Raw genomic sequence first — 59437 nt, 5'->3', positions numbered from 1 at the left:
ACTGCTAGACGTCTGCTCCCAGCCAGGGGGCTTGCACAGGGGCTGAGGCTTCTATTGGCCAGGCCTGAGGCTTACATCATCTCGCCTGCATTCTATTGGCCAAAGTTGGTCACATGCCACAGCTAACTGCAAGGGAGAGTGGGAAATGTAGTCCATGTACCCAGAAGGACCTGTCTGGTGTCGTCTGGCACCCGCTGGCACGTCTTGGCTCACAGCTCCGAACACCAGCCTCTGCCTCCTCCAACACGTGGTGTTCTCCTTGTATGTCTCTGGGTCTCCCTCTTCTCTCTCTCTCTCTCTTTTTAAGTCTCTTTATCTATTTCGAGGGTGGGAGAGAGCCAGAGAGAGAGAGGGAGAGAGAGAGAATCCCAAGGAGGCTCCACGCCGTCAACGCAGAACCCTACGCGGGGCTTGATCCCACGAACCATGAGACCACGACCTGAGCCTCCCTCTTCTCATAAGGACACCGACCAGACTGGATCGCGGGCGTCCACATCATCTGCAAAGACCTTATTTCTAAGTGAGCCCACATTTGCTGGCACCAGGGCTTGGGACTTGAATATACGTCTCTGGCAACGCAAGTCAACCCAGAAGAAACAAAGGGCACGAACTTTTTAATGTGTATTTATTTTTGACAGAGAGAGAGAGACAGAGCATGAGCGGGGGAGGGGCAGAGAGAGAGGGAGACACAGAATCCGAAGCAGGTTCCAGGCTCTGAGCGGTCGGCACAGAGCCGGACGCGGGGCTCGAACCCACAGACCGCGAGATCATGACCTGAGCCGAAGTCGGACGCTCCACCGACTGAGCCCCCCAGGCGCCCCAAGGGCATGAACTCTTTAAAGGTGTTTGCTCTCACACCGCTTCCAAAAAATACTCTGCACACAAACCAGCAGCAGCAGAGAGCATAGGTGTCCTCCCACCTTCCCCCAACCCAGGAGCAGTGTTTTGATTTTCTTCCTTGTTTTCGCCGTCTTGATTTTTGGAAATTCGTTAAGTGAACAACAGTGTCTAGTTTCCGTTCTGATAGGCACCCCTCAGGGAAGACCCAGAAAGTGGGAGAGGGCCCAGGAATCACGTCGTCCAGGCTCAGGGAGCGGAGGGTGTTTGCTGGGCAGCGGGCCGGCCGTCCCAGGGCACAACGCAGGCAGGGACTTGGGAACATTTCACTGGCGGTAGTGAAATGCTGAAATCGTTTTCTCTGCCTGCAGAAAGCCAACATCAGAAGGACAAAACTTTCCATTTATCCATCCGAAATTAATGTTTCCAGCCAGGAGGGCTGCAGACAGCCAGCTGCCGGGGCTGTGAGTCCTGTCTGGTTTGCGTGTCGCCGTGGCAAGTGCGGGCTCGCGGTTGCCAGGAATGAGTGAGGCAGCGACACTCCGAGCAAGCAGTCCACAGAGCGGCTCCCGGGCTCCTTGGATGCCATCACCCGTCAGAACACTCTGTGCTTGGTCCAGAGCTATCCCGCACCCGTGAATTATTCATACCAGCCACCTTGTGATATGTGATCACATTCTGGGCAGAATGTCAGCCAGGGAGAAATGGGTAAATGTAATTTGTAGTCTCAATTTCTGTCATAGTTTCAGTCATTATTTTTCTCTCATAACTCTCCATCTCCCTGCCGTATTTTCCCTTCTCGGGTTTTTAATCAGAGGGATATGTCAAGAGCGAATCTGAAAGCCTCTTCCTTCCTTCTGCCTGTGCTCTCCCGTGACGAAGAGGTAATATGTTTACGATACGTATTTTATTACCTGTGAGCGCAAGTAATTGCTATGGTTATTTCTGTTGGCCTTAAAAAACAAAAAAAAGCCAGCTCTTTGGCCAGCACAGGAAGTTTATGGAGGACTAGAAGAGGAATCGCAACCCGGACAGGGGAGTTTGGGTGAGCAGGGGGTGAGCGTGGAGAGCAGCGCAGAGGGGCTGGCTTTTATAGGCGAGGGTGATGGGCGGGGCTCCTTTGCTGAGCTCTCATTGGCTGGACTGTTGCCAGGCGAGGGGAAGTTCTGCCTTCCACCTTCAGGTAGTGAAGTAGGTTCCCCCCGTTGGCCGCCTGATGGCAGTGCGACAGAGCGCCCCCTTCAGGGCTTTCCCACTCCGTTTTAAAGGAGGGTTCCTCTACCATCACATCTTTTTTTTTTTAATTTTATTTTTTATTTTTTTTAATTTACATCCAAATTAGTTAGCATATAGTGCAACAATGATTTCAGGAGTAGATTCTTTAGTGCCCCATTTTTTTTTTTAACGTGTGTTTATTTTCGAGAGACAGAGTCAGAGCGTGAGTGGGGGAGGGGCAGAGAGAGAGGGAGACCCAGAATCCCAAGCAGGCTCCAGGCTCAGAGCTGTCAGCACAGAGCCCGATGCGGGGCTCGAACTCACGAACCGCGAGATCATGACCTGAGCCGAAGCCGGAGGTCCATCCGGCTGAGCCACCCAGGTACCCTTCACATCTTCTTGAACACGTATTTTCCTGTCTATTATTTTGAGCATGGTTTGAATTTAATGCACCTTTCAATCTGTGCTCCCAAAGGAAGTGGGATGGGGAACCCACTTCTCACCTCGCAGCACACCTGTCACTTTCGTGGCGTCACCTTCTCTGAGAAGGGGAACGATCTCCCTCTCTGGTCCGTGGGTGAGTCGAGAATCCCTTCCACCACCAGGTAAGCCCGAAAATGCCAGCTGTGATGACCAAGGCAGGGAGGTTGATGGAATGAAATGGAGGTGGAAAAAAAAAAAATCATGGAACTGCCAAGCTGATCTCAGTGAATGAAAGGTTTGGGGGATTAGAGATTCAAGGTGAGCTCCAGGTAGACTCAGAAATCCAGTCCCAGAGGCTGCATCACTGACCTAAAGTCCTTAAGGTTGACAACATACCCAAGGCTTGAACCCCCCTAAATTGGGTCCAAGTCTATGGCTCAAAGGGTCTGTCTGCCTGTGATTCGTTCTTCCCTTCAGCCTTTCGACACAGATGGAACCACTGTGTGATTTCCCCCCGAGCACAGGGTTAGATCTCACAGGTAATGGGATCCGATGAGAAAACTGGATTTCTCTGAGCCCATTTGCTCTCCCAAGTGACAGGTTGGACCTCACAGCCGTTCACGTTGACCCCAGCACCATCCAGCCCACTGGCCTGCAGAAGGCCATGGGAGCGTGCACATCGCAGCCCAGCCTGCCGCGGGGCCTTGGGCCTAAGACAGAGCCAGACTCCAGCAAAGCTCCACCACTCCCAAGCTCTGCACTCGGGGAAGCCACTTAACCTCTCCGATCCTCACTTTTGTCATCTGCAGAATGGGGAAGAGATGAGATTACCCAAGGGCACTGAATCATGAGGAGGCAATGGAGCTTTGGCAAAGCGAGCCTTTTAAAGCTTAGAGGCTAGATTGGGAAACATCCAGGATTCAAAAGGCTCCAAGAGCCCTAACTCCCTCCGGACATATCCAGTGTCTACCCTCACCCCCAAAGCTGTACAGGATCTGACCCATCTACCTCTCTGACTGCACGTTGGTCGTGACCTCTATGCTCCTCCCGGGACACCCCAAAACTAGCCACTCTCACCTCCAGGCTCTGCACTGGCTGCCCCGCTGCCTGGAACACATTTACCCAGATGCCTTCATGCTTCCTGCGCTCCCTTCCTCGGGGTCCCCACTGACATCACCACTCAGAGGAGCCTCCCGACCTCCCATGCCCTTCAGTCCCCTCGTCCGGCTCTTTCTGTCTCCATAGCCCCCGGCACCACCTGACCCATTTTGCATTCACTTTATTTATTCATTGCCTGCTAACCCCTCTGGAAGGTAGGCCCGGTAGGGGCAGGAATGCAAGTCTGTCTTCGATGGTCCCAAACCTGGTGTCTGCCATGTCACAGGCAGGGGTCTGGGGCTACTTGGGAGTTAGGCTGGTGGCCTGTTGCTCAACTGGCTAGGGTTCGGGGAGAGGAGGACTCAGAGCACTCCCACATTTCTGGCTCAGTAAGTCTGGGGCCCAGGGCACATGGGCCATGAGGCGACCTAGCTTTGAGATGCTCCCCACCCCTGGTCTCTGTGCTCCCCAGCCATGCACAGGAGCCTCCATTTGAAACTAAGAAGGGAAGAGTCTGATTTGGGGCTGCGGGGGAGGTAAAGATGATGGAGGGGTGGCATATGCTCTTAGCTGTTTGGAATGGAGCTAAGCCCAAACACTTACATGGGGGAAGGTACCAGCTGGAGAAGCGGGAACCGGGAGGGACTGTGCGGATTCTGGGCATTAGTGGAGCCGCTTGGAACCAGATGACACAGTGCGGCATGGCGCTGGGGGCTCATTCTCCAAGAAGGCAGCCTCGGTGTGTCCAGGGGGGACATGGGCACAGACATTGGCTCTCACTTGAGGGTCCCTGACAGCGGAGGCTGTCCCTTCGAGGGTCTTGAGGGTGGGCAACGTCAAATCGCAACGGGACGGCTGGGAGGGACAGGGGTCCTCCCGGGTCACCACCCAGATTGCACACCAGCCTGAAGTTCCTTGGGGATGTAGGGCTACCCTAGTGTACTTTGGAACGGGGACTGGGGGTCCGGCGGGTCCTGGTGCAGTAGAAGGAAGGACTGGGCAATTGCTGTTCTATAAGTTGTGACATTTGGTGACACACGCGTGTAGTGGCTGTGCTTTCCCTGCACGGCCATAGCTACTCACGCTACTCATGTGAGCAGAGTGTCACACGCAGCCACTTACGCCAGGTTTTCTCAGCCTCCACACTACTGACATTTGGGGCAAAGTAGTCTCTTTTTTGTTTGTTTGGCTTGCACCGTAGCATTGTTACAAATTGTGTAAACGTACACGATGAAACGCTGTTTTAACCACATTTACGTGACCCGTTCGGTGACATTCACACTGTTGTGCAGCCATCACCACTGTCCCCACCTCCAGACTCTTTTCATCTTGCAAAACTGAAACTCTGTCCCCATTAAAGCTAACTGCCCTTCCCCCTTTACCCAGCCCCCCCCAGGCCCCCACCATCCACTTTCCGTGTCCATGAATGTGGCTTCTCTAGGGGCCTCTCCTAAGTGCAATCCCACAATGTTTGTTGTTTGGTGACTGGCTCATTTCGCTTGGCATAACGTCCTCAAGATTCATCCATGTTGTGTCATATGTCACGATTTCCTCCCTCTTTAAAGCGGAATATTATTCTGGGCAAATGGTTCTCTGTTGCAGAACCATGCAGTAGGAAGATCGCCAGCGGCCGTGGCCTCCGCCCACTAGATGCTAGAAACACTTCCTTCCTCCCAATCATGGCAACCAAAAACGGCTCCAGACTTTCCCCAACGTGTCCGGGGACTAGGTGCGCTCACCTCTGACAACTTGCGTCTCCCCTGCATGTACTGAATGCCCCAAAGAGCAGCCATACCCCTGCAAAGGGGCAGGGGCACCTCGGGAATGTGCACCCCACGCCCGGCTGCAGCTCAGATCCCAAATCCCATCTGCAAGTAACATCCGCACACATTTCATGTCAGAATCGCTTAATAACATTAGGGCAGATTTTCACAACATCAATCTCTAATAGCAGTAATAATAATAAAACCCCTCTCTTTTCTTAAATCCACATCAAGCATATGGCAAGTCATGTGCTGGCTGCATTGCCTCCTGCAGACCGAATGCTGGCCTCTTGTTTTTAACCTTCCGTCTGGGGAGACACAAATCCTACTTAGAGTCAAACCCCAGGAGATGCGTGAAGCATGTAGGAGTCAAAGATAAACAGGCTTGCTTTGCCCTTGGACACATAAGCTGGATTTTCTTTAGTAATCCAGTCTCTTCACGGAAACAGCCAAGAGCCGGGAAACTTTACAGCACAATCCATAGCGCGCACACACACAGACACGCACACACACGCACACACACACACACACACACACACCAAAAAGAGTGAGTCTGGCAGACCAGGCGGCTGACAGCCACAACTTGGGCAGTGTTTCAGCCCGCTCACTCCCTCCTCCCAGACCCCGCCAACAGAGCTCCGTTTTGATCCGCACAAATTCTGCATTTCCACGCGAGCCCCACATAGCTCTGCTAATGCACATCGGCCCTCAGACAAAATCTTTTATTTCCCAGTAAGCCTGGAATAAAAAAGATGAATTTGCAGGGGCTTTGGGGACGAAAGAGAGACACTGGAGCCCCTCAGGATTATCTTGGCAGAGAATGAATTTCGCTTGCTCGTGTGTGGTTCATCAGGCGTTGATTAAGAGTCATAGAATTTGGGGATTGGAATCAAAGCACCTGAAGCGGGGGACAAATAAACCTCCCTTCCGGGGCCAGAAGGGACAGAGGAGCCGGGGTCATCCAGCTTTTGTTGGAACATCCCAGACAGGTGGCAGATTTGCCCCAGTTCGTTGGCCCTCCAGCGCCAACCCCCCCCCCCCCGCCCCGTGCTCTATCATGTGACTTGTGGCTCTTCCCACAGAGACTGTGCCTCCCCTGACCCTTGACTTTGGGCTTGGCCTGAAGGCTTGTTTTGGCCAATGAGACGGCAGGAGTGGCGAAAGCAGGGGGCCGGGAGGGTGCTGAGGGGTTGCCCCTTTCTCCAGAGGGAGCAGCACCCCCCCCCCAGCCAGCCCACAGATCCAGGCTAAGCTGCTACACTAAGCCGTGAGGTGGGGCCGGTTCGTTGTGCATCGTTGCTGGGCCGATAGCTGTCCCATTCAGACACGGGCCAGCTCACGCTCTCGTGTGGGCCTCCGAGGTCTGTCACTGCTCTCACGAAGAACCTACAGGTGAGGAAAGCACAGCTTCACGAGGCAGACCTCGCCTTTGTCAACGTCGTCCATTATCGAACGGTGACTTTTCTGTCGTGCCGACTCCACCTGCCTCCACCGGGCCCTGCGTGGGCCCGGCCACTGAAACGGCCCACACAAGGGTGATCGGTTCTGGATTCGGTGGCCTGCCCGCTATTTTGTGACAGCTCTCGACTCTTCCCTCCATTTCCCTCCCTCTTTGGGATGCCGGAGGAGATGGTTGTGGAGGAGTCTTGCTCCTGGCCCACAGGGTCTATACAGCAACTGAGCATTTCCTAGAGAGTGAGAGACGGTCAAGCCAGAGGCGGGTCACGTTATGGAGAAGACGGAGCCCTCCATGGCACCCTGGCAGCTCTGACCCTTCTCTCTGGCCCTGTCCCCTTCTTGGTTCTCATCACCAGTGCCCTGCCCTGAACAGATGCTTGCACGCCTGTGTTCACGGCAGCATTAACTCACGAAGGCCAAAAGGCGGGAACGACCCAAGTGTCAGTCGACGGATGGAAAACACAACGCAGCCCGTCCACACGGTGGAATATTATTCAGCCTTAAAAAGGAAGCAAGTTCTGACACCTGCTACCCCATGGATGGACGTTGTGGACACTCAGTGAGGACAAATCCTGTAGGATTCCACTTACGTGAGGTTTCTAGAGTCCTCGTTTACAGAGAGACAGAGACTTGAACAGAGAGCACCAGGGGCTGGGGGAGGGGAATGGGAAGCTAGCGTGTAATGGGGACAGAGTTTCAGTTTGGGACTATAACAACGTTCTGGTGGGGACGGCGGCACAACCACGTGAATGTACTTAATGCCCCTGGACGTGCACTCAAAAGGGGTTAAAATGGTAAACTGTACATTATGCATATCTCACCACGATTTTGCAAACACGACCTGTCCTATCTCCCGGTTCTTTGAGGACCGGCTCCCAGCCGGCTGGCAGACAGCAAGGCCCTCCGCTAAGAGAGCCGCAGGCCGGGTGTGCCCGGGGAGGAGGCATTGGTGCCACTCGCGCCTGTCTTCCCTGCTGTCAGTGGGGTCTGCGGCATCCTCTCGACTTTAACTCACGGTCATGGCCGACGGGGACCACCCAGGTATGGGGGGCCAGTAGGGAGTACCGGGGACGGAGAGAGAGTCCCCCCAATGGTCCTCTGACTCCACACGGGATGGCAGGCGGCCCTGCCGTGGCAATTCTGTGCAGGGCATGCTTAGTGACCACTCTCAGTGGAAGGGGGGCTGTCTGTGGTTGGTGTCCAGCTGGAAGGTTGGGACATGGGCGGGTAGATGGGAAAGTAGGTGGGAATGGCCAGGGCAAAACCAAGTGAGCAGAGACTGTGGGGCAGTGCGGGGAAGGCCTAGGGACCTGACGTCCCGGGCTCATGTTCCAGCTCTGTCACTTGCTGGCTGCATGAGCCTCAGCGGGCCACCCGACCTCCCTGAGGCACAGTGTCCTCGTCTATAAGGTGGGCATTAAAACAGGACCTGTGCCTGGCAGGCTTTTGTGCAAACTAATATACTGTGATGCTTAGTGCCGCGTCACGCGGTGAGGGCTTCATTAGTATCAGTCCCTCCAGCCCTGACCCCAGCGGTCCCCACTCCTGTTAGCCTGCCTCCGCGTGATCCCCTCCCCTGGAGTGGGGGCTGACCCGGGGCCTCGCTTCTGAAAACAGACTGCAGCAAAGGTAACGGGGCGTCGTGTCCACAATTCAGCAGCCAATGGCGGAGACTTCCACCCTGCTGACACCCTTGCTGGTCCTCCCTCCCACCTTCCTGCTTGCTCGCTCGGATAAAACGAGTCACCATGTTATGAGATGCTCCACGGAGAGGCCCATGTGGCCAGGAACTGTGAGAGGCTTCAGCCCAACAGCCCGCGAGGAACGGCCTCCGCCAGCAACCACTTCAGCAAGCAAGGGAGTGCGTCCTTCCTGGTGGCGCCCTGAGATGGGCCTGAAGCCCAGGGACCAGAGACAAGGAGCCAGCCGCCATGCCAGGTTCCTGCCCCCCAAAACCGCGTGATGACTTCCTTCGAGCTAACTTGTTACACAGCGTAGCTAGCTAACAGGCAGCTCTCCTGGACTCCAACTAATTCTGTCACTTGTGACTTGTTCTCCCAGAATCTGCCCCCCAGCCCCCAACCCCATTCCTCAGTCTCTCCCACATTGTGCCTCCAACACCACACATGCCACACACACCACACACACACACACACACACACACACACACACACACCACCTTATCTACTACATGTTGGCTGAGACTGATTCGGTGGCAGAATTCAGGGTCTCTGGGGAGTGAGTGTGGGGGAGCCCCACGAGCTCTAGAGGCTCCCAGAGGACAAGGGTGTGTTTGTTTGTCCGGCACCAGCAGGAGAGGGGCCTCTGACCCTCTGTTCTTTACGCAGAAGTATCTCCAGGAGCATCTCACCGCCCGGCTGCAAATGTCTCCTGAGAATATCCAGCTCCCTTGTTTCTGGCTCTGTCTTCACTCCCACGGCCAGAGGCTGGCATTCGTCTGGCTGCCGGATGCAGAAATAAACCCATCTTCTCTGTTTGTTTTCTTGGATGTCCAGGAATTACATGTGTTTGCCCGACACACACAATTTTTTTCCGGTCTATAATTTGGTCTCCACGGAAAACACGTTGACATCTAAGTTCTTATGGTGAAGTTTGGGCCCTTGAGGGCAAGGCTGCGGGGGGCCGCTGTGCCCGGTGGAGGAGACAGAAGGCGGGGAAGGAGCCCCGGACTTGAGTTCAAGCTCAGTTCTGCCCTGACAAACTGCGCCACTTTGGAGGTGTTCCTGTCCATTAACGGGCCTCCGTCTTACCCCCTCAGGGGTCTGCTGTGGGGGTAATGTGTGTGGAGCCTTCTCTTCTGGCTTGGCTTCAGGAGAGACGAGCCGCTGCTGGCCAGAGGCCCCGCTGTGGAGCTGCAAGCCTCTCCTTCCCTTCCATGGGGAGAGGCACACTGCCACTCGATTTACCATTCAGTCTCTTGTGACTTCGGTGATCAGGAGTCAATTCCTGACAGCCCGAGCTCTAAAAAGCTACTCCTGGCCCCGCGAGGTGGGGGCTGTCCCCCCTAGTTGATCCTCTGCCCAGATGCTGAGCATGTCAAGGCTCGTCCTTCACGATGTCCTTCTTATATTGTCACAGTGCCCTCCTCTCATAAAAGAACGGCCTTTGCTTGACCCTGCTGCCCGAGAACTTGTCTCTAAGAATCTTCTGGGCTATGAAGGGGACACTAGAAGGTAAGCTATAAATCAAAGCGCTCATGACATTAGAGCCATTAATCCATCACAAGAAGATTTGCTCCCTCTTAGTGTCTAGAGAGAGACCAGAAATCCCGTCATACAAACGCTCACACGGAGGCTCAAGCACAGTTAATCCTACTCAGCACTTTGCATCAGGATCTTCAGGATCTCATGGGGTGTCAGCGCTCTGCCCTGCGCCTTACCACACACGGTCGCACCAACACGGGAAATCCAGCCAAAGCAGTCTGTTACGGGTGACTCTGCCTGTCCCCAGACTGTGCACGAGGAACAAAGCTAATCCTGTAATATAATGAGACTATAAACCACCACTGTTACCTACTGGATCCAAACAACTTCCAGACTGGGAGTTCTTTGAAAGCTATCTTCAGGGGCACCTAGGTGGCTCAGTCAGTTACACTTTCGACTTTGGCTCAGGTCATGATCTCACAGTTTGTGAGTTCAAGCCCTGCATCGGGCTATCTGCTGTCAGCACAGAGCCTGCTTTGGATCCTCTGCCCCACTCTCTTTCTGCCCCTTCCCTGCTCTCCCTCTCTCTCAAAAATAAATAAACATTACAAAAAAAAAAAAAAAAGCTATCTTTAGCACTTAGTCCTGGGCCTGGCAATGCATGGATGACTGGGTGGATGAGTGGGTGAAAGGATAGATGGATGTATTCTTAGGTGGATAAGTGGATGGATGGACGGATGGATGGATGGATGGTTGGATTCTTGGGTGGATGGGTGGGTGGGTGGGTGGATGGATGGAGTGGATGGGTGGGTGGGTAGGTGGGTGGGTGGATGGATGGCTGCTTGGGTGGATGGGTGGGTGGATGAATGGATAGATGGATGGATTCTTGGGTGGATGGGTGGTTGGGTGGATAGATGGGTGCTTAGGTGGATGGGTGGATGGATGAGTGGTTGGGTGGATGGCTGTTTTGGTGGGTGGATAAGTGAGTGAAAAGATGGATGGATGGAATCTTGGGTGGATAGGTGGGTGGGTGGGTGGATGGATGGGAGGGTGGATGGACGGATGGATGAATGAATAGATGGATGGATTCTTGGGTGGATGGGTGGGTGGGTGGATGGATGGATGGGTGAATGAATAAATGGATCTTTGGCCAAGGAATACAAGTTCTTGCCCAGAATCCATCACTCAACAGCTTTGTAACTTCCCTCATTTATAAAATGGAGTGAGGGGAGTTCTTTTTCTGCCCATCCCATAAGGTTGCTGTGGGAATGAAATCAATGACTTAGATCTTCTTGGGAAAAACAGCTCTTTATGAGTTCGTCAGAGGTGGGATTCAGAGCAGCAGATGCTTGGTAGACGAGCTGTCTCATCTTGGACAGGTTACACCTGTATGTCCCACAAGAGTGAGAGCTTGTAGAGGACAGGTGCTGTGTCTTAGACCTTCAATCCTCCTTGTCAGTAAAAATGAGTAACTATGGGCACTTAAATACCTATTGCAATGATTTCAGTAAAATAACCATAGTAGTAAAAGAAAAAAAAAAGTATAACTTTACAAAAAGACCACAATGCAGAAGCACTAGAGTGAAGTGCCACGTGTGAACCACGTCCTTATACCATCATGTCCTGTTACAACCTGGAGTCTGACATTCAATGTGGCTTTTTTCCCACAGAAAAATGCTCAATCCATGGCAGCTTATTATGGTCATGGTGACTTGGGGTCCAGACCGCTGCTGTGTCCCTTGCCAGTGTGGCCCTAGATCCTTTGTCTTCTTTCCCTGTCTTGCTTCTCCTCTGGGTGGGGTGGAAGGTGGTGAGGGTGGTGGTCCGGGTCAGAGCGGGATGGGAGCATTGCAGCCAAGCAGGGGGAGCTGAAACCCCTGCACACTCCCCCATCCCCTCTTCCTCCTCGCTCCGGGCACTGAGCAGCCAGACCCCCAACCACCAGTGCTGGAGCATTTGCTTTTCCCGGGTGTGTGCGAGGGTGCAGGACTGCCCCCGGACTTGGTCTGGGGCTCTGGACCAAGAAAGTCACGCTGGGCTGGGAAAGACAGTGGGAGTGACGGTCATCAGCACGCATGGGCTTGTCCTCGGAGCACCCCCAATGTGCTGGCAGGCCGCCTGCTGCGGGGCTCACTGGGGGACAGGAGTGAGGGAACACAGTGGCAGTTTTTATGCATGACAGCTCTGTGAAAAGGGCATAGCATTTACTTTAGCAAATTTGGGACTGAGGACTGGTGAACTGACCGGAGTTGGTAAATATCAAGGGTTAAACAACAGGCACCCCATTATCAACCCTGGCACCGAGTGGCAGACATCATGCCTTCCAGAGGACAGGAGCTGGGGGTCAGGATGGACTGCGCATTAGAATTTCTAATCACAGTTCACACTAGGGGACGAAATAAAACAGCTCTATTTTACCACTTGCCTTCCCCAAGAGCTGGACCTCAAATGATCCCTAATTATTACAGAAATCTCTGATTTCTGGGCCAGCGTCCAAGGCCGCTATTGTGGCCGTTCGGCAGAGACACCCACAGCCAGGGGCCTGGACTGATGGCCAGAGAAGTCACATGTAGGGCAGTGGGAAGTCACATGAGGCCCACGGCAGGGTCAGGACCTAGTCTGCGCTCGGAGGACACGACGAGGAGGCATTCCCTTAGCCTCAAGACGTCCAACCACCCCAGTTGAGTAGAGAAGGTAGATGGGGCCAGGAGCCGGGAGCCGGCGCCCAGAGCACTGACCTGAGGGTCCAGGTAGCTTCGGGCTCTCTGATCACCTTCCCGACTGACGCCTTCTCCTGATTCAGGAGCTTCCCCCTCCCCCCCCACTTCCCTCCTCCCAAGGGCTGATTCGGAAGCAGAGGGGAGAGGACGTGTCTTTGGTGGTCACCTCTCTGCAGCATCCCAGGGTTGCCAAACGTCCCTCGATGCACACGCACAGCACCACCGCGATGCCCAATTTTCTGTGTCGACTTGGCTGGGCCACGGTGCCCAGTTGTTTGCTTGGGCACCAGTCTAGGTGTTTCTGTGAGGATATTTCAGATGAGAGTGACACTAAACTCTGGAGACGTTGAGTAAAGGAGATGGCCCTCCCCAAGGTGGGAGAGCCTCATCTGGTCAGGGGAAGGTTTTCAGCGGAAAGACTGAGCTCCCCTGAGGAGGAAGGAACTCAGCCTCAGATGCCCGTGGGCTCAGGATGCAACCACAACTCCTGTTGGAAGTTCCAACCAGCTGGATGGGCACAGCCAACTTCAGATGGCCTCCCGATCTCGTGAGCCAGTTCCTTAAAATCTCTGTCTCTGTCTCCCTCCCTATCTATCCTATTGGTCTGTTTGTCTGGAAAGCTGTAACTGATACAGCCACCCGGCCCCAAATGCCACCAGGGCCCCCCAGAAGCCACCCAATGGCCTGGATCAGTCCCACACAGACACCCTGTTCCCTGCCTGTAAAACAAAGTGTCGGGAAAGACCACCCTGCGTGAAATTCTGTGACTCGACGCTAGGGGTGAACCCCACGGGCAGCCTGCGGGAAAGCGCCTGATGGGTAGAAGACACAGTGTTCCAGGCCAGGGACTGAGGTCCTCGAAGCTGGCCTGTGAGCCTGTCCACTTGCCCTCAAACGTCAGCAGCCACTTTGCAAATCGCCGCAGCCCATAGCCCTGTCCGCCTGTCCCCAGACACGTGGAGGCCCCGATCTCTGGGTAACTGGTGAGACTGGATTGTTCAAGACAACAGCGACAGCAGAGGTATGTGGTGTGACGGTCCTGCGGCGGATTTCCGGCCTGCGTTCTCCAGTCAAATTGTCCTGGAGGGTGTGTTTGTTCTCGAGCCTCAGGGCACAGCCTTGCCTAGGAGGGCAGCGGCAGGGGCGCAGGGACAGCCAGGGCAGGAAACCTGGCACCGAGGAGCAGGGATGTCTGTGTTTCTTCATCCAGAGCTGTCGGTTCATGAGGCTGACCACGCCGGACCTGGGTCACGGGTCCCCTTGAGAGAGCTTTACCTGCTGGCCTGAGTGTTTAGAAAGCCCGGCTCTCCTTGGGTGGTTCCAGCTTTGACGGCCAGAGAAAGTTAATGTTCTTAATTAAATAGTTTGCTGGGGTTTTCTTTCCATTGTAAGAGCAATACCCACTTATCCATGGGACAGAAATGGAGTCCGCGCCGTGGTAGGTGCTGGGGACACCAGGGTCACACCTGGGTGACACAGTCCCCAAGTTCAAAGAATTTAAACCAAGTCGCTGCTTATTATAGGACATTTGGAATTTTTTAAGTAGAAGGGGAGGGGAAAGAAATCACCCGTGCTTCTCCACACCCTACGCATTTTGGTAAACTTCTTTTTTTTTCAATTTTTTTAAATGTTTATTTATTTTTGAGAGAGAGGCAGAGCATGAACAGGGGAGGGGCAGAGAGAGAGGGAGACATGGAATCCGAAGCAGGCTCCGGGCTCCGAGCTGTCAGCACAGAGCCCGACGCGGGGCTCGAATTCACAAACCGCGAGATCATGACCTGAGCCCAAGTCAGACGCTTACCGACTGAGGCACCCAGGCGCCCCCGTAAACTCCTCTTTTGCTATGCATCAAATATTACTTTCATTGTACATCTGGCATGGACATGCTCATATGATGGTTACAGCCTGGCACCCTTTTATTTCACATACATGTTTTCAAATTATTTAAATTTAGGGGGGGCACCTGGCTGGCTCAGTCGGTGGAGCGTGTAACTCTTGATCTTGGGGTCATGAGTTCGAGCCCCACGCTGGGCATCGAGTTTACTAAAATAAAATAAAATAAAATAAAATAAAATAAAATAAAAGTTCATAAAGAACGCACGTGTTTAGTGGCGACAGGTGTTCCAATACCTAGCCATTCTACCACTTAATCAGTTATTCCCTTATCACTGGGTGTTTAAGACTTCCTTTCTCGTTTTGTGACTGTTATAAATAACCACATTGTGAATATCTTGGTCCTTAAAGCTTTTTCAATATTTCTCTTCCTTTGGGACACATTGCTGGGAATGGAATTACAAGACAAAGGATCTTATTTTTTCTTTCCCTTTCTTTCTTTAGTAAGTGGCTTGAAACAACAAACATTTAGTATCCCCTCCTAATTCCTGCAGGCGAGGAATCCAGGCCTGGCCCAGCTGGGTCCTCTGGCCCGGGGTCTCTCGACAGCCTTCAACTGAGCCATCGGCCAGGGCCGCATTCTCTTCCGAAGGCTCGACCGGGGGAGAATTCACTTCCAAGCTCACTCCCGGGCCCAAATGCCACCAGGGCCCCCCAGGCTATGGGACGGAGGGCCTCGCAGGCTATGGGACGGAGGGCCTCGCAGGCTATGGGACGGAGGGCCTCGCAGGCTATGGGACGGAGGGCCTCGCAGGCTATGGGACGGAGGGCCTCGCAGGCTATGGGACGGAGGGCCTCGCAGGCTATGGGACGGAGGGCCTCGCAGGCTATGGGACGGAGGGCCTCGCAGGCTATGGGACGGAGGGCCTCGCAGGCTATGGGACGGAGGGCCTCGCAGGCTATGGGACGGAGGGCCTCACAGGCTATGGGACGGAGGGCCTCGCAGGCTATGGGACGGAGGGCCTCGCTTCTCTGCGAGCTGTTGGCCAAAGGCTTCCTGCAGCTCCTTGCCGAACGGACCTCCCCTTCGGGTCCACAAACATGGCAGCTGGCTTCCCGCGGAGCGAGTGAGAAGCCACAGGGACAGCAGTCAGTCTCCATCGGGGTGGCCCCGTCTGCCCTTAGCGCGAGTGTGATGGCAGCGGACTCACTGCCCGGAACCGGCCATGACCCGACCCAAGAATGAGCTGAACTCAGCCTTTCCTATGCTCAGACCCTCTCAAACCGGGAACATGAGCTTTTGGGGTGGGGGAGGGTCTGTTCCCTGGCCCAACTCAGGGATAGAGAGTTCTGGGGTGGGGGGCACAGCTTTGCTTCTCTGGCCAGCACACGCCTTCTCCAGCGGAGGGCACAGAGGACGCACCCTGCCTCGCTCGTGGTGGAGAACCAGAGTGGCCCGGAGCGCCCCACGCAGAGGCAGGAACTGCCTGAGCGCCTCCGGCCCCAGCTGTCCACCGAATGTTCCCCCGCGGGTCTGACGGAGTGAAATTCCATTTTGAAGAGGGGCCAGTGCAGCCAGAGAACGAGCAAGCTGGGCGAGGCCTGTGGTTGCACACTGAGGGTTGCCCGGGTCCTGGGCCTGGGCCTCGAGCACCACCTTCTAGCCGGTTGGTGTCCTCAACTGTCCCCGGGTCCCCGGGCCCATTCTCCATCCTGAGCCAGAACAGTCTCCCAGAAAACTCAGATCTGGCCACGTCCCTCTCCTGCTCTAAACCCTCCCTGTTGTCTTCAGGATGGGGTCCAAGCAACGTGGCCTCGATTAAGGGTCCCAGTGTGACTGGTCCCTGCTTCCTCTCCTGCCAAGCCTGTGCCCCCTTACCCTCAACTCCACACTCAGTCCCCAGGCTCCTGGCCTCTTACGCACACGGTAGACGGAGCCCCCACTTCCCTCCTCACCCTGCCAGCTCCTGCTTACCTGCTTGGGTCTCACCCAGGCATGGCCTCTCAACTGTCCCTCGGCCTGTCCCCCCCCCCCCCCCCGCCAACCCGCAATAATGCTGGCCCAGCTGCCTCACCTCCTCCCACAGACTGGATGCTCCCTGGAGGAAGGAGCCTTGCCCTCCTGGGGGGGGGGCAGGAGGGTGCTCTGCCCGGGTGCTAGCAAGCGCCCCTTGGGGCATGCACGGGGAGAAAGCAAGCATCAAAGTCATCTCCATCTATGTCCCCGTCAGGGTTTGCAGGGGGAGGACACAGAGCTGAGCGGATCAAGAAAGACCTTTGTTCTCCGTGGAGCTGTTTAGACCTGAAGGAGGGTCGTGGAAGGAAGAATGAGTCCCAGACTTGGCCCCGGCCTCCCAAGGCGCTCCCAGGTGCCCTCGGGCAAGCCCATCAGCCTTCTATGCTGTGGTTTGCCTTCTCTGCGGGGGAGATTATGATCCCTGCCCTGCCCACCGGAGGGACCATCAAGACCACGTATGTGCACACACGTGAGTGTGAAAGTGCTTTGGACGGCAGAGGTACAAGTGCAGACAGGACCCTGGGCAGGTGAGGGCCGCGCGGACCTCAGAGCGACAGCTCAGAGCAGGGGAGCTGGGCACAGGACTTGACTCAAGAGGACCTGGCTTCCGGATTCTGGCCACGGCTCTGCTGTGTGACCTTGGACAAGCCACTTCACCCCTGGGTCTCAGCCTCCCCTCTGGAAGTGAAGGCCTTGAGGCCTAGGGGCGCTGGTGGCCCCCAGGGAGCCATCACGACCCTGGCTCAGCCTGCCAGACCTCAGAGATCACGCCACGCCCGCTGCCCACCGTCTTGCTGGCTTCCGCGCGAAGAGACAGCACGCCTCCGAAGGCTGGACAAAAGCCTCAGCACGAACGAACAAGAAAGTCCAAGATACCAGAGTGACACAGTGGCTGCATAGCAGAGCCCAAGACGCAGTGGCAGAAAGAGAGGTGACCAAAACCTGGGATAACGGGGGTCTGGGCCAGGAGGTGTGGCTCAAGAGACTTGAGGACAAGGGTGGGCGGAGTCCAAGCACAACCAGAGGGTAACAGGGATGAGAGGGGGTCAGGGCAGCCCCCCCCCCCCCGCCCCCGCATCATAAAGAGAAGGAAAAAGCCAGCAAGATGCAGGAGGAGAGGCGTGCCCGTCGGAGGCCCCGCCCACCGTCAAGCGCGCGCGCGCGCGCGCGCGCGCGCGCGCGCGCACGAGGAGGGATTCTGCCCTCGGTGGAGGCCAAGAGCCCAGGTGAGCCCTCCCGGCATGCGGTCCTGCAAGCCCTCCAGGGCCTCGGAACCTAGAGAAGAACGCGGGGCTGAGGCACCTGCCCGGGGGCCACACGGACACGCTCTGGAAGGGAGAGCATCACTCCGCAGCCAAAGCACCAAGCCAGTGGCTGCCACAGGACAGCCAAGGCCGACCAGCCTGGCAGTGTGGGACTGGGCAGAGCTGCAGAAGCCGGGAGGACAGAGGCTGCAGCCGGGTCCACGCAGAGACCGGGCTCGCAAGGTGCCAGCCGGGGGCCCGCAGGGGCCTTATGCTGACGGAGGTGGGCGCCCCCGCGTCACCAGGCTGAGCCTCGTCAGCGCGGCGGGAACTGAATGGATGGTCTGGTCCACGAGCGAGTTACGTAGACTCCCAGAGGTGACAGCCGTAATAATTAACAACAGAAGCAGTTACAGGTGGCTGCTGTGGGGCGGGCAAGGAGGAGAAGGGGGGGGGGGGTCTCTGGGACCCGCTCTGCGCTGTCTGACGCACACACGTGGACTCCTCCAAGGAGGGAAGGACCCGCGTTCCTAGCACAGCAGGCCTGAGGCCCCTTCGGCAGCCGCTGAGTGCGTGGGACCCTCCGTGCGAGGCGTCCCCCCTCGCTTCCCCCACCCGGGGCCTCCCCCGGGCCTGCCCCACCGCCCCCGAGGAGGCCTGGCTGGCCCACTTGGAATGGAGCCGCCTCCAGACGGGACGGGGCAGGGCGGCCGCAGCAGATACAGATCAGCCGTGGGAAAGCACGCTCCACGCCATAAGCTCTGCGCAAGGGAGGCTCACATCCCTGTTCACAGCGTCTTGGAAAGCGTTCTCAGCGTCCTCTGGGATCTCAGGACTCGGATCCAGGCCTGGCTCTGCCCTCCCCTTCTTCATTCCGCCATCTAGCGATGATGCTGTCCAGGAGCCCGGCTGCACCCGCTACGGCCAGGCGGGATCAAATCCCAGGGCTGCCCCTCAGGAGCTCTGGCCTGGGCACGTCTTTGAGGGTCATCTTCCCAAAGAGCCGCCTCCGAAAAGGCTGGATTCAACTCCACTCCCAGCACGGGTCTCCACTCCTGTGCCCTTGGCCCTTCTCTTGTGGGAGGCAGCAGAGGGGAGGCCCCACCCTCCCATCCCTACCCTGCCCCACCCCTCCTCCCTCACCCCATCCCCGTCCCTCCCTGTGAGCTCTCTGGAGGGGCCGCATCCACGCACAGCCAGGAAGGGCAGCTGTGCGCCATCCACAGAGAGCAAACGAGGTCTGGTCCCAACTAAGGTGACACACTCGTGACGGAGAGCTTAGCTGGGCTCTTAATCATCATTGTTTATTGTGGTAAAATACACACAACATAAAAGGTATCATGGTAACCACGTGATGTAAGACTCCACGTAAGTGTGGAGTTCAGTGTCACTAACGCTTTCACACTGCCGTGCAGCTGCCACCCGTCTCCTGAACGTTGTCATTGTCCCAAACTGAAACTCGGTCCCCAGGAAACTCTAAGTCCACCCCCTCCCCCAAGGCCTGATGCCCACCATACTTCTCTCTCTGAGAATTTGAGTATCCTGGAGGCTCATTTGTCTTTTTGTGATTGGCTTACTCCTGAGCATCGTGTCTTCAAGATTTATTTACTTTATGGCAGGTGTCCGGATTTCCCTCCATTTTAAGGCTGAGTAATATTCCACTGTGCGGATGGACCACATTTTGTTTACCCCTTCATCCACCGGTGGACTTGGTTGCTCCCACCTTTGGCGATTGTGAGTCCTGTTGCTATAAACACGGGCGGGCACATCCCTCTTCAAGACTGTGCACAGTTTGGGGCGCCTGGGTGGCTCAGTCGGTTAAGCGGCCACTTCGGCTCAGGTCATGATCTCACGGTCCGTGAGTTCGAGCTCCGCGTCGGGCTCTGTGCTGACAGCTCAGAGCCTGGAGCCTGTTTCCAATTCTGTGTCTGCCTCCTTCTGCCCCTCCCACTCTCTCTCTCTCTCTCTCTCTCTCTCTCTCTCTTTCAAAAACAAGTAAACATTAAAGACCGTACCCAGTTTGGGGGTGTCTGGGTGGTTCAGTTGGCTGAGCATCCAACTTCTGCTCGGGTCATGAATTCATAGTTTGTGAGTTCGAGCCCCGCGTGGGGCTTGCTGTCAGTGCAGAGTCCGCATCAGATCTTCTGTCCCCCTCTCTCTCTGTCCTTCCCCAGCTCATGCTCTCTCAAAAATAAATAAAATGTTAAAAAAAATTTTTTTAAAGGACTGTGCTCATTCTGGGGGACTTTGTGTTTCCCGTAACTACTCTTCCCACAGAGAAGTCCAATCAGAGTCTCCCTGAGTTCTTACTGAGCAGAGTGACCGTGGAGGAGGCCTTCCCCGCCCTGGCTGATGCTGAGACTGTCCTACCTAATCTGCTCAGCCTGGGATTTCTAGGACCGTCCCCATTTTATAGGTGGGGAAACTGAGGCCTAGAGAGAATGATGAACTCGTCCAAGGTCATGCGTTCAGCCTCCTGAGGAAGGTGGAAGCCAGGTAGTCTGGTGCCTGAGCCCACGTTCCAAAAGCACTTTGCCCGATGATTTTTGTGTCCCCGTGTAAAACCGGAGGCAGACATCATTGTCATTCTGGGGAAAAACCCAAGTCTCGGGCAACTTAAGTGGCTCTGAAGGTCACATCGCTGTTATCTTTGACGCCCATTCTGTGACTTAGAAACCGAGGCACAATTATTGGCAGACCTTCCCCCTCCCTTTGCTTCCTTGTCCGACAGCGTCCCAGGACCTTTCTTTTCCTGAACGCAGCCTGGCCGGCCATCCCTCCACTCGACAGAGGCATCGTGATAGCCTAGCTCCTCAAGAGGCACAGTGTCTGCTGAGCCCTGAATGAATGAGACAAGAAAAAGGTTAGGCGGCCAGAGGAAGCTAAAAGCCCCTAAAAGTTTAAAGAGATCCTGCCAAATGGGTGATTGGCTCCCACCGAGGTTAGTTTTAATCAATTATTCAGCAATAGTTTAATATTTTAGGAACATATGCAATCACAGAGAAAGGAAAACATTTTGCGATTTTCTTCCCCTCCACCTTCCAAAATACGAAGTGCGAAACAAGTACAGGTATAGCGGCACAAAGTCATCTTAAATACCCCTTCTCTGGAAACAATAGGGTTTCTTCATTTTTAATTTGCTAACTCCCTTTGCGTTTCCCACAATACTTAGCCTCTTGGGAGCCTGAGTGGGTGCTGAGTTCCGATTGCCTGACATTCAAGCACCAGTTTTGCTCAAAGAACACCGGGAAACATCAAAGCGTCCTAAAGTGCCACTGGCTTCCTGACAGCAGCATGCAGCCCATGCGCCCAGGTTCCCCGGGAGGGCCACACAGGAGAGAGCCAGCGTCTGGTCCTTTATCTTTCTCCTTCTTTTTTTTTTTAGTTTATTTATTTATTTTGAGAAAGAGAGAGAGAGAGCGAGCAGGGGAGGAGCAGAGAGAGAGAGGGAGAGAGAGAATCCCAAGCAGGCTCCACACCACCAGCACGGCAGAGTCCGATGTGGGGCTCAAACTCATAGAACTGTGAGGTCATGCATGACCCGAGCCAAAATCAAGAGTGGGTGTTAAACTACTGAGCCACCCAGGCACCCCGATCTTTCACTTTCCATGCTCCCAAGGTCTGGACCCATCCCACTCCCTCCCCCTGCTCACCAAGCCCTGCCTTTCCAGTCAGGAAGTGGGAAGCAACAGATAGAGGAGGAGAATCAAAGCACATTACCACCTATATGACCAGCCCTGCAAAAACATAGGTGACTGGGCTCCCATTTTTATTCTGTGATCAATTGCTTTGGAATCTGATATAATGTTTCTTTTTTCACCCACCCTCCCATCCATCCATTCACCCACCCAATTTTCTATCCATCCATCCACCCATCCATCTGTCCACCACCCACCCATTCATCCATTCATCCACCCATCCACCCACCCATCCATTCACCTACCCATCCACCCAACTATCCATCCATCCATCCATCCATCATCCGTCCATCCACCTACTCAATTATCTATCCACCCATCCATCCACCCACCCATCCACCATCCATCAACCATCCATCCATCCATCTATCCATCCATCCATCCATCCATTCATCATCCATCCCTCCATCCATCCATCATCCGTCCATCCATCCATCCATCTATCCATTCATTATCCATCCATCCACCCACCCATCCACCATCCATCAACCATCCATCCATCCATCTATCCATCCATCCATCCATTCATCATCCGTCCATCCATCCATCTATCTACCCATTCATTATCCATCCATCCACCCACCCATCCACCATCCATCCATCAACCATCCATCCATCCATCCATCATCTATCCATCCACCCACCCAATTATCTACCCACCCATCCATTCATCCACCCATCCACCCAACTATCCATCCACCCACCCAATTATCTATCCATCCACCCATCCATCCATCCATCCACCCACCCATCCACAATCCATCCATCAACCATCCATCCATCTATCAATCCATCCATCCATTCATCATCCGTCCATCCACCCACCCAATTATACACCCACCCACCTATTCATCCATCCATCCATCCATCCATCCATCCATCCACCCAGCCATCTATTCATCCACTCATCTACCCACCCATCCATTCACCCAACCATTCATCCACCCATCCATCCATCATCCATCCATCCATTCATCATCCACCCACCCATCTATGCAACAACATGTGTCAAACTTTAAGTCAGGTGCTTAAGGAACTCACTCTCTGAAGTGAGACAGACCTGGAACCCTACATGCCATGCAGGGTGCTGGGTGCTAAACCAAAATGTCCTCAAGGTATGGAGGGCACAAGAGAGAGCGTGCCCTTTCCTCCAGACAGTGGGCCTCAAGGGAAGGGCCCCTGTGCTCCATCCAGGGAAATCAGATGGCCTGTGGAGGTGCTGCTCCACACAGAGATGTGGGCCCCTGGCTCACCTGCACCGGTCTCAGCACACCGTGCTTTCCCATATCCAGAGTCCTGCCCTGTCAAATAAGGACACTTCACCCATTCTCTTGGGGTCTGCATCATGTGGCTCACTTTGGAACGGTCTAGGTGCTGGGCGGACCCCAGCATCTCTCGCCCGCCCCGTCTTCGGGGGAAGCTCATACGAGGGGGCAGGTGGTCAAGGTTGGGATCATTCCTGTAGCTTATTCAGATTCATTTGCTGTATCTAGATCATGCCGTGTCCTAATTAGTGCAGACCTTCAAGGTTGTACCGCATTTGCAAAGTTTTCTGAAGTGGGCCAGTGCTTTAAAACCCAACCATTTCTGCCTCCCCACCCAGAATGTTCTCTCGCTCCCCACGACTTCCCCCAGACACCCCGGTGTCTAGTCCTGGGGGGAGTCCTGCACAGCAGGAACACGAGAACCTACTTTTGCCTTTTCTGAACTCCGAGGCTTTTCTGAACTCACTAACCAAGGGACACGTTATAACTGACTTGCCTCCATAAAATTCATAGGTGACTAACATGCCCACAAATTCCCAGGCAGCCCCTGGAGGCAGCTCTGTGTCACCCGTGTGTGGGATGTTTTCATCGGACGTCACCGAGTGAGATCCGAGGCGGGAGCTGTGGCCGCAGGAACGTACCGGCAGAGCCGGGGCTGAGCCTCTCCTATATTCTTTGGGTTCGGTAACAGGGATTGTTTCAAGTCTTCAGTCGGGGGATCTGTATATCCTAAAGACAGTATGTAAAATATTTATTAAGAAGAATATCTATTTTTAACCAGGGATGATTTCAGTTCTATTATTCATGCAGCCTCGGAGGGCAGACTTCTTGCTTATCAGTTTGCAGGGGCTGCATGAGACAGAGCAGAGGCGAACCTGAAGTCAGACGTGGGGACTGGGGGAGGCAGCAGGGGGCTCGGGCAGCTGATGTCACCTGCCTGATTTCAGTCAAACCTCTGCGTCTGTCTGCGTGAGTTGGCGACAGCTTTGGCCTCGTTTTAAACACAAAGACGCCTGCGCCCCCGGCCAATCCTTTTGCGGCTCCCTCCTACAGGGAGATGACCCTGAGCTGTGTAGGAAGCAGCAAACGCGGCCCCCTTGGGCTTGCAGAGCCCGGAGTAAACATCCAGGCCAGAGACAGGTGCCCTCCTCCCCGCAGCCCCATGCTGACAAGGTCTTGACAAACAAGCTTCAACCAGTCAGGACCCAAACAAGAACACGCTCGGCCACCCGCTGGGCTGGCGAAGGCGCCGGGGCAGTGCCCCACTGAGAGACAATGTTCCCATGCCCTCTGCTCCCCAAGTCCCTGGGTACAAAGCTGCTGAACACCTGGTCGCCTTGGGGGAGGAAGGAGGCCATCACACACACCGAGCAGCGATGACAAACAGGAGTGTGGGTGTCAGAAGACCAAGCTTGAGTCCCAAGTCCGGCAGGACCAGCGCTGGGACCTGGGCCCAATCCCTTAACCATTCTCAGCCTCAGTGTCCACATCCATAAATGGGGGGCGAAATACCACGGCCCTCCAGGGAAGGTGCTATTCATAGCAGATGCTCCCGCCAGGTGCTGGCCCCACGCCAGCACAGAGCAGCAGGTCCCCTACAGTAACCAAGAGGGGGCACACGGTCCCTGGGGGCAGGGTGTTCTCACTGGGACATCCAGCCCCTCCGTCCGGTAGATAGGGAAGCAATGAGGGAGGCGGGGGGGGGGGGGGGCGGGGGAGGCTGGTGCCATTTGTGCCGGGCCCTGTGCTAGACACGTGATGTCCCCCAGCCTCCACGGACGGTCCGCCCACGTGCGTTACTGCTGCCATTTGCAGACGAGGAGTCCGTTCCCAGAACCCCTTCCGTTCCTCTTCACACACATCACAGACGCATCAGAGAGCAGGTCCCTAACAGGGGGGCATCGCCCAGCAGCCTCCGACGCCTCTGGGATGGCAGCCGTGGCCTGTTACTCTCCAGGGTGCAGACCCGGGGCTCCCCTTCTTATTCAAGGGGTGGGGGCCGGGAAACGGCCCACACGGAGCACCCTTGAGAAGCATGCACCATGCCAGGCCCCGGTGCCAGCCTGACCTTGTCGGGTAGAATCAGGGCGGAGGACGAGATTGAGAGAGAAGGAGGCTCGATGCCTGGGGTTCAAAGAACATCAGGGATGGACACTCAGGGCAGAGGAAGGAGGGGGACAGGACAACCAGGCCAGTGCCAGAGGCTCCGTGCAAAACCCAATTACAACGCATGCTGTCAAGGGAGCATCAGGGCCGCGGGGAAGGTCGCCGGGTCGGAGCCGCTCCGGGCCCGCATCCCACTCTGGTGCGCTAACGCTGGGACGCCGGCTCTTCCGTGGAGAGCAGGTGGGCGAGGAAGGGAAGGAGGGTGCCGCCTTTCCGCTTCCCTGCAGGGGTGAGGCGGCAGAGACACTTGCCTGTTCTGGGGACCTACTTGGCTGCCCTTGCCCCCACCCTCTGCGCCCTGCCCCTGCGTCCTGCTCGCCCTCGGGACGTCACCCAGCTCAGCCTGGCCTGGCTCTCACACGGGAGACCAGCCTCCAGGCCCCCCACCCCCACCCCCCGTCCCAGCGTCCTGGTGCGACCCTCAGGCCCCTACGTGACGTCATCCCCTGCCTCCTGTGTCCCGGTGGCTTCCCCTTTCCTCCGAAGCCACCTTCTGGCCCCTTTTAGCTTTGTGGGGAGAGACTTCCAGCCCCACCTCGCCCCTGCCCTCCCCATGTGCCAGCTCAGAAGCTCCCTAAACACACAAGGGGCGCCACTGTGTCTTTGGGCCACACGGTCACATTTGGTAAATATCTGTAGAGTCTGAATTGTTTCTCACGGGCATGGATATTCTGGGGTTTAAAAAAAAGTGTTACTAAGTATAAAAGGCAAAAAAGGGAAAACAGCGCTGTCACAAATTTTAAAGGAAAGAAGACAGAGGCCCAGGGTTGGTGGGCGGTGAAAACCCTCAACTGTCAGAGATGAAAATTGAGAAGTTAAGCAGCCTGGGGTCCTCCGAGGCTTCCCAGGCTCAAGCCTGCCAGGTCTAATTAGTTCAGTTGGATTCCAGGCCCCCGAGCAAACGCCCCCGAAAGAAGCCAGCACCCCCACCCTGCAGGGCTCCCTCCAGTGGGGCTTGGCCACCAGCCAGTGTTCAGTCCCACCTTGGTTTTTTTAAGTTTATTTATTATTTTCGAGAGAGGGAGAGACAGCACACAAGTGAAGGAGGGCCAGAGAGAGAGAGGGAGAGAGAGAGAACACCAAGAGAATCCCGCCGTGGGGCTTGAACCCACACCCACGAGATCACGACCTGAGCCGAAATCAAGCGTCAGACACTTCACCAACTGAGCCACCCAGGCGCCCCTCACCTTTGACCTGAGATAAGGTCAACCCCCCAACAACTGCCCGGGTGAACCTGGTATCTGGCATCTAGCCTGCGTTGGGTGGGGGATGGGGAAACCCCACAGGCAGCCAGGCCTCGCTCACCCCAGACCGCCTGCCTGGGACAATCCAGGCCGGGACCTGGCTGAGCATCACAAGGGTGACACTGGGGCCCAGCTCCCGGGAGTGGAGGCCATCACCGTCTTGACTCTACACGCAAAAGACCAAGGCTCAGGGGGCAGGTGGGACCCGCCCAAGGGCACAGACATTGCACCACGTGGGGCCCGGGCTTGCACCAAGGTTGACCTGGCTCCAAAGCCCGGGCCCATGACCACCAGGGTTCACTGCCTCCCCACCCCGGCTCTGGGTTCTAATCTGTATGTCCCCACCTGCACTCTCCACATGTGGCCGGGGGAGGGCAGTGGAGGTGCCCCCTCTGGCCCGTGTCACCATGGTTAGTTCCTGCGCTCTGTTCTGGGAGGACAGCCTACCCCACACCCGCCCGTGCCGCCCTGGCCGGCGGCACAGAGCCTGTGCCCACCCCCCACTCTGCTGGCAGCTCAGAGAATAAGAGGTAACTGACCCAGAAACGGCAAGTGAGAGCCGTTCGTCCCTCCTCCCCCTGCGCTCCCCCGCAGGGGCTTGCTTGCAGCCGGCGGGGGTGCTCCAGGGCGGACACACCCTGGGCGACTTCCTAGTGGCCACGTTATTACCCTTATTTATGTCCCTCTGTGGAGAGGCTTGAGGCTTCCCCAGCAGCAAAACACTTTAAAAACAATAAAGAGGAGTTGGGATCCCAACCACAGGAATTCTAGATGCCGCAGACTGGCCGGCTGGGGCTCAGCTCTGTGGACAAACAGCGGTGCCCGGGGCAGTGCGGGCAGAGCGGGCGAGCCCCCCACAGAGGCGAGGGGCGGAAGTGGGCAGGTGGGGCGAGGGCTGAGCAGACAGCGGGGTTGGCCGGATGGACGGCGAATTGAGAATCTATTATGTCCAGATACCGTGCCAAGTGCTTTTTTCACCTCCTCTCCTGCCGTCTCCCCGCACCCCCGTGGGTGCCGTCGTCACTAAGTTTCAGACGTGCTCACCGGCCTTCAGACTGATTTGAGCAGGGACACCCAGCTGGTATTGGGACCCGGGCTCGGGGGATTAGCGACGGGGCCTCTAGAGGTGGGAACGTTCCTTTAATGTTCCAACACGCATGCCCGAGTGCACGTTCACACGCACACGCATCTCTTCCTGACAGGGAGCGTGGGGCAAATTGTGGGCAGAGTACAGGCTAACGGCACACTCCCACCCCAGGTAGAATATGTGTGATGTTCCCAGACACTCCTGGCTACCCAAGAACAAAGGAACAGGGCTTAAGTGCTCGCCATGGTGAGGTGGGAAACTAAGGCAAATGAAAAACTAAATTCCCTTACTGCCTGCAGCCCTTGAAACAAGCAGAGTAACCGCCCTCTAGGAGCTCGGCGGCCTCGACGGTGACACTCTGCTGGGGGCAAAAGGGAATCTCGGCTTAACATTATCCCAACCTCGAGGACCCTGTAAGTCAACTTCCTTTATCTCGACGGCCCCAAGATGTATGCTGGCAATCCCACTCCAAGCTTATGGCTCCCATATACATCTAATGTATATGGGATGTACATGTGGGATGTACATACGAGTCAGTCTCATGACTGAGGTTTTATTAAATGGTGATAAATGTCATTTTCCTAGCAACAGCTAGCCCCTCAAGGTCCTGGAAGCCTTGCTTCCAAAACACCTTAGAGACTTACTCTGTCCCTGACCCCCTCCCAACCCGAGGGGATACAACGAGCGACCCATCGGAACCCCGGTGCAGTTCCTTCCTGCCCGTGGGTCCTGTCCCCGTGCTTTAACAAAATCATCTTTTTGCCCCAAAGACAACTTCAAGAATTCTTTCTTGGCCATCGGCTCCGGACCACCCCACCATCACCCCAAAACCCCATCATTCTTACAACCGTACAAGCACATCACCCCTTCTCCGATGGCCCTCGTCTGCCTTTGCCACCCAGCCCCCCACCCCTCCCGGCTGCCTGGCCCACATCCCAGTGCAGTGTGGGCCGGCGACGGCTGGCACAGCTTCTTCCGCCAGGCAAGGTTGCCCTGTGCCCAGGGAAGGCCAACAGGGGTCAAGTCAAGCAGCAAAGGGAGTTATAGAAAGGGTGCTGGTTACCTCAAAGAAGAAACAGAAGCCAGAGAGCCAGAGGGCAGGACCCAGGAAGGCAGGCTGGCCCTCCGTGGCGGGGAGGGGGGAGGCATCGCCGGGCGGTGCTCCAGGCAGTGCTCCAGTAGGCTGCAAACAGCCGTGAGGTACCAGGGGCTGGGACAATGGGTTTCCTTTCTTGTTCCCTTGCCAGACGTCGTGCCCCAGGTCGGCAGGAGCCGGTCAGGGACCCTGTTGCTGGGCCACGGGGAAGAGAGAGAGAGAGAGAGAATGAGCCGGAGGGTCTGCAGTGCCCCGGCCCACGTGACACTCTTCATTCCAACCCGATTCATTGACCGCAGGAGGCCCCCAACCGCAGGGGACAGAGTGCGAGGCTACACGGAGGGGGGAATACTTGGAACCACGTGCCAATACGCTAATAATACAGATGTCTGCATCTGGGTTCCCTGGGAAGTGAGGGCGCCTTTCGGTTACTACAGGGAAATTGCAGGGCCTTTGGGCAGGTGTCCCGGCCCCTGGAGGCGGGCCTTGCTCTAGGGCAGGATGAGCCCCTCCGGATCTGGGGTCTCGGATCTGACCCGGCCCCGTCTCGTCCACTCCACGCTCTCATTTCTGCTACATTCAGGAACGGCCCAGAGTCTCCCACCAGCTACCCTGCCCTTTACATGGCACTCTCTCTGATTTGGGGGGGGGCTGCTGTCCCAGGGACTCGGGCTCGGCCGGTGCCGAGTGAGAGGACAGCAGAGCCCACGTCTCCACCAAGGCAGTTCCGCTCCCCCCCTCCCAGGGGGATGAGCAGGCGTCGGGGACAGAGGGCACTGCCACAGAAGGCCCTCTGCTGGACCTACCCATCTGAGCCAAAGAGAACAACGCAGGCCTCCCCTGCCAGGGACAGGGACTCCCGAGGTCCAGCCGAAGCTGAGGTGGCCGCTGAGCACAGGGGGCACCTATCTCCTACCTCTGGGGACCCAGAGCTGCAGCCCTGTGCTCCCTACGGCTACCTTACTGCTTTGTGGAATCTGCTGCTAGTCTCTACTTGGGAGACTTCGTCTGGCCATTGGCAACTGTGTTCCCAGTACTGGGGACGTGGCCACACTCAGTCCCGGCTGTCGGTGAGTGGCCACTGTCGTTCTGGCCCAGAACATTCTGGCCCCCTTCCCATGACGTGAGCAATGATGCTTGTTTGGTGTCCCCTTCACAGAGGGCCTTCCGGTGGCCAGGGAACAGGTGCACAGGGACTGGAGCGGGGGTGGGGGGCTGGGGTCCCAGGGCGGACTCGGGGGCTCTTCTGGGTAGCCTCACTCTCTGCAATTGTAAACCAACAAACAAAACCAGACGGGATCACATAATCCAGCAATTCCACTTCTGGGTATATACGCCCCCCCAAAAAAAAAGTGAGAGCAGGGTCTCGAAGAGCTTTGTACACACCCACGTTCACGACAGCAGGACCCACAATCACCAGAAGATGGGAACAACCCAGGCGTCCGTCGCCAGGTGAGTGGATAAACAAAATGGCGTCTCTCCGTGCGACAGAATATTACACAGTCTTGAAAAGGGACAAAATCCTGACACCTGCTACCATCCGGATGCATCTTGAGGGCATGACGCTCAGTGAAGTCAGCCGGGCACAAAAGGATCAGTCGTGCAGGACGACATTCACCTGAGGCCCCTGGAGGAGTCACATTCACAGAGAAAGACCGGAGACAGGGGGGCCCCAGGGGCTGGAGGAGGGGGAAGGAGAGGTGGTGTTAAGTGAGACAGAATTTCGGTTCGGCAAGAAGTGGTCTAGAAGCGGACGGTGCTGATCACCAAACTGCATACCGAAAACGGTTACGGTGAATTTTATGTATGATTTACCACAAATGAAGAGACTAATTAAATTTAAAGTAAAGACTGGGTGGTGTGCAAGGGTCCAGCCTGCGGTGTTACTTTCCTTCCTTCTCCCTGGCGTGGCAGTAAAGAGCCCCACCTCTGGGTCCGCCCCTGGTACTATTTTTCTTTTTTAATGTTTATTTATTTTTGACAGAGAGAGAGAGAGAGCATGAGCTGGGGAGGGGCAGAGAGAGACACACACAGAATCCGAAGCAGGTTCCAGTCTCCGAGCTGTCAGCACAGAGCCCAACACGGGGCTCGAACCCACGAGCTCTGAGATCATGACCTGAGCCGAGGTCGGACGCTCAACCGACTGAGCCCCCCGGGCGCCCCCTCCTTCCCTGGTACCTGAACACCTTGAGGGAGGGAAAGACAGCCACGTAATCATAATCGGCACTCACCGAGTTCTTCCACAGGCCAGCAGCCTTCTAAGAGCTTTACGGGACTTATCCAGTGTAACTCTGGATGCAGCCCAGAGGGGTGAGGTCACCTGTCTGAGGTCACGCGGTCTGAGAGAGGAGCGGGTTCCAGCCCAGCATGACGCTGGCGTTACCCTCTCACCGCCAGGCTCCCCAATCTTTGCACTGTCCAGTCGTGTTCAGCAGGTGCCCCACGCTCGGGCTCAGGGAGCACCTGCGCAGTGCTCTCCCACCTGTTGTCTGGCTTTCTACCAGGTCGGGCGGTCTCCATTTCGGCCCATGCTTTCTGAAACGCACCTCTGGCCTGGCAGGAAAGAACTGCCTGTCCTTTTTCTGTCCCAGGCGGTGACACACAGGAACACTTTTCTGTCCAGACAGACCCCCTTGCCCCGACGCGCCCTGCTCCCCTGAATGGCCCCAGCTGCCCAGCCGTGTGAGTCCTGGGGTGTCATGGCCCCCACCTGCTTCCCCAGGAATGGAGGAAGGTGCCCCAGGGGCAGGAGACCCTGGGCCCGGCTGGCTGGCTCTGCCCCTCTCCCTTGGGAGCCTGCGAACCCAGATCTTGAGACCCCCTGCTCTGGCCTCTGCGGTGCCCACAGCTCCTGGGGGGGAGGGGACAGCCCCTCCAGGGGTATTTGGGGTTAGTCACCCTGCAGGCTGGGCTCTGGGGGGGGCCCTCCGCCCTGCCCGGGGCACCGAGGACTCGCTGTGTGTCCACCACGAGTGGACAAGGACATGTGTGCTGACGTTCTGTCGTGGACACGCGGCCGTGACCCGTGTGGGCGGGGAGGGGAGGGCACCACGCGCGGAGGAAGGGCCCCTGACACTGGCGTCACCCCTGGCGAGCTGTAAATGCTAAGGCAGCAAATCAATTTCACAAAGCAATTTGTCCTCTCTCTCCAGCCGGCCCCAGGAGGCTTAACTTAATCACTCTGGAACAATGTCAGAAGATAGCCGGGGACGCACAAATCCCGGCCGTCCGCAATCACCGGGCCGCGGGGACGCGCGGGGGCACAGCCCGCCCCAGGCGGCGCTAGGAAGTCACCAAGCCCAAGCGTCTCCTCCGCCCCTTCCGTGTGGCCCCCTCCCGCGCCAGATCCGCCGCTGCGCCAGCCAGCCCCTCCCCCTCCCCCGGAAGGAGGAGCAAAAGGCCCCCCTCCCCCAACCCCCACTGGAGAAGAAGTCTCTGGGAGGGGTCTGTGAACTTCGGCCCTGGAGGGAGTCCGATGGAGAAATAAGACCGGGGAGGGGGGTGGGGGAGGGGGCACCAGCAATTCCCAGCGGGGGTCTCGTGGACAGCTGCCCCGCGGCCACGTGGGGGTGACGGTGGCACCGGCTGGGAACCATGGCTGGGACTGAGCTCAGAGACGGCCAGTAACTTGCAGGAGGCCACACCGCCAGGCGTGCAGAGCCTGGTGGCAGCGCTGACCTTGACCGGCAGGGGTACAGGGCATGGGGTCTCCCGTGCAGGCGTCCCCCACAGCACCCGGGCCCTCCTCCAGGGCCTGGGCTCGCAGGAGCCGCGGTCTCCACGCGAGCTCCGGAGGAACATTTTCTATGAATGGCCCGTCGTCAGGCTCCCTCGCAAATCCGGAGCGGACGCCCCGGCGGGGGGCAGGCAGCCAATCGGAGAGGGCCTCCCGCTCCCGCCGCCCAAGGCCCCCTCCCTCCCCCGAGGCGCGGGGTTTCCCCCTCCCCCGGCCCGCTCAGCCCCCCACCCTTTGCAGCCTCCGCCATCCTTTTCAAGGGAACACTGCAGATTTAAACCACAATTAAATTTTTCATGAAACCGCATAACAGTAGGGCCTGGTGCAATGCAATATTGATGAGATCACAGTGTCCGGCCGGCGGGAGTTTGCCCCGGAAAGCTCTTTAGGATGTTATGCAATATGGAACCGAATTAATTATTCGCGACAAAGGGATCCGTGTCTCTGTAGTGCTGCTGGGGCCCAGTGAGTGTAAAACGGGCGCTTTTCATTATTGCCAGCTATAAATGGCATTCACGGGAAGGAAGCGGTGACTTCACAGACCCAAATACTAGTGTGAGCCGAGATAACACGACAGAGTAGGGAGAGGGAGCGTGTGTGAGAGACCGTGGAGGGGAGGGGGTGGGGAGAGGGAGGGAGGGAGGGAGGAGACCGCCGGGGAGCACTTGGACCTAGGAGCAAGATACTGCGGCAAAATGCAGCAAATTTCTCCGAAGCAGGGCTCTGCTCGGAGGCATCCCCTCACTTAAAGGGGCAGGAGCAGAGTTGGGCACCTCCAGCGGGGGAGGGGGGGATCCGAGATGATGCTCCCCAGCTGGGGATGACAGCAGCCCTCGAGTGGGGCCTGTCTGGCCAGGGTTCAGGGTGTGAGGCGGCCTGAGTCTGGCCATGAGAAGGTGAGCTTCCTGGCGGCCAGGTCTCTGTCCTGCTGCCTCACTCTCCCAGCCGCTCCTGGCTCTGGCCCAGATGTGGGTCCTCTTCTGCAGGGCACCCCACAGCCCGCCCAGGGCCTGAAGGGCATGTCGCTGGACCAGGCAGCCCAGCTCCTCCAGGCATGAGAGAGCTGGGCCTGCAAGAGGCCACCCGGAAGCCACCCCTGAGTGCCCGGGGTCACCCGACGTGGGAGCACACTGGTGGGGGGGCGAGGAGTGGCCGGGACCCACAGGAGCTGAGCCCCGGGGCAGTGTGAGAACACAGAGCTGCCCTCCTCCATGCCCCCGCCCCCTCCATGCCAGTCCCACCTCTGGGCCCACCACCGGCCCATGCTTCACCTCTTGACGTACTTTCTCGAGAGGCAGGAAAATCCCGCTTTCATAGATGAAATACCAGAGACCCCAGAGGTTGACTTGTGTAAGGTTTTAAGACTCCAGAGGGTGCGGGGTGGGGGGGTCTCGCACAGCCTGCACCTGGCCGGCCTCTGCGGAGCACGGCCGCGGCATCTGGGCTCCTTCCCGTGTGCCACAAACAGGCAGGTCTCCTCCACATTCGTCCAGTGGGAGGTGCCTCCAAGAGAGCTGGCCGCGGCTGGGAAATGCCACAAAACACGACTGCTGGGAATGTCCCCAGACCCACCTAAGGAATAAAGAGACAGAGGAAGGGGGGCTAGAGGCCTGTGGAGGGATTCGGGGCTGGTGGGTTCGTGACAAATCACCCAGAGCAGCCGCAGAGGCCAGGAGCTAAATACGATCGGTCTCGCAATTCACACAGAACGGACACTGATTCCACACAAAGCATAATTTGGGGGTGTTCTCCACCTCCACTGCCATCACCCCAGCCAGGACAATCACCTAACTGATCTCCCTGCCTCCACCGGGTGCCAGAGCCAGATCTATTCTTCACTGAATGGCCGGCAGAATCTTTCTAACATAGTCACGTGCTCCAAACCCTGACGTGGCTCCCCACAACCGCGGTGTAATCTAAACCTTTAGTGTGACTTACCAAGAAGGCCCTGCGGACGTCCACATCTGCCTCTCTGTTCATCCCACTCTCTGCTAGAGCTGCCTCGGGGCCTTTGCACACACGCTGCCTTTCCCCGCCGAGAACACCTCTTTGCCCAGGCAATTCCCACTTTGCTGGAAGCCAGTCAGCCAGAGTGGCCAGCTCCTCGGGCCTCTCAGAGCTCGGCCTTAGCCGTGCCCGTGTGGGGACCCGGGCTGAGGGACCGCCAGCCGGTCGGGCTGGTCCTGACTGAGCCTGGCACGATGGAAGGCCTGGCTCTGAGCAGCTTCCTGTTCTCCTGCTTCAGCCCTGTCCCCCAGAGCACTGTGCTGAGCGGGAAATGGAACAGGAAATGAAAATCTTCCCAGAAAGAGGGCTTCTGACCCTAAGACATCATCCCACTAGGACGGCTTCATTCCTTTATTCCTTTGTTTTCTTCCCAGACACCTGCACAGTTTAAGATTGCTCCTCCCTCCCACACGAGTGCGGGCGCGCGCGCGCACACACACACACACACACACACACACACACACAACGGGCGTGTGAGGAACACTCACTTGAGACCCCTCTCCCAGGAGCCCCCCTGTGTCCCCATGACATCCCCAGGAGGGTAGGGGGGACCACACACCCCACAGGATCTGACAGCTGTAGGCACTGACTCAGCATTGCACAAGAAAGAGGGGGGATGTGTAGCCCCAAACGAGAGAGAGCTCCCTGCTCCCCGCATATCACCTGGGCTCCCCTCCTGGCTCAGGGACCCTTCCTGGACTGGCTCCGTCCTGCCGGTCCTGCCCCTGCCGGGAGCTCAGCAACGTCACCATGATAACAACAACCGCCACCATTGATCCGTGCTGGCAGTGTGCCAGGCCTCTGCGGGGCGCCTCCCCCCCCCCCAAACGCCTCCATCTGATGACATCCTTACGTCTCACTGTCTCACTCCGGGTGCTGGGTAAATGGTGGCAAACGATGACGCTGAGGCAGGGGCATGAGGGGACGCAGAGCTCAGGGTCGGGGACGGGCCCGGGGAGCCGAAATCCTGCCCTGCTAAGCCACAGGTCATGTAATGTTCTCGCTTCAGACCCAGCCAGACAGCAGCCTAGAGCGATCTCGATATAGCTCCCGGTAGCGGATGCCAACGTTTTAAGAAAAGTGCCTGAAATTGAAACTTAAAGCCCGGAAAATCACAGCCATCAGCTTAAAAGAAAGGTAGCTGGAAAGCTCTCGGGTGTCCCCCATCTGGGCGAGTTCCTCGTGACACATAGTAGGTACCGGAAAGATGTCCCCTGAATGAGTGAGTGAATGAATGAATGAGTGAGTGAATGGCAGCTCAGAAGGGCCGGGTCTCGCATCACTGGAATTAGCTGTGCCGCTTCGGCCAAGGCACTAAAACGGGTAAAACGGCGCCCGGGCTCAGTGGGTTAAGCCTCTAACTCTTGATTTCAGCTCAGGGCATGATCTCACGGTTCTGAGTTCGAGCCCCACGTCGGGCTCCATGCTGACAGCGGGGAGCCTGCTGGGGATTCTCTCTCTCCCTGCCTCTCTCTCTGCCCCTCCCCTGCTGGCTTCCTCTGTCTCTCAAAAGAAACAAACTGTAAAATAAAATAAGAGAAAAATAAAGTAAAATAAAACAACACAAAAGATAACATAGGTAAAAAAAAAAAAAGGAAGGAGCAAGAATCCGGCCTACTGTGCGCTGTGAGACTCCCTCCAGGATCACGTGCAGGAAGGTGCGTGCAGATGCCTTGTCCCTCGCAGACGCCGTACGGGCTCATTCGTGGCGAGTCCTCGGGGCACCGCCAGCCCCAAGGGGCCCTCGGCATCAGCCCGGTAGTGGGAGCCCCAGGCCCCTGGCAGCCTGCGGCCTCTGCCCAGCCCCCCACCACCCCGGCCTCGGCCGCGGCAGCCGGTCCCCAGAGCGGGAAGCGCCTGCCCTGTGGGAAGGAGCCCACGCTCTCCCCGCCCAGCCTGAGTGATGGCTTCCGGGCACAGGCTTTGCAATAACTGTAATCCCTTCCGCAACACCTTTTCGCCTCCTCTCATTTTATGTTTCCTGTGCCCTCTCCTGACGGTGGGCAGATGGTGAGCTTGACGGGCAAGGACACGTCGGGCCGGCGGCCCGGCCAGATGCTGCCAGCTTGGGGGAGCGAACCGAGTTCACGCACACGGGTGTGGGCGGGGTGGGGGCTCCGGGCCCGGCCCAGACCCGGCCTTCACACTTACTGGCTTCCAGAGGGCACAGAAGGGGGGGCAGGGGGCACGATGACGCTGGACATTGCCACATGCGTTGCTGAGAGCCCAGCACCCGGAGTTCAGAAATCCTACAGAATGGTCCCTTGAATGTTGGAGTGGGGGGTGCTCCCCATCCTCCCCTGTTTCCCACCCCCTCCCTGGGCCATCTCCCCGCCATCCCGCCATCCCGCCAGCCATCCCGAGGGTGCCAGGCCCCTCCCGGACACACTGAAGAGCCCACTAAGGGCTGGGTTCTGGGACAAGTGCCTGGACCTCATCACCTCAATCTCCTCCTGGCTGGCGGAGATGTGTCCCAGTGTGCATTCCTGTCCCCAGGGCCACCAACCCTCCCCCCCCCCTTCCCCACAAGGGAAGGGTGGGGAGTCAAGCCTGCTCCGCTCCTCGACCCAGGTCACCACCAAGTCCTGACGACTTAATCTCTGGAAATGTTCTCGAATCGATCTTTCTCTCCCCACTCCTGCCTCTCCTGCCATGATCGCCGTCCCCTCCCTGTCACTTCCAGCAGCAGCCTCTGAGCCAGCCTCTTCGGCAGGCCCTGCTCCCCCACAATCTGCCCCCCACAGAGGTGTCCCCAGGTAGGATCTCTCGCACTTAGGACTGTAGTCACACCTCATTGTCCCAGCCCGAGCTTGCAAGCCCTCTGCCATGTGCCAGCCACACCTCCTCAGGCCTCTGCTCTGCACTTTACTGTCAAAGACGAAGGGTGTCCCCTCCCTCCACGGGGTGCCCCCTTCACCCCAGCACCGGTTATGCTAGCCCCGTCCTTCCTCACTCACTCCTCAAGACCCCTCTCTGGTGGCACATCCTTAGGAGACTCTTGTGACTGCTGAACCCCGACCCACCCGTCTGCCATGGCTTGGGGGGGGGTCCTCTCGTCCCCACGGCACACACCTGCCACACTGGGGGTGCATTTATACCTGTGTCGCCTGAGAAACGAATGCTCTCTGGGACACAGAACAGCGTATCGGTCCCCTGTAGCCCGGCACCCGGCCTGCACCTCGGTAGATGCTCTGGAAATATTTGCTGAACTGAGAGCAAACTTTATGAATATTTACACTGTACTCCATGCCCACGATTCTGCCTGGCACCAGAAACTCCTGCTCGGAGAAAAGTGAGGGGAACCTTCCCGAAGAGGGCTCACGTTTCTGCCTTTTATAAAACTCCCATTCACTGGGGCCCCTACCAGTTGGTCACCACTGTCCCCCCCTGTGCTGGGCCCCAGGGGAGGGCAGGGCAGGGCAGGGAGGGAGACCACCCAGGGCTTTGTCCCCAGCCAGACTGGGCGGCTCGGAGGAGGGAAGGGCTCAGAGGGAACGCCAGCTGGAGGAGGGAGTCTGGAGGTCAGCAGGGACCCTGCTGTCCCACGCTGACGACCACTGTCCATGATTGGGGAGCCTCTGCCATGGCCACTGAGAGTTTGGTTGTATTGGCCCAACAGACGTGAATCTGGGACCCCTGTGGTGAAGCAGGGGCTGCGTCTCTTCCCAGGGCGGCAGGTGAGAAGCCCAGAGCCCAGGTTCTATGGACCCGGCCTGATCTCCCTCCACCACTGGGTGTGGACAACATGGGCCTCTGTCCCTCCTCATACCTCTCACTGCCACCGGGTCCCATCCATCAGAGGGCTCTTTCCCTTGCTGCTCAGGGCTCCCCCGAGGCTTGGGGATGGGGGGATGGGGGGAGAGGGGGCAGTGTGGAGGTCAGGGCTTGCCCCTCACCAATGCCTTCACCGGACATGCACGGCCCTGGGCTTCTCTGGGCCTCCCTCGGCTTCCTCATCTGTCAAGTGAGGACAGTAGCCTGGCCATGCCTTACAGGCAACTGAATGAATGTGGACAGAGGGCTTTGCAAAAGGACAGTTTCTTTCTTTTTTTTTTTTTTAATTTTTTAAATGTTTATTTATTCTGAGGGAGAGAACGCACGCAAGCAGGGGAGGGGTAGAAACAGGGACAGAGAGAGAGAACTCCAGGCAGGCTCTGAGCTGTCAGCACAGAGCCCGACGCGGGACTCGATCCCACGAACTGTGAGATCATGACTTGAGCTGAAATCTAGAGCCGGACCCTTGACCAACCGAGCCCCCCAGGTGCCCCCCGCACAGGGACAGCTTCTTGTTTGTGAGATAGGGTTATTACGGCAGGTGGGGAAGAGGGGAGAAGGAACCGCGTGGGTAGAGCCCGTCCCCCAGCAGAACTGGGCCGCAGGGACCTACCCCTGTCACACCAGAGTGGGGAGGCGGAGTCTGTCTGGGAAGCTAGTCCACTGACCCCCCACGGGGCTTGCTGCTGACCGAGCTGGCCCACACTCCCTCCTCGGAGCCCAGAGCCATCTCACGGGGCAAGGTGGGGGATCTCGTGGCCTGGCTCTGTTCCGAGGGTCTGACTACCAAAGGTCCCACTGGCCCTCACCTGGGGGCAGCCAGAAGCCCATCCCCTCTGCTCCAGGGACAACCCGTGGGTGCCACCTCCCGTGAGGTGCGGAACCACAAACAGAAAAGTGCACAAGCCGCACGTGCCCAATGAGCTGTCACGAGGTGAGCACCGATCGAGAAACAGATCCCAGCCAGCACCACAGGGGCTGCTGAAAACACAGACACAGAAGCAAAGAGCAAGTTGGGAGCATTGCCGGAGGTGTCCCCCCCCATGTTTAAAATGCCAGCCCCTACGCAAAGTGTCCTCCCATCCTGGCTGAGACACCAGCTCACCCTGCAACCGCCCCCCCCCCCACACACACACCACATGTCCTCCAGGGAACACGGACCTGTGCCCCGGAGCTGGGGTCCCGAAGCAAGGACTCCTGCCTCCTTCTCTTCCCGGATGCGGGTCCCAGCTGAGCCCACCCCACCCCTCTGCTCCCCAGCCTGCCCACTTCCGGGGTAGCCATTTCAAGAGGCAAGGTGGACCTGAATTCCGGACAGGCCGTGTGTCCCTGTCCTGGTGTTTTCAGCATCTTCGGGGGACCCTCTCGGTGTCCACCCAGTGGTCCTGGGCTGAGGTCCTAGACCAGCTCATGGCCTTGCGCCAGGGAGAGGACAGGCCCAGGAGACCACGCCGTCGGCCACTGTTTCCCACCAGGGGTGCGCGGAGCTGCTGGCACCCACTCATTGCTTTGTCTTCAGGGATTTGCAAGCGGATTGTTAAATGGGGCCATCACTAAGATTTAAGTTACACAAACTTATTGTTAAATACACTATATTGCAAATAAAGGTAGGGCCTACTCAGAACTCATCAGCTTCTAATGCTTTTTCTTACGTTTTACTATTTCTACGTCTTTGGGGTTACCTACATCTGTTACACCCTTATGGTGGGAATGTCGTGTGATCGGGGTAGTGCCTCTCTTCCCGGCCCTGCCGCCAGGGTTTCCACTTCCGGGATGCCCTCTGCGGTTCTGGGATGTGGAACCCTGGCCAGGCGTGGGGGGTGGGGGGACCGCGGGCCCACAGAGGAAGGTGCCCCTGCCTCCGCGGACCTTCCCACCAGCTAGTTAGGCATCTTGAGGCTCCTTCTCTGAGGGTTTTGGGCAGGTGGCCCCAGGGATCTTGGATGCCTCTGAGCACTGGGGAGGGAGAGGAAGCCGCAGACGCGATCAGGTTTGAATCCTCCCCTGCCCAAGGTCTTGAGTCGGGCTAAGTGGATCGAAAGAAGGCAGAGAGATCGAAAGAAGGCCCTCCGCCCACCTGTCTGAGCAGGGCGGGCCTGTCTGCACAGGGGTCCCTCATAGCGCTTCCGGGTGGACAGAGCGCTGCAGAGGTCGCCGGCCAAAGGGTCCCGGCCGGAGACCGCAGTCCCCTCGCCGCGGGGCTCCACACCTCCCTCTCGCTGCCCCTGGAAACTGCCCCAGAGCCCCTCCTCCCCCTCTGAGGCCCCCTACTCCAGTCTCGGAGGGCTGGCGGGGGTGGACAGGTGCCCGGGGTCTCCTCTCCGGCTGGTGATGGCCCAGGCCCCCCACCTTGCGCTCGCGTAAGCCCGGCCACCTCGGCGGCTCAGGACGCGAGGCCGGACGTGGGTTCCGGCTCCGTCCACGCGGACTGCCCCGGGCCCCGCCAGGTCCTTCTCCCGTACCCACTCGCTCGCTGCGGCGCGCCCTCCCTCCCGGCCCGGGACAGCCTCGTCCCCGGGGGCCCCGCGCGGGGAGTTCCTCCCGAGTCGCCTTCCAGCCTGGGGAGATCCTCAGGACCGCGGGGGCGCCGGTGGCTAGCCCCCTCCCGCGACCTGGGCGCCGGGGCCAGAAGCCCGCACAGCCCCGGGGCCGCGGGGCTCGGAGCGCAGGACCGCCGCGTGCGGCCCGCGGGGTCCCTCTGGCGCCGGGAAGCGGAGGCCGAAGGACGCGCGGGCTCCGGGAGGGTTCAGGGCTGAGGCTCTGAAAGAACGCAGGCGGTGGGGCGCCCGGGGCACGGGTGGGACGCGGCGGCCGAAAGGCACGGAGAAGACCGTGGTTCCTCAAAAAGGTCTCGAGAAAGCCGGCTGCTCCTCGTACCCTCGGGGCGGCGGCCCGGCGCCCGCACCCCGCAGCTGCCGGTGGGTCCCCGGGGGGGGGGACCTGCTGGGAACCGCCAGTGCAGCGCCCCGACTGGGGGCGGGGGTGTGCGGAGGGAGCGTCAGCCGGGCCGCCTCCACCGCGGGTGTAGCCTGGTCGCGTGCCGCCACCTGGGGCCCGCCCTCGGGGTCCTGGAGCCTCAGTTTCCTCCTCCGCACAGTGGGGGCTCGGACCCTGGCGGCCTCCAGAGAGCGTTTGTCCCCGAGCGCCTCGGGCGCGCCAGGGGCTCGGGCTTGTCCGGGGCCCCGCACCCGGCGTCCGAACCCGGACGGGAAAACAGGTGCAGGTGGGGGGAGGGGCGAGGGAGGCGGCCCCGAGTAAAGTGCCGTCTCGTGGGGCTCCACTCCGGCGACCTCCCCGCCGAGGCCCCCGGGACCCCTCCCTACCTGCCATCGGCCGAGAAACGGGTCGAGCTGGGGCTCACGGAGTCCCGAACGCCCAACACGCACACGGACACACACGGACGCGCACACGGACACACACGGCCGTGCACGCGCGCCTCCGCGACGGGCGGGCGCCCCGGGAGCGCGGAAGGGTCCGCCCGCCCGGCCCCCCTCGGAAGCGCCGCGGGACCAGCGCCTCCCCCGGGGCTGCAGGGAGCGTCCAGCCCCGGCGGAGCCTTCTGCCCGGAATCGGGCCGGCTCCGCTGGCAGGAAAGCCCCGATCCGCTAGGGCTCCATCCGGGGCGGGGGGGGGGGGGCGGGCTGTGCTGCCGTCCCCCAGGACAGCGTTGCCGGGTCCCCCAAACCCCGGGCCTGTGGGAGGGGGCGGGAGCGCGGGTCCCCAGACCCAGGGTGTAGAGCGGCTTTCCAACCCCACACGGGCATCCCGGAAACCCCCTCTCTGGACTTAGGCGCGCCGCGAGGATCCGCTTCCCAGCGCTCCTCGCTCGGCACCGGGTGTAGACGGATTGAGTCCCTGGGGACCCGGCCCGAGCCACCCCCCCCCTCCCCGCCTCCCCCCAGGGTGTTCTGTGCCGCCAAGCGCGTTGAACCGAATCCTGTCTCCCGGGCCGGCCGTGGGCTCCCACCCTCCCGCAGCCCCGTCGGAAATTTGGGGACATCTTGCAGGTGGCCCATCCCATAGTCCCAGGCCGCGCCCCCCCCCCGCCCCCCCCCCCCCCCCCCCCCCCGCCCCGGCCCGGGGCTCTCCCAGCCTCCGCGGAAGCAGCACCCGCCGGGCGGGGGGAGGGGGCGGGGGAGGAGGCCGGGGGAGGCTCAGCCCCCACGCGCGCCCCAAAGACCCCCGCCGCGCCGCGGGCCGGGCCGCAGACAATTAAAGCGGGATTCCTCCCCCGCTGACGTCGGCAGCGCCGAGGCCCCTCCCGCGGCGGCATAAAAGGCGCGGGCTCCGCAGCGCGGGCGGCAGTGAGGGCCGGGCAGCGCGGCGGTGAGGACTGCGCGGCCCAGCAGCGCGGCGCCCAGAGCGCGGGCCGCCCGCCGAGCCCCGCCGAGCCGAGCCCCCAGCGCCCGCAGCCATGCCGGCCGGCCGCGCCGCGCGCACCTGTGCGCTGCTCGCCCTCTGCCTCCTGGGCGGCGCGGCCCAGGATTTCGGGCCGACGCGCTTCATCTGCACCTCGGTGCCCGTGGACGCCGACATGTGCGCCGCGTCCGTGGCCGCCGGCGGCGCCGAGGAGCTCCGGAGCAACGTGCTGCAGCTCCGCGAGACCGTGCTGCAGCAGAAGGAGACCATCCTGAGCCAGAAGGAGACCATCCGCGAGCTGACCACCAAGCTGGGCCGCTGCGAGAGCCAGAGCACGCTGGACGCGGGCACCGGCGAGGCCCGGGCCGGCGGCGGCGGCGGCGGCGGCGGCCGCAAGCAGCCGGGCTCGGGCAAGAACACCATGGGCGACCTGTCCCGGACGCCGGCCGCCGAGACGCTCAGCCAACTCGGGCAAACTTTGCAGTCGCTCAAAACCCGCCTGGAGAACCTGGAGGTCTGCGCGCGCCGCGTCCCCCCCCCCCCCCCACTGCCCCCGGCTCGTGCGCCCCTCTGCCCTGCCCCACCCCCACTCCCGACCCGGCCCGACATCCACCACCACCACCCCCCCCCCGCCGCCGGCCCCGCCTCGGCCGGACACCCGTGCCCCACCGGGGCTGCGCGGAGCCTGAGGGGCTCCGCAGACGGCGGCCACTCGCCCGAGCTCCCCGCCAGGCCGCCCCCGCATTCGCCCCGAGGGGACCTCGCCGCGGGCCTCCCGGCACGGTCCCCGCTCCACGCGTAACGATGTGGTTTCCCCCTGCCCTCGCACCCCCGCAGCAGTACAGCCGGCTCAATTCCTCCAGCCAGACCAACAGCCTCAAGGATCTGCTGCAGAGCAAGATCGATGACCTGGAGAGGCAGGTGCTGTCTCGGGTGAACACTCTGGAGGAGGGAAAGGGTGGCCCCAGGAACGACACGGAGGAGAGAGTCAAGATCGAGAGCGCCCTGACCTCCCTGCACCAGCGGATCAGCGAGCTGGAGAAAGGTACCGGGCTGGAGGTAGTGGGGGGTGGAGCGACCTGCTGCCTGCCAGGCTCCCTGGGCCATGGGGACCCTGCCTCAGGTCCTGGCCTCCTGCCCAGCTCAGCTCCAGGCTGAAAAGCCCAAAGCTTCTCAGCCTCTCCAGCCCCCTTCCCGCTTCCTGAGTCCCTGCTCTAGGTTTTGCGTTTCCAGCCCATGTTCCTGGTGGTGCCGGGGCCCCTGGGCTGGGGACATATGGAGGCAACAGAAGCAGAGTGAGAAAGGGATTGGTTGGTGTCGGCAGCACCCCCGTCCACACACACACACACACACACACACACACACACACACACACACACACACTGGGAGGATTTTTCCAAGTCTGATTTGTTTAATGTTCAGTAAGTTTGCACCGTAGTTGTGGTGCTCCCAAGCCCTCCCTGGTAAGAAAGCTGGGCTCCAGCTGGTCCCCATCCCCGGTAGAGAGAGTGGGGTGTGGGCCGGGGAAGGGTCCCCTGGTTCCCAGCAGATTTGGGCCCTGAGTAGGTTGTCTCCCAGCTCATCGCCCCCCCCCCACCCCGGTGTCCTGTGGGGATCTCCGGGTCCCCCCCTTCCGGTGAGCCCCCTCCCCATGGTTTTATCTTCTGAGTAATCCAAGCCCTGGAATCTTGCAAGACCCAGTTGGTTCCTGGGTCACCAACTCTGGCCAGCCCCAGCTGCACCCCAGGGCTCACAGATGAGCTGGGCTCAGCCTTGAAGTCACAGAAATCAAACAAGGTTGTAAAAGGGGGGGGGGCGTTCCTGGGCTTGGAGCAGGGCCACGTGACCCTTCTTGGACCGCAAAATGTGCCGGATGGATTTAAACAGTGCCGTCTTAAGGCACGTTATGTAACTGAAAAACAGATCAGGGGAAGGAGGGACGGGGGAGGGAGGGGAGGGAAGGAGGGGAGATTGGGGGGAATGAAAAACATCCCCTAGAGAAGCCAGGGGCTGGTTCTGCTTGAAGGTGGGGGGGGGGGGCGTGCAAGCCGGGGATGGTTGGGGGAGCACTGAGGGGGCCAGCTCTGCTATTCCCTGGTACCTGACTTGGATGGGGGGTTGCTGGCCCAGCAGGATGCCTTCTAGAAATAATTCTTGGCCTGGGGGCCGGTTTAGTTCTGGACTGCCTGGCAGGCCCCGGAGCACACCCAGGAGCTGGCAGGTGTGCGTGTTCCTGGCTCTGAGCCTGGTGCCTGTGCCCACTGCTGGGTTGGAATGTTTTGCCTGGAGTCAGTCACACCATATCCAGGGCCACAGCTACAGCGTGTGTGTGTGGGTTGGGAGGGGGGCAGACAAGCATTCCCCGAGACATCACTGGCAGGCTGGGAGCTGGTGGCTGTTGTGGAAAGGGAAGCTATCAGGCCGGGAGCCTGAGTTTTCAGGAAACACACACAGGAAGCTCTCCCGGAGAATGAATGGCATAGTCCTCAAAGCAGTCACTTTGGCGGGGGGGTGCCCTGACTCCCTGGTGCCCTGCCCTGTCTGCAGGACTCCGGGCAGAGTTTCCAGAAGAACCTTAGAAGGACCGCTTTCCCTCCTGTGGGGTAGATGGGATTCTGGAAATAGCCAGACTTCTCAGGGCTGGTTGATTGGGTCCGATGAGTGGCCAGGGACTGCAGCATGTGCTGGCCTCAAGGAGAGTGTCCTGGGCACCAGGGGCCTGGCTGTCTCGGGTGGGAATCCAGGTGGGAATCCAAGAGGCGTGTTTGTGAACACCCGCTGGCAGCCTGCATCCTGGAATCGGGGCGGCTGGCCGCAGGGGCTGCTCTGGGGGAGCTAGCCTCCTTCAGGCTGGAGGAGACCTCCCTCTGTGGCCACACATCAAGGGCCGGTTTACCAGGAGTGCACTAAGCCATGCCCACGGTACAGCCTGCCAAGTCCCCCCTCACACCCCCATCCGGCTTCCCCAGAGGCAGGACGTGGGAGCCAGACCAAGGAGTGCGGAGATCTTAGGTCAGCTCTTTCATTCTGGCCCCGTGCCCTCAGGCAAAGCACTTGCCCCCCTCCACCCCCACCCCAGCATCTATAGAATGGAGACAGTCGTGTCTGCTTTCCTGAGCTTGGGTTGGGGGTGGAGGGGAGCACAGAATGATTTTCAGACCCGGAGGAGTGCTTTGAGGCGCAGACAGATGAAGGGACTGCATCCTGTCCTTCCCAGGTCAGAAGGACAACCGTCCTGGAGACAAATTCCAGCTCACATTCCCACTGCGGACCAACTACATGTACGCCAAGGTGAAGAAGAGCCTGCCGGAGATGTATGCCTTCACGGTGTGCATGTGGCTTAAGTCCAGCGCCGCGCCCGGGGTGGGCACCCCCTTCTCCTACGCCGTGCCTGGCCAGGCCAACGAGCTAGTTCTCATTGAGTGGGGCAACAATCCCATGGAGATCCTCATCAACGACAAGGTAGAGCAACCCCGCCCCCTCCAGCCACCTGGGCTTATAGGAAGGCCCGGTGAGGCCCCCAGGCCCGCCTGGCTGCTGGGGCAGGTGCCCGGGGCTGCGGGTGGGGGTGGGGGGAGAGGTGGGCATGAGAGACACAGCCACAGATGCAGCTGTGGTCCCAACAGAAGTGCCCACCAGGTAGGACTGAGGGAGGTGGAGGGTGAGGACAGGGGGAAACGGAGAGGGGCGCCCTGGCCCTAGTCGGAAGAGGGTGAGGCTGGAACTTTCTCAGACCCAGGCTTCCCCGGGGAAGGCAGGGGAAGGTCCACAGGGCAGATCAGACCCTGGGTCCTCCTCCCCCAGCTGGCCTCAGGGCTGGCTTTGCTCCTGTGGGAAGGACCACAGATGTTCCGCGGTGAGTCAAGGTGCCCCAATCTGTCCTGCTCAAGCCCCCACCGCTGGGAGGAGGCCAGACGCACACAGCGCCCTGGAGAGTCCGCCTGTTCCCTCCAGGGAGCCTTCTCCATCCTGGTCCTGTACAGCTGTGGACACCTCTGAGGCAGCACTGGCAGTAAATCTCTAAAACCCAGGCTGGGGATTGGAATCCAAGCCCCTGCTGTTGACGCCTCGACCAGAAAGGGTTGTTCCTCTCTGGGCGAGTTAAAGGGTGGGCAGGTTCCCTCGTCTGCTGCATCTGCTGCGCCGTCTGTCCCCTCCGGAATGTGAGAGAGGGAGGGAAACCCCAGGCCGCGCAGGCTGGCCTGAGCTTTAAAGGCGTGGTGCCATGCCCCCTGGCGTCTGAGCCTCTGCAGAGGCTGCACGGGTGTAGACCCAGCAGGTCTGGCAGTCGGCGGCGTCGCAGGAGGGAGGAGAGGCCCAGGCGGCAGCAGTGAGCTGAGACCCCAGCGGTGGGATGCTCCTTCCCGAGGGCTGGTTCTGTAGGACCAGCGAAGAGGGAGGAGGGCCAGGAGGGGTGAGGACATTGCGCACCCAGACCGGTCTTAGGAGCCCCTTGCCACATCGTCACATTTCCTGTGTGACTCCAAGGTCCATGGAGGGATGGGGCTGACGGGCGCTAAGGCCCAGAGGGGCAGGTGCTGAGAGAGTTCGGTAATGGTGTTTACTGGCAACGTAGGGACGGGAAGAGAAGCAGTGGAATTGGTAAGTAGTGACGATCGATCGATCGCCGGTCCCTGTACCCATGATGTTGCGTGTGGCGTCCTTCCCAGGTGGCCAAGCTGCCCTTTGTAATCAATGATGGCAAGTGGCATCACATCTGTGTCACCTGGACCACCCGGGACGGGGTCTGGGAAGCCTACCAGGACGGCACCCAGGGTGGCAACGGCGAGAACCTGGCACCCTATCACCCCATCAAGCCCCAGGGTGTGCTGGTGCTGGGCCAGGAGCAGGTACTGGCCTTGGGGAGGGGTGCTGGCTGCAGGGGAAGGAGCCCCAGCAGCAGAGAAGGGAGGGGGGCGAGGAGGGAGGGAGTTGGAGAGGGGAGTGGCTCCCCCACCCCCGGAGGGAGCCAAGAGAAGCAGGTTAGGCAGCACTGGGCAGAGAGCGCGCTCTGGGTGGGCTCCTGGGAAGTTCGGTGGGGCGGCCGCAGCTGCGTCTCTGGCACAGGAAAGCAAGCCTGCCCTTAGGGTTGCGGGACGCATTACCTGAAAGGGATCGGTCTCCCCCTCGGGCACCCGCAGGGAAGGCACGGGGGAGGGTCCCAGGCCTTCCAGGCCTTCTGCTCCCGTGGGGCTCTGCAGGGAGAGCGGCAGCGGCCCCCGTGGTTGTGCGCGGCCCCGGCCGACCCCCCTCACTGGCCGAGGGGGAGGCAGAGTCCAGGCGCCCCCAGAAAAAGCTCCGCATCCCGAGCGGAGGTGGCCAGTAGTGTCCCTTTTCCCGGGCACCCCATGGGAGGGGGACCAAGGTCTGGCCGGAGACCCAGAGACGGGACAGAATGGTGCGCGGGAGGCAGATGCGAGAGCCCCTAGTGGGGGAGACGCGGAGACGTGCCCCCTGGGGACGCCCCCCCCCCTCACCGTCTGCTCTTCTCTGAAGGACACCCTGGGTGGTGGGTTTGATGCCACCCAGGCGTTCGTGGGCGAGCTGGCCCATTTCAACATCTGGGACCGCAAGCTGACCCCCGGGGAGGTATATAACCTCGCCACCTGCAGCACCAAGGCCCTCTCCGGCAACGTCATCGCCTGGGCCGAGTCCCACATCGAGATCTACGGCGGGGCCACCAAGTGGACATTCGAAGCCTGTCGCCAGATCAACTGAGGCTCCTGGCGGCCGAGCCTCCCGCCCCTCGGGCCGGCCCGCCCGCCTCCCCCCTGCTTGTGCGGTGGCGACCCGTCTTGTGTCTCCTTCTCTCCCTCTCCCCAGGAGCGACTCAGGCCCTCCCCCTCGCACGCGCTCGCACGCAGCCTGGTTTGTCCTTGTGCCCGGGAAGCAGGTCCGGCTGTCCCCCCCCCCAGGAGCCCGCGCCCCGGGCCTCAGGCCTGCTCGTGCTCCCGCGGGCGCGGTGTGGACGTAGGTGAGAGAGCGTGTGTGTCTACGGGTGTGTGTCTGTGGGGACGAGCGAGGTGGTCTGTGTGCTGCGGGGAGAATCTCACGACTGGTCAGAAGACTCTAGTAGCTGCCCGCGGGCCCCCGTGGGTGGCCCGTGTGGCTTCTTCAACACACGCGCTTGTCTTTGTTTGCAAACCTTTTCCGGGGGCGCAGTTCTCCACCGGTAAAATAAATGTCTTCTGGTGGTTTGTTTGCTCGGGGCCGGGTCCCTCCCCTCAGAGAATTTCTCTTTTGTCATAGGAGTGGATTCTCTCTTGCTCTCCGGGGGGGTGGGCAGAGGTGGGGGGGTGGCCCCGGGAACCGGGCACCCCACCCCCACCCCCGGTGCCCGGCCAGCAAGCTTACAGTGGGCATCCGAGGGCAGCGGTGCTGGGCCTGGGAAGCTGCTTTGCTGGCTCTGGCCCGGGACAGCGCCTCAGCCCCCAGTCTGCCCGCCTCCTTGCACCCTTCGAGGCTGGGATCCGTCCCCCTCTTTTGGCTGCCGGCTGGTGCCCCTCAGAGAGGAGTGTCCCTCCCACAGTCCCGGAAGTCTTGGCTTCTGGCCGTGGGAGACCAGAGGGTCCTCCAAGGAGGCAGGGCCTCCAGAGGCCTCTCACGGGGAGCCAGACTCAGACACGGCCAGCCAGCGTTGGGGCCTGGAATCCAACCCCCAGCCCCCTTCTTTCCAGGGCTCAGGTCCTGGAGCAGCCCCCAGCGTGTCACCGGCTGGTGACACTGAGACACGACCAGCGTCCAGACCTTTAACTTTATTCTCCCCCGTGAAAAGCAAACATACACATTTCCTTCTAGTCCTTCTGAGGCGGGGAGAAAATGTGTGTGTGTGTGTGTGTGTGTGTGTGTGTGTGTGTGTGTTGAGAGAGAGAGAGAGAGAGAAGAAGCACACTGAGACGGATCATACCCAAGGCGAGGTGAGCTCCCTGCTGGGTTCCATCTGGGGGTCACACGCCTTGAGGGCACCCTGGATTCTGTCACCAGGAGTCTAATTAGCAAAAGGCTGGCGAGTCTTTCTAGAAATTCTACCGCACTGCCTGGCTCATCCACAGCTGCAGACATTTCTTCCGGAGGCGCAGGTGTGCCTTCAGGGACACCTGTCTCCTTAAACGCAGGTCCGTGTTGCGTCGGGAACCGCGTGCGTCTGTGTGTGTCTGTGTTGGTGTCTCCGTGTTCGTGTCCCCGTGGTGTCGCCACAGCACCCGGTCGCCGTTCCGCAGCGCGTCGCTCTTGTCTGGAGGGTGCGGGCCGGGCGCCACGCTGCGTGTCGTGGCTCAACAGTGGCTTTCTCTGAGAACCCTGTGCTTCGTCCCAGCCCGTCGGGTCGTGGCATCTCTGGATCTGCAGGGATCTTCTCCGTTTGCATGTTCCTTGGGGTGGCGTGTCCCTTGCTCCTTTAGTCTGATGTGTGTCCCCTGCCTGCATGGACTTCTGGTTCTGTGTTGTGTGCCCAGTGCTACCCATTGTTCCGTGACCATCCGTGTAGCTACCGAAAATGGCCGGATAAACAAGCCACGGGTGTCGGGGGAGGTCAAGGGAGGGATCCGTTTCCCTCTCCCCGTCCCCACTCCCCAAACACACCAAGAAGTATTTTTTAACATGTAGGTTGACAAGGAGCCTAAACAGAGCCCATGGTTGGGACAGAGCGAGAGCTTGGAATCACCCCTCGAGACCAGATTGGCCCCACCCCTCACTTCAGCCACCTCGGAGCCGTTGCTTAGGCAAAGGCCCAGAGGGTGCTGGGTGCTCTCCTGTCAGCACCTCCCACCAGCCCCTGCCGATCGGCCGGACCCCAGACCACCTTCTGCCCCCGCCGCGGGCGTGGTGGGAGCCGTCCGTTTAGGACCACAAGCCATCCTCTGCCCTAACTAGAGACGGGCAGAGCATACCCCCAGACGCTTATGCCTACGTCCCTCTGGCCTCCTGACCCCGTTCACCTTCCTCGCCCTCCTCCCCTGAAGCACCCACGGTGCCAGGGACGGAGGCTGGCATCTGGCTCCCTCCCCGCCCCCAGCCGGAACGCGTGCCAAGCCCCTTGACTCCCTCACTGTGTTAACACTTGGCACTTTGCTGGCCCCGAGAAAGGTCGATTGACAGGCACAAATGTATCCCACGTAGTTTTCATGTACTCCTTAATCTGATCGACGCTCCCTCTTGCACTGAATAACCCACACCTATCTCAGGTAAGCCATTTTATAAAATAGGAAGAAACCCAGCACTGCGGAGGAGGCAGTGTCTGCTCTTCTGAGCTGGTGTCCCACAGAACCCCGGGCGTCCGGGGCCGGGGAGCTGCCGCCAGGGGCGCCCCGGGCCCTCGGGGCTTAGATCCCACTTGAATTGTAAGCCTTCCTGCTTTTGATAACACAGTATTATTTCTCTTACTGTAGAAGAAAAAGTTTATTACCAAACGAGTATTTTTATGAAAGAAAAGGAGAAACCTATAAATTAACTCAACCTATATCTCCCTTGAAAACACTTTCAGGCTCCACCAAAACTTAGGACTGAAAGCGTGTATTTTGGAAGAAAGAGATACATTTTGTATGCTTTCTTTTCCTTTTGTAGACTCCCAGTTTATTTTCTAAGACTGCAAAGATCACTTTGTCACCAGCCCTGGGACCTGAGACCAAGGGGGTGTCTTGTGGGCAGTGAAGGGGAGGGGAGAGGCTGGCGGGAGGCTCCAGACAGGGGCCACCTGTGCAAGGCGTGTCGGGGGGACCGGGATGGAAATTGGCCGTTTACGGCAGACCCTTTGCCGTGGAGCTGACTTGTTGACGCGAGGACCCGTCCCACTCGGGGTGGAGGCAGCTAGGGCAACGGACGTTAACACAAAGAGGACAGTATCCTTCGCGATCCCATGGCAACCAAAACAACGTGGCTGGCACAGCCATGGTTTCATCTCTTAAAACACAGTGTGTAAATTTAGTCACAACCAACGTTGGGAAGTGTATCCCATCCATGCACAGTGGACTTAAGTGCAACTTGTTAAAAGGGAACAAGTCATTGAGGAGGAAAAAAAAAAAAAGCCCAATACTTAGAGTCCCAATTTTGTCTTACTTGCCAAAAAAAAAAAAAAAAAAAAAAAAAAAATCCAAAAAGCAAACCCCCCTACGGTTGATGTTGTTATAATGTACATACTGTATAATATGAAAGAAAATCAATGTACCTTAATTTTTCATTATTTGCTAACCAAAGCTGTACATTTTTCATATGATCTGCAGCCTTTTGGGTATCAAATGGGTCAAAACCATGGGACCTGCCACCTGCCATCAGCAATTCTGGAAATGCACTATTTCTACTGGTATTGCTTTTTTTTTTTTTTTTCATTTTCTTGCTGAAACGACATGAATTGTTGAGTTTATTTTTACACAGTAAAGAGTGAAGAAAGACTGTGGTCTCCTTGGGGTGTCTCTTTTCTCAAGCCTGCATATGCCATCTCCACCTGCCCCAGGGGGCCTCCCAGGGACCCCTCTCCCTCAGGAACATGCAGGCACAGCCCGGGGGTGGAGAGGGAGCCGCCCCGGTTCATAGGTGCGAGAGAGGGAAGCGGTGTCCCTGCGTGGCGAGGCCCGCCCTGGGCTCGGGGTGCAGAGGAACTCCCCGTTCCGCCCCTCACCCCTGCGCCGCTGCTCTGTGCCCCGCGGACGCACTACCCCACGGCACAGCCGGGCCAGGTTCCAGACGGCCTTCACTCGTTCCTTCCCAAACAGCCCCGCTCTGTTCTCCTTTGCCACATCACCGCTGACTGGATCTCGGCCAACGTCTGGCTACCTCCCCTTTTCTGGGGTTCCGGGGCTCCTTCCCTGCACTCAAGTGGAGAGCAGCCTCAGGGGCACGTAACGGGGAGTGGGTGATGCGGGAACCCCGGGCACTGGGAAGAACTTTCTTCCCCGCCCCTCACGAACCAGGCTAGACTGTGGACGGACGGAGAGCGTGTGAGCTGTTCCGAGGGACAAAGTGACCGGGAACCAAAATAGTCCGCTTGGCTGATGGGTCTCCCCAAACCCCCAGAGCGCGCGCCCGCACACACACACACACACACACACACACGGGGGCCTAGCAGAAGGAGTGAGTCCCACTGGCTGCTTGCTGTCATGGCTGAGTGCGCCTTGGCCGCAGACCTCCTGCCCAGTGCAGTGGTGTTTCTCTGTTCGGGACTCGGGGGCCGGGGCTTGGGGCGCGTGAGCCCGCTGCCTGGTGGCACAGGAGGAGGGTGGTGTCCGCCCGCAGGCTTCACGCGTGGCCCCTGTGGCCGGGCCCCGGGTTGTGCCCAATTCCGGCCACCGCGTCCTTGCCCGGTCACAGCTGCCGTAACGTCACTCTCCCGTTTCTCGTTCCCATGAAGAGCTCATCCCAAACCTCGGGTGTCTTAACTCTCATTAGAAACAAATTACTTTCCACACGCCTCGCGCCTGGTCCTGGCACACCCCTGAGTGACGCCGGGAGGCCTTAGAGCCGAGGACAGCCACTCAGGGGGAAGGGGCCAGGCTCGCAGCCCAGCCGGCTGATGTGGGAGTCTGAGCATCGGACACAGGATTAGAGTTCAAAGCCAGAGTGTGCCTTGGAAGTCAGTGGTTCCAACAGCCCCTCGGATGTCGGAACCGGTTCTCGGCTTGCACACCTCTAGTGACGGGGAGCTCACTGCCCCGCTTTCAGACGGCTCCGTCAGGGGGTTTGTTCCCTATTTGTTACCTTCCTTGTGCCTTGTGCTCAGGTCCCTACCCTGGCCTGTCCCCCCACGTGAAGACACGTGCGCCCGGAGTCTTCGCCACCCCATCTCCTCAGCCACCAAACCACACTGTGCAAGGGGCTCCCTGTGTGATTTGCAGCCCTGTCTAACTCTGCCCTTGAGGAGGGAGAAATGCCGTGCCCAAGGCCTGGAAGATGTCTGGGCCGGGAAAGCCTCAGGGACCAACTAGTTCAACCCCTCCACTCTTTGGGTGAAGAGATCGCAGCCCGGAGAGGCCGTGTTCAAAGCCACACAGCTCGCGTGTGCGGGCTGGACTCGGAACCCAGGAACTCAGGATTCCTCCCCACAGGCCCTTCCCATGGACCCTTCCCTCCCAGGGCACTAAATACCCACGAGGAGCTGGGAAATGCGGCCCAGGCTGGGGGGTGGTCCTCCGGAGGTTGGGCTGCGGATGGACGTGTCGGCTGCAGCCCTGGGGTCCGATGGCCCCGAGGGAATGTGGCCTGTGCGTAGCATATTGGCCGCGAGGCAGTTCTCAGCCCCGGGCAGCTCCCGAGAGCTGCTCCCCGCAGCCGTCCCCACCAGCACCCAGGACCCCAGAGGCTCAGCCCTCCTGTCTCTCCTGCATGGCTGACCTGCTCCGACGCTTGTCAAACTGCCTCCCTTGACGCCCCCTCAAGGGGCAGCAGAGAAGCTTAGACCACCCCCTGGAGGGTCTGGGGCGGGGCTCGACGCGCAGGATCTGTTTGACCTTAAAGTGCATCCTTCTCCACATTAGATCCCGCCCCGTCCCCTGTCCCGTCCTCCCTCTGGCAAGCTGGTGGGCATGGCCCCCGGCACAGAAAGACAGGGTAGGTCCAGACGGTCTCTGCAGTCCCTTTGGGCTCTCCCTGGGGCCGAAGGACCTGTCTCCCCAGTGCATGGGTACCAGTGCAGTCCCTCGGCCCCAACCCCCTGCTCACACAGGACCTCTGCCCCCGCCCCCGCCACTTTCTTGTGTCCCCTGCCTCGCCTATGTCCCACAGCCATGGGACCTGCCCTCACCAGACCTTCCCACAATGTTGGCTGTCCCCTCAGGGTCTCTGTTGTCCTTCCTCAAACCCTCAGGCCAGGCCCCTGCCCTCTCGACCACACATGAGTTCACATCTCTGATCATCGGTAGTGGACCCAGGTCATACTCTCTCCCCAGAAGTTTCTTAGCCACCATATAGATCAGGGTGCACGTAACTCCTCAGGGTGGGGACCGCACGTCGGAGGTCCGGAGCGCAGAGCCCCTTGCTGTGACCCAGTCCCACACCCTGCACGAGCTAGACTCCCATCCCGGACAACGTGGAATCCTGCGGTCTCTCCTCCAGGCCGGGCGCAGGGCACGGGGAGGCAGAAAGCCATGAACAAGTCCTTAGAAACACATTCGTTTATTCACGAAGGACATACTTCCTGAGCACCTACCGTGAGCAGGCACCTGGGCCAGGTGCCTAGCTGGTGGTCTGCGGGCCGAGGAGGGCACGTCTCTGGAGGGTTCCTGGCCGGCTCCCATGGCGGGGGAGGGCAGGGAGGGTTGGTGTGAGTGCGCGGGCTTCCATGCCTGTAAGACATTGCCAAGGAAGCCGTCTGTCCCCTGTTTGATTTCTGTGCTTCTCAATTCAGGCCAAGGTGGGGGGCCATCTGCTAAAGTGGGCACAGATGAAACATTTTCGCTGTGCAGAAAATTGGCTTCTGAGGGGAGGCTGTGTGCTCAGCACAGAAGCAGCCTGCAGAGTTGTGCCAGAGGCACTGGGCAGGGCTCGGCTGCAGGGAGAGAGGGATCCGAGTGGGTTTGGGCTGCGGGAACGCCCCTGCAGTGCCCCTCCCCACCCCTGCTGCGCGCCGGCCCAGACTGACCAGGGGCACCAAGTCACTTCTTAAAACATAGGGCCCGTTGGGGGCACCTGGGTGGCTCAGTCGGTCGAGTACTTAACTCTCGATTTCGGCTCAGGTCATGATCTATCTGACGGTTCGTGGGTTTGAGTCCCACGTCGGGCTCTGTGCTGACAGCACAGAGCCTGTTTGGGATTCTCCCTCTCTTCCTCTCTCTCTCTGCCCCTCCCCTGCTCTCTCTCTTTCTCTCTCAAAAAATAAACTAAAAAAATATATATAATAATAAATTAAAAATAAAAATAAACACCACAGGGGCACCTGGGGGGCTCAGTCGGTCGAGCACCTGACTCTTGATTTCAGCTCAGGTCATGATCTCACGGTTCGTGGATTCGAGCCCCACGTCGGGCTCTTCGCTCACAGTGCGGGAGCCTGCTTGGGATTCTCTCTCTCCCTCTCTCTCTGCCCCTCCCCCACCCACACGCGCACACTCTCTATGAAAACAGATAAACATTAAAAAACGTTTTTAAAATTGCGGTAAATACATATAACAAAGTTTAATGTCATTGGAGTGTGCAATTCACTGGCTTTAATTATATTCACAATGTCGTGCGATCACCGCCACTATCTAGTCCTAAAACATCCTCCCAAACAGAAACTCTGTCCCCATTTTTTAAATGTCTACTAATTTTTTGAGAGAGGGCGGTGGGGAGACAGAGAGAGCATGAGCAGGGGAGAGGCAGAGACAGAGGGAGACACAGAATCCCAAGCAGGCTCCAGGCTCTGAGCTGTCAGCACAGAGCCCGACGCGGGGCTCGAACCCACGAACTGCGAGATCATGACCAGAGCTGAACTCAGATGCTCAACCGGCTGAGCCCCCCAGGTGCAAAACTCTGTCCCCATTAAACATCAATGCCCCCACCCCACCCTCCCCCAGCCACGGGTACCCTCTAACCCACCGTCCATCCCTGTGAATTTGCCTACGCGAGACTCCTCACGTAAGGGGATCAGACAACATTTGTCCTGTTGTGACGGGCTGGCTTGGCTGAACATCGTGTCCTCAGGTTCATCCATGGGGTACCAGGTGTCAGAGTTTCCCTCCTTCCCTTTCCTTTTTCATGGCCGAATAACATTCCACTGCGTGGATGGACCACATCGTGCCCCTCCCTCCGCCCACTAACGGACACGTGAGTCGTTCCCACCTTTCGGCCGTCGTGACCAGTGCGGCTAAGAACACGGCACACGGGTGCCTGTTCTCGTCCTTGCTCTCAGTCGCTCGGGGTGCACACCCAGGAACGGAATCACGTGGTGATCCTACGTTTAGCCGTTTGACGAACTGCCAAACGCCTTTCTGTAGCGGCTGCCCCGTTTTACGCTCCTGCCGGCAACATACTAGGGCTCTGGTTTTGTTATTTCTGGGGTTTCTTCTTTCTTTCTCTAGTAGCCATCCTAATAGGTGCAAAGTGGCGGCTCACTGTGATTCCGATTTGCATTTCAAAATGATTCCTGAGTGTGTGATGTCGCGCAGGGTGGGGAGATGGTGAGTTTCTTGCGCTCATCATCGGCCATTTGAATGTCCTCTTTTGAGAAATGCCCATCCAGACCCTTTGGCCGTTTTTGAATCAGGTGTTTGGGTTTTTTGTTGTTGCCTTCTGGCTGCTCTTTACATGTTCTGGATATGAATCCGTCACAGACACGCGGCTTGCGGATATTTTCGCCCGCCCCGTGGTCTGTCCTTTTGTTCTCTCAGCCATGCCCTGTGAGGCACAGAAGTTTGTCACCTGGATGAAATCCAACCTATGTGTTCTTTCTTTTACTGCCTGTGCTTTTGCTGGCATAGCCGAGAGATCGTTTGCTTGGCTAAATCCTACTCGTCCCTGACCCTCCCCCTCCCTGTATGAGTGAGTCCTCTGAGCTACGGGCTCTCCCGCCGCTGGGACCCCTGAGTGATACCAGCCACACCCGGGGGGGGGGATCTGCGTGGCTGTGTGACCCCCCCCCCCCAGAACCCAGCGGGCGGAGTCCCGGTCTGTGTCCTTCCTCACAGAAGCCCCTTCTGGCTCGAACATGCCTGGCTCTGGGCTTTGCTCTTCAGAATTGTGGTTCTCTAAGAATCACAGAATGTTAGCACAGATGTAGAAAGCAGAAAAAAACAGAAACGCTCTTTGAAATCGGAGCTGAGTGCTTTCACATTCTAGGGGAGCAGCAGAAGTCCTAGGCAGGCTCCGCTCCAGTTAGGAAGACACCCCCGTGTCTTTTGTGGATGTGAAAGGCGCGCCCTGCTCTGTGCCCACCCTCTCCCCTGCCTCCGGGGGTCTAGGCAGGAGGGAAGGGGTGAAGGAAAGGGAGTGGGAGTCTGTGGTTTTTTTCTCAGGCATCCCGGGGGAGGAGGTAAGAGGTGAGAGCTTGAGGAAGGGACGAAACAGGTGACGGGGTCCAGAAGGGCAGGGAGCGCCATCTCAGGCCAGGGCGCGGGGCAGGGGTGGGCACCCAGCCGCCAGGAAATGCCCTGTGTTGTCACCTGTAGCGTGCTGCTGGCCAGTCTCAAATGGCGCCACCTAGAACGACCCCCCCGCGTGAAGGATGCTGGGCACAAATGAAGGAGTCGGGGGCTGTCTGGTGCGGACCACCCGTGAGCTCACGGCAGAAGCAGGAAACGCAAAGGGAGGTAACCGGGAGATATGTGGGGTCCCCCACGGGACTCGGGGTTTTCCACCATTTATGGATGGGGCTGTGCCCCGCTGAGCAACGTTCCCCCAAATTCACGTCCACCCAGAACCTGTATGAACTTATTTGGAAATGGAGACTTTGTAGATGCTCAGGAGAGTGGCTCTGACCCAGTGACCGGTGTCCTAACAAGAAGGGGGACGTCTGGTCAAAGACACAGACACGGGGGGAGCCCAAGTGAAGACAGAGGTGGAGACAGGACTGGTGCGTCCACAAGTCACAGGTGCCAGGGGGCGGCTGGCAGGTCCAGACGCTGATGGAAGGACTCGGAACATTCTGTCTCCCAGAGGAACCAATCCCGCCGACATTTGATTTCAGACTTCCGGTCTCCGGAACCGTCCCAGAGTACATTTATATTGTGTCGAGCCCCGGGGTCTGTGGGGTCTGGCCACGGCAGCCCAAGGAAGGAATAAAGGGGCTGAGCTTGCATTTTAGAAGCAAAAAAGGGAGAGAGAGGCCCCTGAGGCTGGAGGCCTGGGAACACCAGACGGCTGACCCTGGCTGGCCGCGAAGGCCCTGCCTCCCATCAGGGGCCGGGTCCTCCTTCGAAATGGAGCCAGACCCCCTGTGGAAAGAGCAAAGGGCCGGCTCTGACTCCAGCTTCCCTGCTCTTTAGGGCTCGGGGGTCACCAGGCTCTGGCCCCTTGGCCTCTCTGGGAGGGCGGGGGAAGCGGAGGCCGAAGAAACTGGCCGAACCCCCCTCCCCCCGCCACCCTGCACGTATTCTGCCTGCCCGCCTGCAGCCAGCTCTGGTCTCTACGGCCGCAGCACAGACAGAGGCCCCGAGTGGGCTCACCCACACCGGAAAACGCCTGGAGGGTCTGGAGGACGAGAGCTACACCCACGAACCATCCCTGCCCTCCAGCACTGCGATGCACTGGCGTGTGACCAGACCCCGTGGGCTGTGGGATGTGGCGGTGGCCTTGGGAGAGGCGCACGGGCCGAGCTGGGGCCTGACGGCAGGAGGAGGAGCGCAGGAGGAAAGGGCAGCTCCAGGGCCGGGTCTCCAGCGCCCCGGACGGCGGCACCAGGCGGAGACAGCGAGCGGCCGCTCGGAAGGGCCCGAGGGGCAGCCAGCGCAGCCAAGGAGGGGACTGGCGTGGGGCGGGGCAGTGGGAGGTCAGGTCACTGGGGGTTCTCGGGAGGGGGAGCGGCGGCCTTGGCGTGCCAGCTGCTGGCCCGCCGACAATTTCAGGGTAAATATCGCCACCGGACACCAACACGGACCAAGAGAGGGACAGATCAAGACCAAGGCCAGGGCTCCCTGCAGTCACGTCCGAGGCCAACAGAGCGCGCACACTGTCCAGATTCAGGGATGAGCCACGTGTCCCTTTTCTCGCTGGTTTGAGTTTACCAATTTCAGCCTCAGCTTTGCTCTGTTTTCCTGCCTTCTGGATAAAATTATTAAGATACCAGTAGCGGAATCGCCTGCTTCCTTGACCCTGCCCTCAAGGCCCCCAGCGCCGGGCAGTTATAAATCCTCGCTACACCCCCCACGTGCGGGGACACGGCCCTCGGCCCCCACGCTGTGCCCTCTCCCCGGCTTCTTTCCACGGCAGGTAGCTTCCTGGGGGTCCGTGGACGGAAGGTGACTGACACCCCATACTCCATGGAAAGAACTCGGGTTTTACTTCGAATGACATGGGAAGCCGCCAGATGGCTTTAAGCAGAGAAGTAGGTAGTGACTTTTGGAAGAAATGTTCTGGGAGACAAGTCAGGACACTCTGGGAGCACAAGTGATGGCTGCTGGGGTGGGGGCAGGGCCCGGAGGGAGCAGGGACAACAACGTGCAGGTGGCCTCTGTGTCACAGAGGGGACTCCCCGGGGCTCCTGAAATCGGTGTGCGGAGGACAGGGCTGTTTGCACCACGACCGCGGGCGGCCGGGAGACCAAGCGTCCTGCCGAGGGGGCCCAGGTGCCTGCCAGTGCTGCCACCAGGCCCTGAGCAGGGAGGCCACCACGCTC

The 59437-nt window shown here is 58.9% G+C and overlaps 1 protein-coding gene and 1 long non-coding RNA gene across 3 annotated transcripts; one reads left to right on the top strand and one right to left on the bottom strand.

Moving 5' to 3' along the window:
• Positions 1-19895: 19895 nt before the first annotated feature.
• Positions 19896-31648, bottom strand: LOC123381983. Of its 2 annotated transcripts, none has more exons than XR_006589675.1 (3): positions 30560-31648; positions 28296-28523; positions 19896-20611 (listed from the first exon to the last, which is right to left on the bottom strand). It is a non-coding gene; the product is annotated as an uncharacterized LOC123381983 (long non-coding RNA). The 2 variants fall into 2 exon arrangements; XR_006589676.1 differs by lacking the exon at positions 30560-31648 and adding an exon at positions 29715-30345.
• A 10533-nt stretch (positions 31649-42181) lies between these two features.
• NPTX1 (neuronal pentraxin 1) lies at positions 42182-48413 on the top strand. The gene is made up of 5 exons (XM_023244271.2): positions 42182-42718; positions 43042-43249; positions 45422-45666; positions 46875-47054; positions 47701-48413. The coding sequence occupies exons 1-5, from the start codon at positions 42260-42262 to the stop codon at positions 47920-47922; spliced, it is 1314 nt and encodes a 437-aa protein (XP_023100039.1). The 5' UTR covers positions 42182-42259; the 3' UTR covers positions 47923-48413.
• Positions 48414-59437: the final 11024 nt, after the last annotated feature.

The sequence above is a fragment of the Felis catus genome, chromosome E1 (assembly GCF_018350175.1).
Source record: "Felis catus isolate Fca126 chromosome E1, F.catus_Fca126_mat1.0, whole genome shotgun sequence".
Taxonomy (NCBI): Eukaryota; Metazoa; Chordata; class Mammalia; order Carnivora; family Felidae; genus Felis; species Felis catus.
This window is presented reverse-complemented; position numbering and strand designations above follow the sequence as displayed.

Bases quoted from the DNA above. Each gene is read 5' to 3' on its own strand.
- NPTX1 (XM_023244271.2), top strand. From the start codon at position 42,260: ATGCCGGCCGGCCGCGCCGCGCGCACCTGTGCGCTGCTCGCCCTCTGC. The intron at 42,719-43,041 runs GTCTGCGCGCGC...GCACCCCCGCAG, and splicing joins CCCGCCTGGAGAACCTGGAG to CAGTACAGCCGGCTCAATTC. The intron at 45,667-46,874 runs GTAGAGCAACCC...CGTCCTTCCCAG, and splicing joins AGATCCTCATCAACGACAAG to GTGGCCAAGCTGCCCTTTGT.